The sequence below is a fragment of the Helianthus annuus genome, chromosome 10 (genome assembly GCF_002127325.2).
Source record: "Helianthus annuus cultivar XRQ/B chromosome 10, HanXRQr2.0-SUNRISE, whole genome shotgun sequence".
NCBI lineage: Eukaryota > Viridiplantae > Streptophyta > Magnoliopsida > Asterales > Asteraceae > Helianthus > Helianthus annuus.
In genome coordinates this window covers 19,613,740-19,685,828 of record NC_035442.2, presented here as the reverse complement: position 1 = coordinate 19,685,828, position 72,089 = coordinate 19,613,740, and the positions used below count along the sequence as shown (strand labels likewise).

At 36.8% G+C, this 72,089-nt stretch overlaps 2 protein-coding genes and 1 long non-coding RNA gene across 8 annotated transcripts; 1 reads left to right on the top strand and 2 right to left on the bottom strand.

Annotated features, from left to right (window-relative positions):
- Positions 1-14,167: 14,167 nt before the first annotated feature.
- On the bottom strand, positions 14,168-20,140 carry LOC110884137 (transcription factor LRL2). The gene is made up of 7 exons (XM_035978600.1): positions 19,952-20,140; positions 17,538-17,866; positions 17,326-17,439; positions 17,050-17,115; positions 16,117-16,182; positions 15,632-15,688; positions 14,168-14,518 (listed from the first exon to the last, which is right to left on the bottom strand). Exons 2-7 carry the CDS (start codon positions 17,847-17,849, stop codon positions 14,372-14,374), a joined length of 762 nt encoding a protein of 253 aa, XP_035834493.1. The 5' UTR covers positions 17,850-17,866; positions 19,952-20,140; the 3' UTR covers positions 14,168-14,371.
- A 5,066-nt stretch (positions 20,141-25,206) lies between these two features.
- On the bottom strand, positions 25,207-30,149 carry LOC110884136. 6 transcript variants are annotated; one of them, XR_004869483.1, is made up of 8 exons: positions 29,821-30,149; positions 27,287-27,375; positions 26,928-27,199; positions 26,624-26,677; positions 26,471-26,549; positions 25,774-25,884; positions 25,643-25,703; positions 25,207-25,501 (listed from the first exon to the last, which is right to left on the bottom strand). It is a non-coding gene; the product is annotated as an uncharacterized LOC110884136 (long non-coding RNA). The 6 variants fall into 6 exon arrangements; XR_002560958.2 differs by having other exon boundaries at positions 25,643-25,699; XR_002560959.2 differs by having other exon boundaries at positions 25,643-25,686.
- A 3,436-nt stretch (positions 30,150-33,585) lies between these two features.
- On the top strand, positions 33,586-35,028 carry LOC110884135 (probable aspartic proteinase GIP2). Its single transcript, XM_022131815.2, has one exon. It carries the CDS (start codon positions 33,624-33,626, stop codon positions 34,932-34,934), a length of 1,311 nt encoding a protein of 436 aa, XP_021987507.2. The 5' UTR covers positions 33,586-33,623; the 3' UTR covers positions 34,935-35,028.
- Positions 35,029-72,089: the final 37,061 nt, after the last annotated feature.

Here is a 72,089-nt window from a genome sequence, read left to right as displayed (position 1 = left end):
TGACTTTCGAAACACGGGGTGTTACATAGATGAAAACTTTTGAATTAAAAGTGAAAAATCAAATTAATCAAAGGGTTTAAAACACCAAAGATTGAAACTTTAGAATTAAATTGCCAAAGATTGAAACTTTAGAGTTAAAAAAGAAATCAATTTCAGATTATGAAAACAAAAGAGATAAATAGATTTAGTTAAAATTGATGTTTATTATTATTATTATTTAATAAAAGAGATAAATAAAAATTAAGGGTAAGAAATTATTAGAGAATGACACGTGTCCAAAAAAGATTTTTATTTATTAGTATAGAAAGAAAGATATTATTAATATCTAATATTGTTATTAATTTCCAATTTTATAAACTAAATCTTAGTTTGATTAATATAGAATTAGATTAATATAAATATGTTTATAATACTCAATTTTTTAAATTAAATTTTAGCGAAACTCCTATATGTATTCAATTTTTATACACGTATATGGTCTCTGCAATTTAATTGAGAGGCTAGTCAATCATAAACGAAAAACAATGGAAAAGTTTGTTGTTGCAATTTGTGGGTTTATTACAGATTCCCATTTATAATGTAAGGGAAGACAATTCTTTGTGAGAAAAAGAAAAATCGCAGTATATTAGAACTTCGAAGGTGTTATAAACCAGACATTTTAGGCACAACCCATTACTTATGGGCTTTAGGGTTTATAGTTATATTTATCTATATATTGTAATGTTGAATAGAATGAAGAATAATCATTCAGTTTATCTCTATTTCTCTTTGGTTTTTATCACGTTATCAGCACGATTTGCTCTTCACCAGGAACATCCATCGATCTTCAACAAGAATTTTCAACGTCAGGAATTCAGTAACACCACTTTTGGATTCAGATAACTTTCCGTTCATCACAATCCGGGTACGCCATCAAAATCTCCACACTATATTCAAAAATGCTTTCATGTTATCAGTATAGGTTTTGTGTATCCAATAATGAATCACAAATTTCGTATCTACATTATACACACCAATGTAAAACCCTAAATATAATCACAAATTTCATAGTTGTAACTGAATTATAATATCTATATTGTAATTATTTGTCATAAATTTCGTATTGTAACTGGGACATTCATTGCCTATATTGCCCATAAATATAGTTATTGTGATTATATTTTGGGTTACAGTATAATACGCCGTATATGGTGTGCATTATCTATATTCTATTCAATGAAACACTAAATATAATATCTACCCCTAAATATATGTTCGAATGAATTATACAATAGGGGTATCTCAATCAAGTACATATGATCATTGAATATTGTTGGTGATATAATTGGAGCAGATAAACACACATCGTTGTGTGTTTATCTATAGAAAAAAAAACTTCTACGATGGATGCAAACGACATTTTTTTTGTACAAAGTATTTTCAAATTGGATTTTTAATTTGATTCTTTGGATCACAAGACATAGGTTTTCCTGTTTGGACTTTAAAACAACATAGGTTTTCCCTTTGATTTGTACTTACAGAAACACATATTAGAATCGAACCCAAATTCAAAGTTTCAAATTGAAAATCGAAGAACATTTTTTTTCTTTTCTCCTAACTATTAGAATAGAACTAAATTAATGGCTAAATTTGTATAACAGTTGTATCTTCATGTTTATTGTAGATAGCATAATTATAGGAGCTAAATTAGAGTAGGCCATTGAATGTAATTACTATATAACCATTTGTAAAATATGGAATGGGGCAGAGAAAATATTCCATCATTCAACATGGTATCAAACCTTTTTTCCTAATTGTTTTCGATCCTCTCTCCTGTTCTTCTTTTTCATTGCAAGTCAGCCCTCTGTATCACCAACTAACCCTCTGTTTCTTCTTTTCTTGCATTACCGAAACCATGGACCCAAAAACCCACCCCCGCTATTACCATCTCAAACATCAAAACTTTCATTCCAATCACACTCGAGATGGAAACCAGTCAATATTCCTCATGGGCTGAACTCTTTAAGATACATGGCCGTGCATTCCAAGTTCTCGACCACCTCTCTCCCTGCATAACCGATCCTCCCGCTGCTGCTTCTACCGAACCTTCTAAAGAAAAAGATTCTGCCAAAACCGAGAAAACCGATGATGTTTGGGATCGTCTGGATGCCATAGTCCTATAATGGATCTATGGCACCATCTCTAGTGACCTACTAAGTACCATAATCCGTCCCGATTCCACCGCATGTTATGCGTGGACCGCCTAGAAACGGATTTTCCATGACAACCAAGCCACACGCTCCGTGTTGTTACAACAGAAATTTTCAAACCTTAAGCTTTCCTCTTTCCAAAACATGTCCGCGTACTGCCAAGAAGTGAAGATAATCTCCGATCAATTGGCAAACGTTGGCTCTCCCGTTTCCAAACGAAACCTGGTGATTCAATTAGTCACCGGTCTCACTGAAGCATATGCTACTGTTGGTGCCATACTACAAAATACCAAGTCGTTTCCTTCCTTTTACGAAGCGCGCTCTCAATTGATCCTTGAAGAAACGACCAAAGCAAACCGTGTCGCGAATGAAACCGCCCTGCACACCTCAACGAACCCATCTCAACCACAAACCAACCCGCCAGCAAACGCCACTTCACAGCCTCCTCCATATAACACCCGTAACACTCGAGGCCGGGGCCGCGGACGCGGTCGAGGCCGTGGCAGAACCAACCCTACCTCACCATGGACTCACTATCCTTGGTTTAATCAACCCACTGCCTCAACAAACCACAACAGTCCATGGCCACAACATACCGGTTATTTATGGCCCAGCCCACCTTGTCCTTATCCCACACTCCCTCAATCGCGCCCACTGACCCCAAACCCACAACAGGGAATTCTCGGCCCTCGCCCTCAACAAGCCTACACTGCCACAGACAACAACTACATCCCAACCGCTCTTGATCAAGCTTTCAACGCCTTCACACTTAATCCACCGGACCAAACTTGGTATATGGACACGGGCGCCACAGGTATAATGACAAACAACCTTACTAATCTCACTTCTAATATCAATAAAGTGTATACACAAAACATTACCGTCGGTGATGGCAAAAATATTCCAGTTTATGCGATTGGAAACCATACCCTAACGCCACCTTTTCCAAAGTTTAAATTAAACAACATTCTTTTTGCACCTAAACTCGTTAAAAATTTAATCTCGGTCCGACGTTTCACCACCGACAACAATGTTTCAATCAAATTTGTCCCGTTTGGTTTTGATGTGAAGGATCTCCGCACCCGGAAGCCCCTACTTCGATGTGATAGTGCCGGTGACCTCTACCCACTAATACTCCCTTCAAGATCCCAAGTTCAAGAATTTCATGCACCCGTTTCTTCATTTCTAGCCGTGACCCAAGACACTTGGCACCGACGTCTTGGACATCCCGGAAATAACATTTTGCATTATTTGAAACCTTGTTTGAATTTTAATTCCAATAATGTTAAACATTCTCATGTTTGTGAACCGTGTGTTTTTGGCAAACAAATTAAATTCCCCTTTCATGATTCTAACACTTTCACAACATTACCTTTTTGATATAGTGCATAGCGATTTGTGGACTTCCCCTATTCTTTCCTCAACCGGGTGTCGATATTATGTCCTATTTTTAGATGATAAAACTAATTTTTTATGGACATACGCTCTCACCTCCAAATCTCAAGTCTTTTCTAAATTTCTAGAATTTCACAAATTAATAACCACCCAATTTCAAACAACAATAAAATGTTTTCAATGCGATAATGGTCGTGAGTACAACAACACCTCATTTCATAATTTTTGTACTTCCAATGGCATGACATTTCGTTTTTCATGTCCCTACACTTCCGCTCAAAACGGAAAATCGGAGCGCAAAATACGGTCCATTAACAACATCATGCGCAAAACAAGTTGAGTGCTACTCATGGAACTCCCGTTGAAAATATTACCGAATACCGAAGTTTTGTCGGAGCCTTACAATATCTCACCTTTACTAGACCCGATATCTCCTACGCGGTTCAACAAGTATGTCTTCATATGCATGATCAAAAGACTACTCATTTCAATGCTCTAAAAAGGATTTTGAGATATATTAAAGGCTCTATCACATATGGCCTACACCTTCAACCGTCCTCAACATCATCCCTCACGGCTTTCACGGACGCCGATTGGGGAGGGTGTCCCGACACCCGACGATCAACCTCCAGTTATTGTGTTTATATGGGTGACAATCTTTTTTCATGGTCTTCGAAACGCCAACCCACTTTGTCCCGGTCAAGCGCCGAGGCGGAATACCGGGGCGTCACCAATGTAGTCTCCGAAGTATGTTGGCTCCGAAACCTATTACTAGAGCTACATCATCCCCTTGACCGAGCAACATTAGTTTACTGTGACAATGTCAGTGCGATCTACTTAACCGGTAATCCAGTCCAACATCAACGTACAAAGCACATCGAAATGGATATACATTTCGTTCGAGAAAAGGTCGCAAAGGGTCATGTTCGAGTTCTCCATGTTCCCTCAAGATATCAAATAGCCGACATTTTCACCAAAGGCTTGCCAAAGGTTCTATTCGACGATTTTCGCACCAGTCTCAACATCCGAGAACCTCCCGTTTCGACTGTGGGGGAATATTAGAATAGAACTAAATTAATCGCTAAATTTGTATAACAGTTGTATCTTCACGTTTATTGTATATAGCATAATTATAGGAGCTAAATTAGAGTAGGCCATTGAATGTAATTACTATATAACCATTTGTAAAATATGGAATGGGGCAGAGAAAATATTCCATCATTCAACACTAACAATCTGGCGGTCACTGTCGCCACAAACAACCGAACAAAACACATCATAAATAAAAATTTCTGACCTGAAAATTTTTCTCTGGTGATCGGCGATGCAAGGCCGACCAACCTTTTAGTCCGGCACGACGGGGACGCACGGCGGACCTGAAAATCCTTGTTCGGTAACTATTAACACCCAAACCGTTGAGGATTAAATCGGCACGACCATCCCACCGGAATGAAACCTGCAACTACCACCCACGCTCATGGTTTTAACTTAAATAGTTAAACGGTTTTAGACCTTTTTCTCTTTGATGGTTCACCTAACACTCTTAGTTAATTCATATGAACATTTTTTTTAAAATAAATTTTTATATGATTATTGTAAGAAATTACCAAATATTAGGCTGAAAATTTCAGAGACGAACCTGTTAATACGACTCGTCACGAACCACATTACAGGATACAAAATTAATAAATGAGTTAGTTTTCCTTATCTATTTTATAAACATACTTAAAGTTTAAAACCTGCAGTTCTAGCAAAAGAGAACCCGAAGTTCTCATACAATATACATTTCTTGGAAGGCTTGTTTTTAAAATGCCTTATTCTTTCCTTTGTAGATAATATGTCGAACTTAACAAAACTTGAATTTACCGCACTTGACATCTCGGATAACAACTACCTCCCGTGGACTCTTGATGCTAGAATCCATTTGACGGCAAATAATTTAGGGGAGACAATTATTGATGGTAATCAAACTTCACCTTAAGATAAAGCGAAAGCTATGATATTCCTCCGCCATCATCTTCACGAAGATCTAAAGCGGGAATATCTAACTGTTGATGACCCTCTTGAATTATGGACAAACATCAAAGAACGTTTTGACCACCAGAAGTTGGTCTTACTCCCCAAAGCCCGCTATGAATGGCTTTATTTACGACTACAGGATTTTAAGACTGTCAGTGAATATAATTCTGCCTTGTTCTGCATTACCTCTGAGTTAAAATTGTGTGGTGAAAAAATAACCGATGAAGATATGCTTGAAAAAACCTTCTCAACGTTCCATGCCTCAAATATGCTCCTGTTGCAGCAATACCGGGAACGTAAATTTACTAAATATTCTGAATTGATATCATGTATTCTGGTCGTGGAGCAAAACAACAAGCTCCTACTATAAAACCACCAATCGCGACCCACCGATGCAAGCCCATTCCCTGAAGCGAATGTGGCCAATTATCAAAGCGGACGAGGTAGAGGTAGAGGCCGCGGCCCCAGTAGAGGTCGTAGTCGTGGTCAAGGATGAAGATATACGTGGCATCGAGAGTCCCAGAACACTAAAAATAGCGGTGGTGAATCGAGTCGACACAATACGGGGCGACCTTCGAAAGGGAAAAGTAGCGGGAACCAAAGCAACATTTGTTATAAATGTGGGATGTAAATCATTGGTCCAGCACATATTGCACCCCTAAACACCTCGTTGAGGCATATCAACGCATTATGAAAGAAAAAGAAAAGAATGCTGAAACTAATCTGATTGAGGATGCACCTTCAGCCACGATATCAGACGTTCATTTGGATGCATGTGATTTCATTGAAAATAAATATGCATGCTAGCTCCAGTAGAGCTATTATTAGTGATGAATGTCTGGTAGATAGCGGTAGTACTAACACTATTCTCAAAGATATGAAATTTTTCTCTGAGTTGTCTCCGGCAGAGACACCGATTAGTACTATATCTGGTGTCAGTAACCTTATCGAAGGCGCCGGCAGAGCACACATAACATTATCTTCGGGTACCAAATTAACTATTGATAATGCATTATATTCTAGTAAATCCAGAAGAAATTTACTTAGCTTTAAAAATATTCGAAAAAACGGTTACCACCTAAAAACAATATCTGAAAATAAAATTGAATATCTTCAAATTACTTCAAACAAAAATGGCTAAGAAACAATTGTTGAACAATTAGAAGCCTTATCCTCTAGATTATATTGTACTAGTATCAATCCTATCGAATCATACATGGTGAGTAACCAAAAGCTGTTAGATAAAGACACATTCAATATATGGCATGACCGTCTAGGTTACCCTGCTAGCATAATGATGAGACGAATAATCAAAAGTGCAACCGGGCACCCTCTCAAAAACTTAAAAGTTTTGCTACCACAAGACTTATCATGTGCAGCATGGTCTCTGGGCAAACTTATAACTCGGCCCTCACAAACTAAATTGATACATAAAACCCCATCATTTTTAGAAAGAATCCAATGGGATATTTGTGGGCCTATTCATCCTCCGTGTGGACCATTGACCATTCCGCTATTTCTTGGTCTTAATAGACGCATCCTCAAGGTGGTCACATGTGAGCCTTTTAGCTACTCGAAATGTAGCATTTGCCCGACTTTTAGCTCAAATCATACAATTGAGAGCCAATTTACCCGATAATCAAATTAAAAACATCCGGATGGATAATGCGGGAGAGTTTACATCTCAAGCTTTTAATGACTATTGTATGTCAATTGGGATCAATGTTGAACATTCAGTACCTCATGTTCACACACAAAACGGTTTAGTTGAATCTATGAGTAAATGATTACAAATAATCGCTAAACCACTCTTAATGAGATGTAAATTACCATCTTCTGCATGGGGTCATGCTATTTTGCATGTCGCTACACTGATTAGATTGAGACCAACTGCTGATCACGAATACTCTCCATTGCAACTGGTCTCTGGACGAGAACCAAGTTTGTCCCACCTTAGAATTTTTGGTTGTGTGGTATATGTACCAATACCGCCACCACAACGCACTACAATGGGACCCCAAAGAAGACTGGGTATCTATATTGGTTTTAACTCCTCGTCCATAATTAAATATTTAGAACCATTGACGGGAGACATGTTTACAGCATGGTATGATGACTGTGATTTTGATGAAACAATGTTCCCAGTCTTAGGGGGAGATAAGGACAAAGACAGACTGGTAACACAAGAAATAACGTGGAATGCATCATCACTATCAAATCTCGACCCCCGAAGTGGTCAATGTGAATATGAAGTCCAAAAGATCATACATTTGCAAAGAATAGCGAATGAATTACCAGATGCATTCACATACACAAATAGAGTGACAAAGTCACATGTACCATCATCAAATGCACCTGCTCAAATTGAAGTAATCCCAGAAGCGAGTACTATAGAATGAAAGTGTGGGAGACCAATTGGTTCCAAAGACAAAAACCCACGGAAACGAAAAGAGCAAAGTAACGCAGTTGGTGAAAACTCACAAAAGATTATAAGTGAAACCCCGGTAGAGGTAAATGTCCCAGAAGAGACAATTATGAATCCAGGGGAAAATGAAGTTTCAGAAGAAACACCGGTACCGAACGAAAATAAGATCTCTATTAATTATGTACAAGATAGTACAATGTGGAACCGGAATAAAACACGTGTTGATGATATATTCGCATATGCTATAGCAACGGATGTAATCAATGAAAATGATTACGTACCTAAAACTTTTGAAGAGTGCATGCACAGAAATGATTGGCCAAGATGGCAAGAAGCCATAAACGCCGAATTGAATTTGCTCGAAAAACGACATGTTTTCGGACCTGTAGTCCGAACGCCTATAGACGTCAAACCAGTAGGTTATAAATGGGTGTTTGCAATAAAGAGAAATGAAAAGAATGAGATTGTACGATATAAGGCTTGTAGCACAAGGGTTTTCCCAAATCCCAGGAGTTGATTATGAGGAAATGTATTCCCCTGTAGTGGATGCGATAACCCTTAGGTTCCTAATCGGCCTCACAATCTCTGAAGGACTTCATATGAGACTAATGGATGTCGTCACCACATACTTATACGGGACACTTGAAAATAACACCTACATGAAAATCCCTAAAGGATTAAAATTGCCTGAAGCATTAAAATCAACACCTCGAGATATGTGTTCTATAAAGCTCCTGAGATCTTTATATGGTCTCAAACAATCTGGTCGTATGTGGTACAATCGACTTAGTGAATATCTCGAAAACGCAAGGATAAAACTCTGATGTAATCAGTCCATGTGTTTTTATAAAAAGAACACTCTCAAATTTCACTATAATAGCAGTCTATGTTGATGATATCAACATCATCGGATCTCCTGAAGAGATAGAGAAAGCTGCTCAGTTGTTAAAGAAGGAATTTGAAATGAAAGATCTTGGTATGACGAAATTATGCATCGAACTACAATTTGAGTATATGTGCAATGGCACATTTGTCCATCAATCAAACTACATCCAGAAGATGTTAATACGTTTCAATATGGATAAAGCACATCCGTTTAGCGTACCTATGGTTGTCCGACCGCTAGATCCACACAAGGATCCTTATCGCCCTTATGAAGAAGGTGAAGAAGTACTTGGTTCGGAAGTATCGTACTTAAGCGCGATCGGTGCCCTTATGTATCTCGCAAATAACACAAGACTTGACATTGCATTTGCAGTACATGTACTAGCGAGATACAGTTTGAATCCAACACGTAGACACTGGAATGGCGTAAAACATATATTTCGGTATATTTTCGGGACACAAGACTTAGGTCTTTTCTATCAGAAAGATCAAAAGTCCCAGCTTGTTGGGTATGCGGATGCCGGATATCTATCAGATCCTCACAAATCAAAATCTCAGACAGGTTATGTATTCACATACGGCGACACAACAATTTCTTGGAAGTCAACTAAGCAAACACTTACAACAACATCATCAAATCATGCCGAATTGATAGCACTATATGATGCTGGTCGAGAATGCGTGTGATTGAGATCAATGATTAATCACATATAAGACGCATGCGGATTAGAACAGATCAATAAGGAGCCAACAATTATTTATGAAGACAATGTTGCTTGCATAGCTCAGATCAGAGAAGGTTATATCAAAGGTGATCAAACAAAGCACATCTCACCAAAATTTTTCTCAACATATGACTTGCAAAAAGAAGGGGAAATTGATGTTCGACAGATTAAGTCAAGTGAAAATCTAGCTGACCTGTTCACGAAATATTTACCTAGAAGCAGTTTCGAGCAGCTATCACACAAGATCGGTCTTCGTAGATTGAAAGATGTTTGTTGAATTGAGGGGGAGAATTATACACGTTGTACTCTTTTTCCCTTAACAAAGTTTTGTCCCACTGAGTTTTCTTAGTAAGGTTTTTAATGAGGCAGCATAGCTGATCCAGTAGTATCAGTTTATTTATTCAAGTCCTGAAGTACCTATTTAACATCATCCTGAAGTATGTTGTTAAACTGTGTATATATTTCTAAATGTTTAAGGGGGAGTGTTATAATCCAGACATTTTAGGCCCAACCCATTACTTATGGGCTTTAGGGTTTATAATTATGTTTATCTATATATTGTAATGTTGAATAGAATGAAGAGTAATAATTCAGTTTATCTCTATTTCTCTTTGGTTTTTATCAGAAGGATCTTAAATGAAAAAAATTGATTCAAGTAGCGAAATCGATGGAGATAAAATATGGAATTTAGTAGATTTAATTGTTTACTTTGTTTTAATCAAAGTTATATACTTTTGATAGAAATTGACATTTGCTTAATTATAGGTGGTTTTAAGCAATTTTTATGTGGTATCTATCATCTTTAGGTATGTGAGATATTTCTTTTATTCAACCTTGTAATATACGGGTTTATAATCTAGTTGGTAATAAACATGAGGGCTATCAAATGTCATATGCATAATCCGTATACAGAGGCATCTATGAGAATTCATGTACCTTGTTCGAGCTCGAAAAAATGTGCCTTTCTGTATTGTTTTATTATTGTTATTTTTGTAAAAATATCAAATTAGTATTGGACTCAAATCAATAAACATAATGTCAATAGGCTAATTCTAAACTATAAAAATGATTTTGTAAATGAGCCTATATTGGAATTGCTATGTGTTTACTATTGAAAAAAATAACATATATATATATATATATATAGGATTTTTTTTTTAAATCGCATGCCCCTCGAAATCACGGGCCTTGTGCGAAGGTTCTCCCCGCACACCATCATAGCCGCCACTATCCGTATATGATAAATAATCATATTCAAATGGAATTCAATTGGGATGATTATAATTTCATTACCTGATGATTTAGCAAAGATTTGAGTTAAGTGTGAACAATGAAGATCATTTTGAATCAACATTTTAATGCATGTATGCTCACACGTTGATAAATGCATACTTGTTCGCTATTAAAATAAAAATATGTAATCATGTATTACAAATGCTTAATACAATTACTTAGATGACCGTACTCTATATTCTTAAACATCAACAACATATAAGCACAAGATCTAACCAGGAAGGAAATCAATAATGGGCATCGAAATGACGGCTGATGCCTGTTTCGACCCCGCTATACATCCTTTTGAAAATATGAACAAATCAATATTGATATCATAAGATTCCATACAAATCAAGACAAAGTTTTATCGAATTAGAACTATAAAAGATTCTGACGTAGAGCGGAAGGTAATAAACAATAAAGAATAATTCTTAAAAGAAAACTTGTAATTTCTGAATGAATAAAGCTTTACATGAGGTGCCCTTTATAGGGAAGTTCTAATTTCAAAATTACAGAATTAAAAGGAAATACTAGATTTAAGGATGTAATTAGACGTCTGAATTGATTCAATCAAAGATTCACGTGTTTTATGCTAAAAAAAGACACGTGCTAAAATTTGGCGAGATCAGGGTAAAATCTTGATTGGCGAAATCGGAACCCTAAATCAAAGAAATTATGTCTGACAATTGGGCCAAATCAACTAAGTGTTTGCCACAAGATCCGGCATGTCAAGGCCTTTCCGTCCATTACTCGTAGGCCCCGTAACTCCAATCATAGCCCAAGTTATACCCATTTAAAGTTTGAAAATCTCTTGGTTTTTTTTTTTTTTTTTTTTTTTTGTTCTTCACTTAGCAACCTTGTCATATGGATTCGAAATTCAATAAGTTATAATTTTAAGATATTTTATCTCATGGAGAAATGTTGATGTGCGTCCTTATATCAAATATATATATTACTCAACTTGCTTCACTCGATAGTTAAGCAAGCTGCTTTTCACCCGTGCTCAACACCTTTTTGCACACTAGCCATATCATATCATGTATTCTTAAGTGATCTCTAAATCTTTAAGATTTATTGTAATATCAAAGAATATGTTGTGTCTGTAAGTGGTGTACGACTAAAGAAAAGTCATTAGTGTGGTTTCTACCTTCATAAGAGATGTGAGTGGTGTTCTCTACCAAGCTTATGAAGAAGTTTAATTATCTGTATGATATTATAGCGATGATTATAAATGACTCTCTCTATCAAGTACGTACTTAGTAGATACTAAGAGTCAGGGGCGGACCTAGCTTAGGGGAAGGGGTAGCCTTCGCTACCGCTTGGCGCTCCGGCGGTAGTGTAAATTTTGAAAAAAATTTGACCTTTTTTTGACTTTTTTTTATATCGTTACCGCTTTTTTTATAAAACATTACCGCTACGAAGATTTTCTAGATCCGCCACTGCTAAGAGCAACTCTCAGTGGACACAAGTCATGTGTTGGACGCTGAAAGTAGATTTAGTGGTTGTGTAAGTTTGTCTTATCACTATGCATCTTATGTTGTGATATCTCACTTACCTAATCTACATTAATTTCACAATAAAGATGTTTTCTTAAAAAACAAAGTTATCGTAAAAAAAAAAATAATAAATAATGTATTCACCTATAGAGGCTAACAAAACGCAATTCCCCGAAAAGATATCAAAACTCGTTCAATGCTTCGTATAAGATGATTACCAAATGTAGAAAAAAATGTTATTTGTTGCTTTAAATATAATAAGACTAAACAAAAAACAGTTAAAACAAGAATAGAACCACCTTATGTCCTTATATATAAACATTTTACGTCGTTAACCAGTTCAATCTAAGTCATCAAGTTTCTTTAGTTTGTAATACAAAAATACCCGATATAAATATTTTTTTTCATTTTTATATAAATAATTATTACATCATCTAGTTTTTAAACCGGTATGATTTAATAACATACTTTCTTTCTTACACAAATACGAAAGAAGTAAAGCCGATTTCACAAGCAAACATATTCTTGTCCTGTTAGATTAACATAAGATTATGGTGTAAATTTGCTAGTTCAAAAAATACAAATTACCACATCTAAAATCAAAACAGAATGCCAACAGGAATCAGGGTATTGATGAAAGGTTGAAGAGGGGCAGGGGCAATGAATAAATGCCTCAAAAGATTTTCGACCCTTTGTTGGTAGAGGCCAAGTGGTGTTGATATGGATACAAACAAAATGGTCTTTCTTAATACCTTTTTTTTGTCCTCTTATTGGACTTTGTGGTCCTTTATTCTACTACCCTTGCTACTACACTATCTTGATACCATTTGACTTAAAATTTAAGAAATATTAGATTTTAATAATTCCAACTATTCGTCGTTGGCCATCAACAGTCCCAACTTCAAAAATAACCACTGGCAGGTCCAACTATTAACATATTGACCTCCAATGGACCCTAACTAGCAGAACCTAACGCCATTAGACTCCGGTCGCCGGAAAAAAACACTTTTGGCCAGAAAAAGGTTCATAAAGGTCCGATCTAAGGTTACAAAGAGGGTTGAAACGAAAATGTTGAGTTTTCCGACCAAAAAGTTGAGTTTTTTGGGCAAAGAGAAGCCTTCTGGCGAAAAAGTAGTTTTCCGGCGACCCCAATAATTGTGGTTTTGACTAGAAGAAGGTTCCTTTAGGTCCGTAATAAGATTACAAAGAGGTTTGAGATGAAAATGTCGAGTTTTCCGGCCAAAAACGTTTTTCCGGTGACCGGAGACTAACGGCGTTAGAGTTCTGTTATTCAGGGTCCATTGGAGGCCAATATGTCAATAGTTAGGACTGCTAGTGGTAATTTTTTAAGTTGAGACTATTAGCGGTTAACAACGAATAATTTAGATTATTATAATCCAATATTCCAAAATTTAAAACGCATCCGAATATCATCAGGCTTATTGGGCATCTGGTTTGACCAATTCAGTCAAGTCAAACCAAGTCCCCAAACACATATTCCTAGCTTATTTATCAAACCTTCGGGTTACAGAAAAACGGGTCAAACCACCATCCATTTGCAATTTGAACAAAAATAATAATACGATATAGGATCAACACGAGTCTTGTCTTGGGTTAGAAGGTTATACATACGTGTCCGGGTTAGGATTGAGTTTTTGGCACAATTAACTAAATGGGTCTTGCTTGGGTTCGGTACCAACCATCACCTAATCCGAACCCAACATAAATTGTAGCAGGTCAGGTTGACCTAGAACATTCTTTTTTGTCCAAAAGATATATTTAGAAAATAGTGACCAATGTTGCCCATTGACACATTTGACCCGTTTTCTATTAAGCACCTTTTCCGTTTTGTCTTAGAGATTACACATTAGTACATACCCTGAATCAACCCGTTTAGAAGTTAACGTCGAACCAACCCATTCACCAAAATACTGTATTAAACATGATTTGGTTGCTAGCGTCTCAATTAGGAGCAGTAGGCATCATGAAAAGATCTCGACTTTCTAATAACTTGGTAACTTCGGACGGATTCTCATCCAACAACTTTCCCAACATGTCTTGTAACGGTCCAGTAGCCGTGTTTTCATGAACAAGGTAAGCGCCACATCCCTGTACATAATCAATGTTTAACTGATAAGTTTACACAATGTGGGTCGGGTAGCATGTTTAAACTGGTACGGGTCAAAATGGGTGTTTCACTAGGTCAAATCAGGCGGGGCCGGGACAGGCCAACCCAACCTGCAAGCGTATGGTCATTTTCTTTAAGCTTTTTATAAATAAATAATGTGTTAAATATGATTACAAAATAATGTGTCAAGATGGGTAATTTTATTACGGGTTGAATCAGGTTGGTCTGAGACTGAGTTGGTCAAACCAAAGAACATTTTTTTTATAAAAATTATATATATAAGGAATATTGGATTTTAATAATCCCAACTATTCGCCGTTGGTCGCCAACAGTCCCAACTTTAAAAATAACCACTGGCAGTCCTAACTTTTAACATATTGGCCTCCAGTGGACCCTGACTAACAGAACCCTAACGCCGTTAGTCTCCGATCTCCGGAAAAAACGTTTTTTGGCCGGAAAAGTCAACATTTTTGTCCCGAACCTCTTTGTAACCTTATTATGGACCTTTGAGAACCTTTTTCTAGTAATAGCCCCAATAATTAAAGTCGTCGGAAAACTCCTTTTTCGCCGAAAAACTCAACTTTTTGGCCGGAAAACTCAACATTTTCATCCCAAACTTCTTTGTAACCTTAGATCGGACCTTTAAAACCTTTTTCTGGACAAAAACGGTTTTCCGGCGACCGGGGACTAACGGCGTTAAGGTTCTGTTAGTCAGGGTCCATTGGTGGCCAATATGTCAGTAGTTGGTACTACCAGTGGTTATTTTGAAGTTGGGACTATTGGCGGCCAACGGCGAATAGTTTGGATTATTAAAATCCAATATTCCTATATGTAATAGTGTTATATATGCATACAAAAACTGGTAAAGCAAAATAAGAGGTACTATGCATTGAATACAATTCGAATGACTTTTGAGCACCCGTCGGGCCCATTTGGCCCATTCCATTGTTAGTTAAATCTTCTATGGGTATCTGTTTGACCCATTAGTACTAAAACATAACATAACACAAATCAACCCATTTGTAAATTGTAAGTAAATGGGTTGAGATTGCCAACCCATTATTTGACATCATAAAAAAATTGTTAAGACATACCTCAAGATACAACAAGTAATTAGAAGTCGGTTCCCTCAATCTGTTCTGACTCAATTCCTGCAACAATGGGTATTTGAATTAAAAGTTTAAAAGCAAATTAAGTTACAGGAAAGCAGACTGCTTTTAAAGTTGGCGAACTGCTTAAAAAAGAAACGCAGTTTTCACCGATTTAAGCAACCACATTTAAATTTGCCGCCAAAATAAAAAGTCAACTTACAACTACTTGCCGGTTTTAGCAATCGGCTTCATTTTTACCTGTAAAAGTGTAAATTACTGATGTTGCACTGGTTGAATTCATGCCCTCATATTAGTGCCACATATAAAAAAATTGTTTGTGTGAAAAAAGATTAAGACAAAATTTATTTAAAAGTTTGAAAAATGATTCTGTCCTTTTTAATTTGTATTCACAAATAATTATTAGTATTGCAATTATCAGCGTTTAGGTTGGATGTCGTGTGAAGAAACTAGTAGGGTGCAAGGCTCACCCTCATGTGAAGCTGCAAATACTTTATATAGTCTATGCAATCATCAATCACATTTGCTTTACTTCCCTGCAGAAACCAACCAAATAGATTAAGTGTCTATCGTTATATAGAAAATCAACGTCTGTTATAAAAAATTGTTTACAGAAGTAAAATGGCTCTACGCTAGCTGAGATAGAATTATCAAGAACCGTTGTTCCACAAACGGCATGACTAGAGGGCGATATTTCAACCCATTTGCTTATAAATGGGTCAATTCCCGTTACGCTTTATTTCTATTAGGTAAAACAGAAAAATAGCTTAAAAGGAAATAGTTAAATGGGGTGACGATCACCAAAGTGGAATTCTTATGCATAAAACCCCTTAATCATTTTATGTGAAAGATCTAAAGTTATCATCCAAACTTAATATTAAAAAAAAGAGTAAAATGCCATTTTCGTCCATGAGGTTTTGGCTAATTTTGCGACTTTCGTCCAAAGGTTTGTTTTTCCGCATCTAGATCCAAAAGGTTTGAAATCTTGCCAATTTCATCCGGCTTGTTATCTCCATTCATTTTTCTCCGTTAAGTCAGGGGTATTTCCGTCTTTTGTTAACTTAGAGGGTAATTCGGTCTTTTTCACTTTATGTACAAGCATTTAGCATAATGTACAAGTATTCAAAAAACCTTACTAAATAAAAAACGAAAATAATCCAGGTAAAAAGACGAAAATACCCCTGACTTAACGGTGAAAAATGGATGAAGTTAATGAGCCGGATGAAAATGACAAGGTTTCAAACCTTTTAGATCCAGATGCGGAAAAACAAACCTTTGGCCGAAAGTCACAAAACCTCATGGACGAAAATGACATTTTACTCTTAAAAAATTGAAAAAATTTAGACAGCCCCTTTGACAAGTTTCTTCTTCTGATCTGTGCAGCATGGTGTGTGTATACACACCTCCTTAGACTGCGGAAGCAAATGGCCCAGTGCATCTAGTGCTGCTGAAATCCTTGTTCTTCGACGCTGAAACAAACAAACTAACTAAATAAACATAATGCAATTGTGTATGATTGCTTGCTTGTTTATAAGGAAAAAAGAAGTTTGCAGTTGTCTTTAAAACGGTGAAAATGATCAGGGAAAAAACAAACCGGTATTACAGTTTTGATTGTAAGTGATCTTAATATGGCTTATAAGCTGTATTATATTAGTCTGTTGTTGGGCAATTAAACTTACACGATCTGATTCATAGGCCTTCTTTCTCGAACATGTCTTGCGTGATTTGGTTGGGATTTTTGAGGTTGATGCTGACATATTTGGTTGGTGTTGAACAACTTCATTCGGTACTTGCTGTTAAAAAAATGAAATAACTAAATAGATGATATCATGTCGACTAAAACGAACAAAAAGAAACCATATAAAAAAGATTCATGAGATGGAAATCAAACATATGGATGTAGCTCTGCCTGATGGGCATCCATGCTGAGAAAATATTCTTTAGGCGGAAAACTGCATCCAATCTCGGTGCTTCCGTATGGAATTCCTTTATCGTTTCCTAACAGATAATCAACATAATTGGGAGCCAAATGCTGGTATCCGGTCCACTGAGGAAGAGAATAGCTAGCATGATCTTCTAGTTTTACCAAATGCTGTTGAGAAAAGGTATTCTCCGCTAAATACGGAACATAACCGTGAGTTCCTTGTATATCAGATGGTGGCAACTGTGAATCAGAACTATATTGATATATATGTCCATCCATGTCATCCAGAGTCAAAACTGCATGGTAAGTAATTATAAAAAAATTAAATGCATTATTAAAGAAGCCGTAAATTAGCATTCATGGATCAAAAATGGAACACATCAGATTTAAAATTATGTTCAAATGATCTATTATGCCACACCAGAAAACACAAAAAAAAAAAATGCCACAAGTCTGAGGGAAACATGTAGCTTCCTAGAATCAGTGTCATCTCATCTGGTGCAAAATGACCCGCATCACTCGAAAGCCAATGCTCACGGTAGCACATATATTAAGGGGGTGTTTGGTGTTGCGTTTTCAAAATAGATTATGCGTTTTCAAAATAGATTTTGCGTTTTGAAAAAGCATGTAGGTACATGCTTCTCCAAAACTGCGTTTTGGAGGCAGAAAATCACTTTTTCATCCAAACACTTTTTTTAGATTATTTATGTTTTCCAAACGCAATAATCAAATAATCACTTCCAAACCAAACGTAATCCCAAACACCCTCTAACACTGGAGAAATCATAAACTAGAAGTAATAGTAATAGTGCAGTTTCAATCACCAACTCCAGCAACCAAAAAGGTGATATTTCAGTAAATAAATGGCAATTCTTTACTCACAAAAACAAATCTATAAACAAGCTCTCAGGATCGGAACGGAGTCCGCTCTCCCGGGGGACCAGATTTCGTCACTAAAAAAATTAAATATTTTTTTTAGAAAAACTATATTTTAAGGGTCCATTTTTTCTACTCGCCCCGGGCCCGAATTTTCGGGGATCTCAGGGATGGCCCTGCATGATCTACGTTCTTCCTAATACAACAATTTATTCCACACACATATGTTCTCCCTGTTTAGGGTTGTAAACGAACCGAACGAACACGAACAAGGCCTTTCGTTCGTTAAGAAAATAAATGTGTTCATGAACACTTACCAAACGAGATTTTATGTTCGTGTTCGTTCATTAAGGAAATGAGCTTGTTCACGAACAGTTCAAGAACACAAATGAACATAAATAAATTTGGCAAACGCGACGAAGGATAAAGGTGGATGGCCCAGAGAGTAGCACACTGGAACTTGAATCCATTATAACGGTACGTAGGTCGATCGTATTCGTCGATGTAAATAATGAGAAATGAAAGAGAAATGGTGCATAGGCAAGGTGAAATAAAGTTTCCTAGTTTAACTGTTAGGGTAATAATAAATATAAGTTTAATAATATAAAAAGTAAAGATAAAATATATGAAATTACAAAAATCTTTAATTAAAACACAAACATACGAACATAAACGAACGCAAATGAACGAATGTTCACGAACACGTTCACGAACACCTTACCGTACGTTCACGAACACAATTGAACGAATGAGACCTCTGTTCATGTTCGTTTATTTAACTAATCGAACAAAATTTATTGTTCATGTTCATTCGTTTATTAAACGAACGAACATAAACGAACTTCCCACCGAACGGTTAACGAACTGTTCGCTGAACGTTTGGTTCATTTACAGCCCTATCCCTGTTTAAGACACGATAAAACCTATTTAAGAAAAAGTACACTATGGAATTATACACTTTTTTAAAAATAATTAAAGTTAGGAAGCTAGGCTCCATCTTTCTACTTCCTGCTACATAAAACATACAACTGTGTTGTAGACATGAGGTATGAAGTAGTTAAACGAGTCGTATTCATGTTTGATACTTGTGTTAATCGCGTCATTGCTGACCTATTAAACACGATAAGACCTGTTTTGCCAGCCCTAGTTTTCGAGAAAGCACTAAGCACAAACAAAAACAAATCTATAAACACCTTCTCCCTGAACATTGCTGAAACATTTTTCCATGAAAATGCAGAAATTTATCATTCAAAACACAAGTTTTCCAGTAGTCTCTTCAAGAATAAACTACCTAAACAACCATTGAAAGCATACAATCTATAATATTAATTAGCATGTCACAATACAAAATGCAGCTTCTTATTGAACATATGCAGTATTTATGTAAGTAATCGTAACTAAAACACACAAAAAAACAACGAACAGATGAAGTATTTATCTGATTACGATACAGAATAAACACGATTTTGCATAAAAATGGTAAAATTAATGAAGAATTATATTACGTATGCATAAACAGTGAGGTAGAAAGTGAGATTTTGATGAGAGAAACAACTCACGTAGCAGCGACAGAATTAGGGTTTTGATGGAGTGAGATTTTGGGGATTTGAGTGTATTTTTCTTCTTCTGTGTTTTTGTCACTTTTCCGTACGTACATGTAACATTAATGCCATGCGGATGAGACACTACTATTTTTTTTTTTTAACGGCCAACAAAAATTTTATTCAATTCACTAGCAAGGAGTTAGACACCAAATATACAATCTGGGTACACCAAAACACCAAAAAAACCGCAATACAAGGAAACTACATAATAAAGCAAAAACTGCACCAATCATTCCAAGTCCAGCCAACCGATCTCGACCTGTTCTTTATCCATTGGAAGCTCATCGACTTTGCCTCTTCAATAACCTTAGATACGTTCGGATATGCATTTTCAAAAATTACCTCATTTCGCATTCGCCAAAGACTCCAAACGACAACCTGGATAATAGCGTTTATAACCTTTTTCCTCTTTTTGGATCCGCCCACCGAAACATGCATATCCAAGATATCTTTGAAGCTGAAAGCTAACATAGGCGGAATCTTGCACCATTGAGAAATCACAAGCCAAATCACTTGAGCGAAATGACAAGAGAGAATATATGATCACTCGTTTCTTCGTACTCACCGCAAAAAGGACAATTTGTAATGCCTGAAACAATATTCCTTGCTGCAAGGGCAGCTCGGGTAGGAAGTCTTTCCGATTTTGCCCGCCATGAAACAATTCCGACCTTTTTCGGGACGAAACTGTTCCAAAAAAATACATCGATCGGAACGGGTCTACCGAACGCCGCTGCCACATCCTTAATACTAGCCACTGAAAAAGAACCCGAAGGATGAAGTTTCCAGATCCACTTATCCGGACCTGCCGAACGATTGAAACTGGACAGGAGTGCTGAGATGTTCTGTAGTTCGGCCAGCTCATCTGTGTTCAGGGTGGGCCTACTCCAAGCCCAATTAAAAATAAGCCCATCTTCTCCCCACGTTACCCGGTCCAAAATGCCGCAATTTTTATCACTTTCAAGAGCGAATAGCAGAGGAAAGGCAGTATACAGCGGCTGAACTCCAACCCAAAAATCAATCCAAAAGGCTGCCGATGATGAGACACTACTGCTTAAAAGATAATGACACAAAAATATTTGGATATAAAAAATAAAAGTTAAATACCTGGTTGGTTGCAAAGTTGGTTCAATAATTACAGAATTTGGTACCAGTTGTCACACCCCCAAAATACTACCTAGGAAATGTCCCTGTTAGGCGTGTGACATACCAATAACGAGCCACTAATTACATTGAACCCAATCAAGTTTATAATTAAAATCTCCAATTATTAGTAAAATATCATCAACAAGTTTAAATGAAAACCAACATGTTCAGCGGAAGCAATTAATAAACCCAAGTTAAACCGTTTCGAAACCAATGTATAGTATCAATAATTCAAACACATGAATCCTTCCCGTCGACCCATGACCACTCCAGCTACTCCAGACAGCAAGCTCTCTAACCCAAGATACCTAACGACCTGCGAGCATGCAACAAGTGTATCAGACAAGGCTGGTGAGTTCATAGTTTTACAAAAACGTTTGTTACCAGATGTTTAGTTAAGTTCAATGATTGCATTTCTGAAAACAATGTTGATAATACCCCGATACAAGACGGCTTCTGATTATTTTGCCCTTTCTCCAATGCTCCTATCAAAGCATTGGTCGTGACTAGGTCATTAGTTCAACACCCGTCCTCCCAGGTATGGGGTGAGGTTGCCAAACCTAAGTAGCGCTACTAACTAATACCATGTTACCTCCCAGGTAACCAAACAACACGGAGGGACTTTAAAGATGATAGGAAGAGTATATTATCCAACATTCCCGTTTTTACCCAAGAGACTTATCCCTTCCCGGGATACCCACTGACTGTCCCAACCACCGGGACGCATGCTCAAGAGATAAACTCACCTTAGAGTGCACAGCGACAAGTAAACAAATATAGAAGCTTCCACATTTGGTAAGCCCTGATATACATATTATCTCATTATTAGACATCTAACAAGAAGGTCGTTGTACGGTTTCAGTTTATCGCCTCAACTTCGGATTTGGGACACCTAGGTACATCGACAACTAAGTTACCCCATCCATGCCACTAACACCTTTTTCTATACTGGTTCACATCAACGTAAGTATCACACCCTATATTCATATTCGTAGATCACACCTAATCACATATGCTTATTCAAGTTCACCTACGTATACCATCCAACTAGTACCACCCCCACAACCCATTCTGTCCACGTCCCCATATATACACGCACAACAAATCAAACCCAAACATATTAACTAACTAATTTATCTATTTAAATATATATATTTATTTATTTGTTTACATGCATGCACCATAACTTAAACCATTACCACATACATTAAATAATCCATTTATGTATATACATACACCTCACGTTTACATACATACATACACCAAACCAATTCATATACATTAAATATCTCATATATGTGTAGCATATAAATATCTCACCATGAATCACAATTTATTCAGTTATTATCACAAATATTGAGGAATTTGTATAACGTAAAAGTAAACTTAATCGCATTTAGATAACACTTTACAACAGACCTGTGAATGCCCATAACCTTTTCTTGATTAAGAGATACTTTTGATTTCAAATGGAAAGGTAGAACAAAGTCAAAATGGTGGAAATTTTATGAAGAATGAAACCATCATAACCCTTTAATAAACCATGGTGTCTGAAGTTATTATGTATAGATAATGCACATAATACGAAACAGGGGCGGACTTACAATGTTAGTAGAGGTAGCACGGGCTACCCCTCAACCCCGTATCCGTAGTGTAACAATATCCCTTAACTTCGTTTTCGTAGTGTAAAAATACCCCTCAACTTCGTCTCCGTTATACGAAGGATACCCCTGGTCTAAAAAATAAAAAATTGGGATACACCTAAATTTTTGGGCTAGTTCCGCCACTGATACGAAACACATATCCTCACAACTATACTCAAAATGAAACTACAAGAAAGATCAGTTTATATTCATACCACACATTATAGATTCGCAAGGTTCGTACGTAGTCAGTCCGCATCATTCATGTGTTCCTCACTTATAAACAACCCGTCTAGGAACATGTTTAATCATATTATCTTGCAACCGAAGTCGAGATTAACATCACATATAAACACATCATAATCGTTACTTCACAGTTTTCGTAACAAGTCTAACACACACTTCGTTCACAACTAAACTTTGAAAACAGTTTTCGTGCGCATATAAATCTAAACATATAATCATCTTTATCATATCACGATGCACATAAATCTAAAGTCGAAATCGACCCGAAACCGAAACAACGAAACCTTAATTGGAACTACAGAGTGAGTCGTACTAACCAATTGTGTATCGACCTCGGGACCTGACCTCCGTCAACCGCAGCGAAGAAGAAAAGAGATTGCGGGATGTCGCAGGTTTGCTACGGGTATGGTAGGGTTTGGAGTTGTGAGAACTATGCCGATTACGCTAAATAAATGGTTTCGTATGGAGGTCGGTTTGAATTATGAAGTTTGAGCCGCAAGTTTGGGAGTTTAGTTGAGTAATTATAACAAATAACATGCATAACTTACATATTATAACCAACAGATTTGCATAGGTTGGGCTGGATATTGGGCTGCACTCAAGGGGTGTAAAGGTATAAATGATGGGGGTTTGGGCCGCACCCAGAGGAAACGAAGTGTGGATACACGATTTGTCTAATTTAAATGCTATATATACCATAGTTATAAATATTACTGTATGGATCCAAGAGGAATGATGGCTGGCATATATTTTTAGTATATTAGACATGGTTTTGTGGTTGCATGTGCCATGGACGAACATGAACTAAGGAGCACCCACAGTAACCGTGTATAAAAAAAATAATCAAACTTATTGTTGGGTATAGTACTAGTTATGGGTTAATTTATAAAGCAAGATTAATATATGGTTTGATTTATGAATGCGAAAAGCGAACAGTTTTTTTTTACCTCGAGATTTCGGGTTGTCACACCAGTGGTTGTAATCTCCGCACTCGTGTGTATGTTAGACCGTTCTCATTCATAACCTAACTTAACCCAATCTTTAATATAAAATTAATTTCTCTCTCTTCTACCTACACAACCCAACTCAACTCAATTTTTGATACACATTCACAACCTAATCCAATCTAAGTTTTTATTAAATAAATGTAATACATGGTCATTTTTTATTGTATATTAAAATAATTAATTGTATATCAAAATAAACAACCGTTATTTATTTTAAATATAACAAATTAAAAAGTTAAACCATCAATATATATAGCATACTATAAAAATATAAATTTTTGAACGAACTCTGTTTTTAATAAAATTTATATCGCAACGTTCACAATTTTTTTCTAAGAAATACGGTGTATTAAGTTGTTTTATTTAGTTTAAGTATTACAAGTTATTTGATTAGTGAACTTAACGGGGGAAATGAATAAAATGAAAAAGGAAAATTAAAAGATGACACCAATTAAGTTTTGACAAGTGGCAAAATGACATAACACTACAAGAAAATGAACCTAATGCAACCCTGTTAAAAAGTTGCATTAGGCCTTGAAAAAGTTGCATCAGACCTAATTCAACCTTTTATCAAAAGCTGCATTAGGTGAAGTTGCATTAGATCTAATGCAACCTTTTTCTTAGCTAATGCAACCATTTTAAAAAGGGTTGCATATACTATTCAAATGCAACCTTTTTGTTATGCAACCTTTTTACATGCTATTGCAACTTTTTTACCTTTAAATGCAACTTTTCCAACACTCAAATGCAACCCTTGTTTTCTCAAATGCAACCTCCATTACACTAAAATGCAACTTTTTTTTACGTCAAATGCAACATTTTTTTAAGATTTAGTAACAACAAATGCAACCTTTTTATTGTCAAATGCAACTCTATAGAATTGTCGTTTGAAGTATAAAAATTTCTTTTAATATACAATAGTATCTCAATTACACAAACACAATAATAACATAAATATAATAAATAATCTTTTATCGTAATACGTCTAGACTCATAATAACAATTAATCAAAATAACACTGATAAAATGTAACGGAAACCTCTGCTCATCTCTAAGAACTTCAAGTACTCTAATAGAAAGTTTTTCAATGATCGTAGTTTCAAAGTTTGCTCATTGGTTGTCAAAATCTTTCTATATAGCTTCTGGCTTTGCTTTTTTTTTTTTATGGTTTTCTTGAATTCCAAGCAACTGTGTCTTTTTAACTTCAAGGCTGGCTTTGAATTATTGCTTAAGCCCGAAATCATGTATCATGTATGGTTCCTCACCATCTCCCATTTTGTTCATCATTTTTAAAGTAACACCTCTTCCATAAAGTCAAATCTAGCCATCATGCTCCTTGTTCATTACAAGGATAAAAGGATCAACCAAATCACTTCATCTTCTTCTAAAGATTTGTAGTTCTTCATATGTTCCTTCAAAAAGGGAATGAAATTAAAAAAAAGGGCAACTAATTAACCAAAAATACAAGTTGCTTGTTGAAAAACAATAGCCAATAAACTAACAGAAAGAACATAACAAAAACCATATATTATATGTGCAGTTTGTTATCATACCGCAATTGCAAAATGAATGTCTTCATAGCCAAATGATTTGAGCCCTAGAGCAAGCAACTAACTTTTAAACGTCAACAAATACATGATTTTTCAAACAAACTTTTCAAAAAGAAAAACTAGAAAGAACTTACAATTTACGTTGCACTGTCATCATATTTATCAATGATAACCAATCAGTTTCAATTAAGTCGACTTTGGTTAATCAATGACAACCCTTGGTATCTCGCTCAACTAAAGAAAACCTACAACCACAAAGAAAAATCTACTAAATATTTATGTACAGCTCTTATTGTGTTCCTAATAAAGAATTCACAGTTGATCTTCCCATACCGACCTTAATTAAGTCTTTTATCTATCGATTGAAATTAATATGTAATCCATCTCACACGACACATACTACTTAATACATTTTCTTTATGTTAAGTTTTATGAAATCAAGATTAAGTAAGTTCATTGATGCAAACAAAGTAGCATGTGATGATGGTTCTACAACAGAGAAAGGAAAAAGAAACGCATATACATGCTTATTAACTCATAAACAATTTCCCAGCAAACTCAAACAAAAGAATTTATTGGTGCAACCCGAATGTAGTTAGAACAAGTTTGTTTTATTATCATCATAAATCACCATTATTATGTATTATTTATATTATTATTATAATATTATTATTACTTTACATCAGTAAACATATATTAAAGATCTTAAACTAACAACAATATAATATTCTTACTACTTTACATCAGTATCCCAATCTAGTGACCACAAATTTCCCATGTTATTTTAACCCATAAAAAAAACCTTGTTTAAACCAAAAAGGGATTGGTTACCTACATCATCTCTATTCAGCAAGCCAAGGAATTTGTTGCGAGAAGAAATCTCTTTATTTTTGTCAACGACCTCGGGGCCCTTTAAAAAAGAAATATCAGTAAAAGAATTTAAACCCATGCCAAGATCAAGTGAGAAATGAAAAAAATCCATACCCTAATCAAACTTGGAAATTCTTCTAAGTGGGTCTCTCCATGCTACCTTCCTACCTAGTTCACATATCATATAATCCATAGCACTTGTTACAGCTTATAATTTCCAAACAAAACAAGTTACCACATGATTATTAAATACTAAGAATTGAAAATTTGAAAAAAACAAAAAGTTGTTAATTTATGATCTTTAATATGGGCAGATATATGATGAATGGATGCACTAGCTTTTAGAACTTGGTGAATGGCAAGTCTTATAATGTCTATTAATTATAAACCCTAAATTCCATTTAGAGAATGAGCATACCGCTTTAGTTTTAAGCGTTCTATGATGCCAGAATTGCAGGCACCCAACCGCCTTCTTCAAGTAATCAACTACACACCGGTGGGGGCAGCGACTACCAAATAATGTGCTAGTGACGGTCTAGCAAAGAAAGGGCGGCAACGAGAAGCAGAGAGGACTGAAGAGAAGGGGCACTCAGGCACCAAAAGAAGTAATTCATTTTGCTAAATAAAATGTAACTTGTCATATCATCCATGTCTTCATTCTCCTCATCCTTATTAGCCTCATCTTGTCATCTAAAATAAAATACAATCAATAAATAGGAATAACAAAAGTACTGAAACAACAAGCAAAGGTACAGTTAAATCACTAAACTTACATACCTTGAGATCTTATGATCTTATAATACCCCCTTCGTTCTCATAAACTTACGCTGAGGCCTGGCCTTAGTGCACCTCGCGCCTCAAGCGTGCTTTTAAAACCCAGAGATCAACAAAGATAAAAAAAAAAATGGACACATTAATTTCTTGTATAAACATCAACTGTTAAGATAAAAAAAATAACTCATACTCTTGTATTTTCATGCTAAGGGGCATTTAGACATTAACTTGTGGCACAAATTAAAAATGTTGACAAATTGAGTATATCATTTGGTGATTACTGGAGAAAAGAAGACAATTAGTAAGAAGGAACCACATGGCAAATAAACTTTAGACATGAGAATGTACAATGAGCTGCTAGTTATAAGTTAAGAACAGTACTAGCTCGTGCAACTCTTGCAGACATACATGCATCAACCTTCAGAATTAGTATGAACGAAATGGAAATGTGTCAAATAAAACAAATTATCGTTAAGACGCAGATGCTAAAGTACTTAGGTTTTGATTTGGTGACAAAACAAAAAATTCAATATAACATAGCAATTGACTAACTAGGTAAACACTCAAGAATCAATATCTATCACCACCAATGCTTAAACATGAAAATTACCCAGATAACTGATAACTCATCAATATACATCACCACCAATGATTAAAACATGATTAAGTGATAAAGAATATCAATGTAACATAGTATTAGACTAAGTGGCTGGACATTCAAGAATCAAAATCCATCGCCATCATATTACACACAAATTAACTTAGAATTAAGCAACGTGATTGTATTGTGAGAAAAATTAAAACGCAGATTCAACATGATGTTATTTTTCAAGATTTAATTGAATCAACATTTAAATCAATTAAACAAAAGACAAATAATGAGATAAATAGTTACATTAATTCAAATAAACACAACATCACATATATCTAATAAACCGAACATATACATATTCTTTTTAACTGACAACGAATTGAAGGGGGGTTGAAGCATCGGTTGAACCACTCACAATTGGAGATTGAACAACTTTTGGTGGTTGAACCACTCGCTTATGGTTGAATTGGGTTGTGTCGTTTGAGAGTGGAGAGGGAAACTAACCCGAACCCAAACCCGAATAACCCAAAACTGACTAACCCGAACTTTAAATGGGTCAGTTACCGGGTCAATTTTTCCTTGACAAAAACCCGAACAACCCGACCCGAAAAACCCAAAACCCGAAGAAAAAACTAGATGAACACCCCTACTTGTATCCATACATAAGTACAAGTTAACTTACTGTTTTTGGCGAAGATGGTGGTTGTTCGATATAATGCATGTATTTGTTGAAATAAATGAAATACATAATGGGTATCTATTAAATATAACCTAATCGACTTCTACACAAATAAATAAGATGTTTTAATATACAGCCCGAATCGACCTGTTTACAAGTGTATAGGCTGAGTTAAAATACAACACAAATCGACTTGTTTATAAGTAAATAGGCTAAGTTAAAATAATACCCAAATCAACCGGTATGCAAGTAAAAGGCTGATTTAATAATTAATACATAACCCAAACTAACCCATTTACAAGTAGGTAGGTTGATCTATTATATGATCCAAATAACCTGTTTAAAAATATAATCCAAATCGACCCATTTCCTTTAAAGATTGTTAATGATTTACCTCTACGACTAATCTTTCACACATTTAGTTGTAGGCGGTATATCATATTGACTAAGAGTTAATAAAACTGCTACTAAAAAGCAAACACCAAACAACAACAAGGCACAAAACAAAATAGACTTAATCTAGTAATAAACATCACAGTTCTTATAATCAACACAGTATGATGCTGCACTGCCCATATAAAAAGTGATACAATTTACATGATCCTTCAAAAGATCCTAAAGTCTTGATATCACTGAAGTCAAGTAAAATTCCAGAAATTTACATGGAATTACATCTTAAAAAACATAGTTAGAACTAAAAATTAAAATGATGCTTAACAAAATCTGGTATACTAATGTATATATGTTGTGCTTATTAAGTAATTGAAAGGTAAAACAAGGATGCGTAGCAATACCTAGGATTGTAAGCCCTGCTATCAAAGCCAACTGTATCGAGAATCACACATATATCCATTATATGCGCATACCGCAAGCGGGGCGTAATTTACACTTTAGTAACACAAAGTGACAAGACGCCAATTTAGGCAAGCTGCTAAAGGTAGTTGTAAATAGCAAGTGTAGCGCCCGCTATAGCGAATAGCGTATTAGGGTCGGTTGCCACTAGGTCAAAGCCTCCACAAATCCCAACAACTGGAATGCATTTATTTGATTTGGCTATGTTTATGTTTAGGGCAAATTTCAATCAAGCAATTTTATGCTATTGCTATGGCCTATACATATTGTGATAATTTCTAGTTTCTAACATACATGATCAAACAGGATGAACTCATAACCATCAAGCAGTTATTTTCAATCCAAATACAAATTATGGTTCCATAACATTACATAATCAAACACTATTAATCACATAGAATGGGAGAAACATACTCGATCGCCGATATTGCACTGATTTATTTCGTCATGTGCCATGAATATGGATGTGCGTTTGAAGTATCGATTGTAGAGCTTGTTATGGAAGAGCCTATTGACGGCCACCACCACCGACTTCTACATTTTGTTCGATACTACCAATTCGACCACTGACATCATCTTGTTCAAAACCCTAACTGGCTGCTCAACAGTTTCTCAAACTCCGACCCTGGAGGAAATCGATGAATGCAGATCTTAAATGTGAGCGGTTAATTTTGGGGAGATGGAAATCAATTTGGGGAAAACTACACAGGGGGAAATTGAGGAAAATAAGAGGGAAAGTAAAAAAAAAAAAATAAAAGAAAAAGAGTAGAAAAGAGGATTAAATAAAGAATCATAATAAAATAATTTATTTATAAAACTTTTTGCATAAACTAATATATATGTACAACAATTCAACCTTTTTTAAAATAAGAGTTGCGTTAAAATTTTCGTAATGCAACCGTTTAAACAAAAGTTGTAATTTCAATAAAATTTGTAACCTTTTAATAAAAGGTTGTATTTTTTTAGTAAATTCGCAACTTTTTTAACTAAAAGGTTGCAAATGCAATATAATTTTGCAACTTTTTATGAAAAAGGTTGCATTAGATCTTCTAATGCAACTTTTATGTTCAATGACGTTGCATTAGAGTCAAATGCAACTCATCTGAGAAAGGTTGCTTGTAAAAAGTTGCATTAGCCCTATTTTCTAGTAGTGTAACCAACTCCTTTCAACCTTGGGTTGCTCCAACGAGGGTTGAGGAAAAAAGACATACTTTTTATTTATTTTAAGGATTTAATTATTTTTCACAACCCAACCTAAGATTTGGTCACCAATGGGACTAGTCTTAAGTTTATCAGTTAAGAGTGTGTGAAATATCTATTTTGCCCATAAATTTAAAAATAAATAAAGACAAATAGAAATAAGTGGCAGCCACACCCACATCCCACCCTTGTTCTTCTTCCCCACTCCACCCTTTTAAACCCAAACACCTTGTGCATCACCATCACCAACCACCTCAAGGATGGTAAATTTGCCTAGCCTCACGCCGCACCTCAAGAAAGATCATGTTACATTTTGACCGAGTTCTTTCCTCAGCTTTTCTTGTCAGATTCACATGTTAACTTGAGTTTTGGTTGGTAAATGAAACATGTATTTAGTTGCTACTGAAAGTTAACAGCTCGTTATTGTTTACTTAGTTGAATTTTATCATCATCCAGTATCAGGTGCTGGTTGAAGTGGTACGGATCGAAACAGTTCAGGTCGAAACGGAGCGGGTCGAAATGGTATTGGTCGGAACGGTTTCGGTTGAGACGGTGCGGGTCAAAACTTTACGGAAGGGTCAATTTTGTTGTAGAGCCGTATGCAATGCAGAATGCCCGTACAGTTGTTCGATTGTATCTTTTTTTCTTGTTATTCTTTTATCTTTCTGTGTATTTTCCCCTCATATCATGAAAAATAGAGAAACTTTTTACTATATTGTATTATATTATCAGGGTAATGATCCATCAACCTGGTTCTTTTTCTGAATTCATCCTAGAAGTGAGAGAACTCCTGAAACTACGTGAAATCCTAACAAGGGTTTATATACAAAAAACGGGCAAACCCTTCAGATGGATGGCTGGATACATGCTACGCTCTACCACACTTGCATGAGCGTGAGAAGCCTTAGGGTAAAATAATCATGATGTACCATGATGTTCATACGTCTTGCAAACTCTAATGTACTAGATGTGTGCGATGGGGGTATGATATCACATATAGAACCATCCACCAGAAACAAATAAGATATAAATAACTACACCATTCCATCCACCCTAATATACACCACTTAGATGTTAGATATAATCGATAACGTATGTGGTCAGGTGCTACTACAAATAAGGTTTTTTTTTAAACAGCCAATTGAACTTTTAGTAATATCAAAACACTTACAAAATTAAAGCCCAGCAAGGAGCTGGCTTCTAAAACACCCAAGAACAAAAAAGTGTAAGGTAATACAATTCTTAAACAACTTGTTAAGAAAGGATAACTATTGGATATGCATAATCATACAAAAAGAATACCCAAAAAAAAAAAAAAAAAAAAACAAAGTATAGTGTCACCAAGTAATGAATTTCATGAAACTAAACAAAGTGGTCAGGGATTATCAGGTGAATGGATATAGAATCACATACATAGCAAATATTCATAACAAACCAATCAGATAATACATGATATTACAAAATCTATATAAGTAAAGCATAGATCAAGTGAAATTTAATACTAGTATAATAGTAGTGACTAAAGCGTAGATCAAGTGAAATTTTTGTAAGTAATAGTAGTAACGTAAAATAACATAAAAAATTCTTAAGCTTGGTCTCAATCGCCCATGAACACCTATAACACCGTGTTCCAATCATCTTAGTATCGCCGGACCTTCTTTGTTTCCATCCTTCTGAGCAGGGGCGGACCCAAGTGTCTTTGTGGGTGGGTGAGCGTACCATTTGGAAAAAAAATTAGTGTATTTTTTAGGCAAAAAAACCTGACCGCACCTTTTGAAAATACAATTAAACCCCTCATTCGCACACTTAACAAATAATTTCTGAGTCCGTTACCAACTCCTACAATCACATAGGAAATACTTATCATGACGTGACGTGAATTGAATGAACACTCATGTGATTTTGATATAACGAGAATTCTAGAAAAATAATATATCCACATAATTTATTACTTGTATCATACTACCATATTAATATTTGTAAAATATATAATTTATATGTTATGTAATGTTCTGTTGTTTCTGACCAAGTATTTAAATATTTAATTAAGTCAAATGCGTACCAACAATTCCAGATCAAATCTTTTAATTTGAAACATTCAAACTACACTATCACACGATAAATCCACAATAATGTTATCAAACTAATCTTCAATTTATTTTATTTTTTATTATTATTATTTTAGATTAGATGTAACTATTTTTAAATCCACAATAATGTTATTTTAATATAAATATTTTCATTTACACGCAATTAAATTTGGTATGAGGTATTAATAACAGTTGAGTGATTCACACATTATTGATCAAACTTACCGACAACTAGAGACCATAAATGAGCCGAATTGAACTTAAGTTTGAGCTTAACTTGTTTCGAGTTTTATGTGTAAAGTTAAAGTTTGAAGCATGAGTAATATTTCAAGTTTAAGCTCGGATCAGGCCATACTTGTTTCTTCATTGTTAATTATATTTTTTATATATAGCATAATATATTTTTTATTGTTTATATCTAAATTATACATAGAGCAATAATATATTTTTTATTGTTTATATCTAAATTATATATATAAATATTTATTATTTAAAAAAAAATTATTATATTTACGAATTATTATGCTTGCAAATTTAGACACACTCCATATTCGTTTAAGCTTTGCTAGTGAACACTTAACAATACATGTAGATTCGTTTATAAAAAAAGTTAAAGATATTTGACATAATTTGGAAAAATATGACCAAATATTTAATAAGTTTTTATATTAATAAGTATGTAACTAATATATTAAAATAAAAAGATTAAAAATTGTGAGAATCTCTACTCATATAAAATAAGATCGAACCCAAGTCAAATTTTGTTGCTTTCTTAATTGATTTTATTTTTTTTAATTTAAGCAGCTAAGTTGAATTTCTTCATAGTTGTCTTGATCACGTAACCTCAATCATACCTGAACTTTGATGGTGGACAAATCCTATAAATTCACATGCAATATCCTCCCATTCACCACACAACCGGAAAAAATGGCTTCAACCACCGTTAAACTTCTCATCTTCTCCCTTTTTCTCATTATATCTCTCTCGTCTGCTCAACCGTCGTTCCGGCCAGCCGCACTGGTGGTTCCGGTCAGAAAAGACGCTGCCACCAGCCAATATGTCACTCGTATCAACCAAAGGACACCCTTAGTGCCGGAAAACCTGGTGGTGGATCTCGGTGGCCGGTTTTTATGGGTGGATTGTGATAATAACTATGTTTCTTCAACTTACCGGCCAGCTAGGTGCCGGTCGGCCCAATGCTCGTTGGCCGGAGCCAACGGGTGTGGGGATTGTTTCGGCCCGGCTAGACCGGGCTGCAATAATAACACATGTGGTGTGTCTCCCGATAACCCTATTACTAGGACGGCTACTAGTGGTGAGCTGGCCACGGACCTGGTTCAGGTCCGGTCCACTGATGGGTCGAATCCTGGTCGACCAGTCAATGTTTCTCAGTTTTTGTTTTCTTGTGCACCCACTTTCTTGTTGCAAGGACTTGCAAGTGGGGTGTCTGGAATGGCCGGGCTAGGTCGGACCAGAATTGGGCTTCCGACCCAGCTCGCTGCTGCTTTTAGCTTTGACCGAAAATTTGCAATATGTTTGTCGTCATCGACAAACTCGGATGGTGTTATATTCTTCGGGGATGGCCCATACCGCTTCCTTCCAAATATTGATGTTTCGCAATCTCTGAGCACCACCCGACTTTTTATCAATCCTGTGAGCACTGCTTCATCGTCTACACAAGGCGAGCCGTCGGCCGAGTATTTTATAGGGGTGAGCTCAATTAGGGTTGACAATAAGTCCATACCGTTAAACACTTCTTTGTTGTCAATCGACAACGAAGGTAATGGTGGGACCAAAATCAGCACTGTGAATCCTTACATGGTCCTCGAGACCTCAATCTATAGTTCACTGACTACAACCTACATTAGAGAGGCCGCAGCCAGGAACATTACTAGAGTTGCATCTGTGGCCCCTTTTGACGTGTGCTTCAGCACTGCAAATGTATTTAGCACACGTGTGGGGCCCTCAGTTCCATCTATTGAGTTGGTGCTTCAAAACGAGAATACCGTATGGATGATAATGGGTTCAAACTCTATGGTACAAGTAAATGATAACGTGTTATGTCTTGCGGTCATTAACGGGGGATCGAATCCGAGGACGTCGGTTGTGATCGGCGGGTATCAACTAGAGAACAATCTTCTTCAATTCGATATTGCTACTTCAACCCTAGGGTTCAGCTCGACTCTCTTGGGTAGGCAAACTACTTGTGCCAACTTCAACTTTACAATGAATGCCTAGACACCATTATTATGTTGTAAACGTACAATAAAATATTTGTTATACGAATAAAACGAGTGATATAAATAAAATTACTTTAAATATTACATTATTATATTATAATAATAGTCTCATTCTTTTAAAATTGGACTATTCTAGCCGGTCGAACCAGTTAAACTAAAAACCAGCTTGTAACTTGTTTACCGACTGAGTTACACCTTGCTAAACCGGGTGGTTTTAGTAATTAGTCTAACCGTGGTTAAACCAAAACCAGGTTGTTAAGGATGTGGTGGCAAGTGTATTAATCTTATCAATGATTTGGTGTCATCTCTGTCTTTGAATTATTTGCCATTTGAAAGGGATTGGAAAATGATGATTTGTATTATCTGACTTCCCAACCAATTGTCTTTTCAATAATGAGGAATTAAAATGATGTGTTTGTGTGTATAACTGTTAGAATGATAAAATTAAAAACTAAATTTATGCATTTGATAAATCTAACATAAGTGTAAATATAATATAATAACATAGTTGTTACGTGTAATTTGTGTTTTAAAACGTCGTCTAGAATCATAAACATGTAACATGAATCATTGTTAACCTCTTAACAAGTTATGTCATGCGACATGAAACCTGTTAGGAGTAACTATCAGGAGAGAGAATGATCAAGTATAAATGCGAGTGTTATCTATAGCATTATAGCCTAGTTAGTGACATCTTGGGGTGAGATAAGGCTTAGGGATCATTAGGTCCTGGGTTCGATTCCCACAAGAGGGTTTTTCCCAGATTTGTTGGATTTCTTTCCGAATTGGTGTATAGACATTATTGTCTGATTTGATCAGGTGGTTCCAATGATGGCACGATGATACTCCAGTGATCCGTCAGTAATTCAAATTTTCCGTTCAAAAAAAAAAAAAACAACCTTGTTGGTCAAGCTTCGACGTTATCGTCTGGCTTGAATTGTATATGCTGAACATGCATAACAATTTTTGAATATACACTATGGAAATCTCTGTTGAATGGGTTGATTTATATATGACATACACTCTAACAAGTATGAGGGTAATTCTAACTTAGTTGAACATGTATAAGATTAAAGAATATATATAGCAAAAAATGTCCTAATGTTGTAGTGTGCATGAATGATTAATATGTTAGTTTATATTTAATATGTTTTCTATGTGGTCCGGATTAAAGTTTTTTATGATAGAATAACAATAATCTATATGTTACTAACTTCTAAGTCTGTATATCTGAATAGGTTGTAAACAATATTTACAAAAGGGTAACCTAAACATTATTAATATGTTGTAAACACACAAATGATATTGTTAAATAAATTAAAAAATATATAAATAAGAATAAATTAATAAAAAAAAATGATCGAGCGACATCAGTAGACTTGTATTAACTGTTACATATTATAAATTTATAATTTATAATACTTAATTTTGTAAATTAAAGAGGTAAACTTGTATTAAATGTTACATATTATAAATTTGTAATACTTAATTTTGTAAATTAAAAAGGATTCTTGAGCTAAAGATGGTAAAAGACCGATACTATAAAAGAGTGAGCTTTTTTTTTTTTTTTTTCTAAATAGCTTTTTTTTTTTCTAAAATACGTCGTGTGATTTACAACTCTTTTAGCCTTGACTACAATTCAATATTCATATTAATGATTTGGCTACAAATTTTGTATTGTCTGCCACTAGAAAGATGAATTAAATAAAAAACGATTTGAAAATGATAATTTCGTGTCATTTGTCTTTTCAATATGTAGTTAGAAAATGACGTGTGTTCTGTTCGATGAATTAAATAGAAAACGATTTGAAAATGATAATTTCGTGTCATTTGTCTTTTCAATAGTTAGAAAATGACGCGTGTTCGATGAATTAAAAGAACTTGTTTATGTATAATACATATTAGACAAATAAGATGTATTTTTTGTTTACATTTAAGGGACATACATGTTAATAGTTATAAATGTTGTAGTATAGTGAATGCAAGTTTATCTGTTATAATTATATTAGTATTTGATTTATCATTTATTTATAAGTTTCTTCGTTTGGATTTTTTTTTTATAATAAATTTGGATCATTGACGGACCAATTTTTTATTGCTTTTTTATTGTAACTAAAATTAGCACTCGTCGCAATGCGACGGGGTTCAGTACAAACAATAATAATTTCTAAACACAACATATTCAAAGTATAATTGTCATTATAATAGCTACAAATACAACGGAAGACATTTGAAGTCAAACCGTTGTGACAAAAACTTTTAAAACAAATACGGCATATTCCCTAACCTCACGTGCCAAACATATGCTAATGTATCTTCGTGGCACAACTCGTTGATGTAACAAATCAGGCAACCAATCTTTATCATCAAAGAGAATAAGCAAAGGATGTATGTCCCTTAAATGTAAAAAAAAAATATTTTATATACTGCAAAGGCATGTATAATGGATGCAACTTGCCGATACACTTTGGAATACAGTTAGTTGTAAATTCCGAAAAGTGGAGTGTTAAGAAGTGAATTGAATTTTTTTTTCAAAGTAATCTTCCTATGCCCACTCCTCAATTTAACATCGTATAGGTTATAAAAATCTACTTTTGAAAGGCTTAGAGTAAACAAAATAACCATAACATCGTGGTTGCAAGCAATGAACTGCAATCCTTGAACCCTACCACGCCAATACGACATCTACGTCAAATTTTAAATCAAATACATTGACTTATCATAGCCTATTAGGAAAAACATTGTACGATACTTTTTGTACGACTTGATTATTGTTCTCAGCATCGCCTTTATTGTCTTATGGCAACACTAGCTAGCTTGCAACATACTTGTGATTCTGTGGTTCGGACCTGACACATGATCTACTTCTTACAGACTCTGGGTAAAAAAAACCCATTATGGCTTTATGGAAGGTTGCAAGTAATCAACTGCCCTCCTTCAACCTTCAAACATCAAACATGGGTCAACAATTTATACATCAACCAAAATCAAAAAAGTCATATAACAAAAGTTTGCAAACCTAAATGGTCATAATGAACATTAAAAAATTGTTTTCATTAGTGGTTATTTAAGGGTTATTCTTCATGGCTTTTGACTTCACTCGGAAGCTACAAAAGAGAAAATAAGAAAAACAATAATGTTAATACACACATTTCAATTCAAAGAACTAAACCAAGAAACAAACAAACGTAGAATCATAAAAGCATGATTTTTAGCACAAAAAATGAAAAACTGCGTAGCCTTGAAACCCTAGAATCAAAGCGTCCAACTAACAACATTATCAACCAAAGTAAGAAACAAAGTTAGCAACATAACTAAGTCCAATGAAACGCATTTACGCAATAAAGAAGATCCAATACCCGTTTAAAGTTGGAATTTGTTGAAACGCAACAAACAACCACATGTTGCGTACTAAGGCGTATCTACTCCACCGTTGTCACACCCGCTCGTAGCGGAAGCGCAAGGTGTGAACTTAGATAGGTTCTCATTGCATTCGAATAAGTAAACATACTAAATGATAAAAACAAACCAAGATGCCATGTCGTAGATAGATTCAAATGTCACAACACAAAAATTAAGTATATTGTTTACAACACAAATGTAATCCTTTCATGAAATATCTTTCAATAAAATATAGTTTTTGAAGATCGAGGTTTTGGCCGCTATATTTCCGCAAGGATGCGGCATACAAGAGATAAATCTTTCAAAAGTGGCATCAATCTTGGTTCTCGTAGTCTTGCTTTCCATGCTTGAACTTACTTTCCTGAAATACATATATGTTTGAAAAGTCAACAAAAGTTAGTGAATTCACGTGTTTTAGTTAGTATCAAATGAATCTTTAAAACGTTAGAAAATGCTTGTATTTAAAACCCGGTATGTAAAGCGTCTATGAAATTCGTTGATCATTAATGTTTTGCAAGGACATTAATATGTGTGACGACATTGGAAGCATACAAACCTAGACGATGTATCTCGATTCCCCTCGACTTGGGACACAAAAGCACTCCAACGGGGTCTCACGAACCAGGAGCGGAGCTCGCCAAAACTCAATAGATTTATCACTTTTGTTCCTCGTTCTATATTGGTGATTAATGGCTACTTGTGTATTCTACCTATGCGCACATGATCTATAGTTATTTCATTCCCTAGCTTATCATACCGTTTGTAACATGTATCTCCTGTAGTTTGGAAACATAAAATCTATTTTAAAGAGCGGACACGAACTCACAGTTTGAAATTTAAATATTCAAAAAATCAATATCTAAATCTTCAAATAGTTTGAATTAACTTTTTTTTTAATTTTTTTTCTTTTATCTTCATCATCATTAATAATATTTTTATCATTAATTAGGACTAGTTTTTTTTACGTCGCGCGTTGCGGCGAAACCGAGCAAATGATCATGTAAAACAAACGTGATTTGAAAAAGCATGTGGTTTAGAAAGACAAACCATTATAACGGTTTAGTTTATAATCGTACCGCTTTATGATACCAAATAAATACTTTATTTTGAGTACAACTTCGTTTTTAACAAAACTAATAACAGAATGTCAGGGAAAAATTCAAGCACAACTACGTACTTAAGTTTTTAGAAAAAAAAAATTATAAATGTAAATTATTAAAGAAGTATCAAATTAATCGATAAATCAATATATGTTCTAAAAAAGAACTATTAGAAAAATGGTATAGGAAATATATGATTTTAAAGGGTAAAAATAAAATATGTTATTAAAAGTAAATATAATAACAAACTATTATAAAATATTAAATAAAAGAAAAACAAAAAACTATATATTGTTATAAAAAATAAAGTTACTATTCATCGTCATTCGTCAAAAGATACCAAATAAATACTTTATTTAGAGTACAACCTCGTTTTTAACAAAACTTATAACAGAATGTTAGGGAAAAATCAAGCACAACTACGTACTTAAGTTTTTAGAAAACAAAGTTATAAATGTAAATTATTAAAGAAGTATCAAATTAATCGATAAATTCATATATTTTAAAAAAAGGAAAAAAAGAATTATTAAAAAGTGGTATAGGAAATATATGGTTTTAAAAAAGGGAAAAAAATTAAAATATGTTATCAAAAGTAAATATAATACTAAACGTCTATAATATATTAAATAAAAACAACAAAACACTATATATTATTTTAAAAATAAAGTTACTATTCATCGTTCTTCGTCAACAATATTTATATAATATATAATTTATATATTGAAAGACGAGAAAATAAAAAAAAAAATAGATAGCTCCATGAGTGACACATGTCAACATAGGTTTCTTCTATTATATAACTAGGTTATAGACCCGCGTATTACACGAGTTGTGTGTGTGTGTGTGTATATATATATATATATATAGAACAAAGATCCGTTAGGAACCACCCTTTATTGCGAGAACCGCGAGAACCAATGTGAACACAACCAAAAATGCCTAAAAATAACTAAAAAACACACAAAAATTTTTTTATTAATGTTTTTTATAAAAAAAATCGCTACTTTTAGTAGCAAAAAAAATTAATTTTTTTTGCTACTAAAAGCGATTTTAACATAAAAAATATTAAAAAAATTTAGATTTTTTTTAGATTTTTTTAGGTTTTTTTGGGGGTTTAGTTTTTAGCATTTTAGCTTGTGGGGGTGGGGGATGGGTTAGGTTTTTGGGGGGTGGGGGAGGGGGGTTTAGGTTTTTTTTTTTTTTTTTTTTTTGGGGGGGGGGGGGGGAGGGGTTAAGTTTTTTTTAGCTATTTTAGGTTGTGTTCACATTGGTTGTCGCGGTTCTCGCAATAAATGTGGTTGTCGCATGAACCTTACCTATATATATATATATATATATATATATATATATATATATATATATATATATATATATATATATATATATATATATATACTAGTCTAAGTACCCGTGTGTTACACGGGTGGCTAATAAGAAAAATAACTACTTTAACATTGTTGACGTAAATATTTTAATTATATATACGTTGAAATATTAACGGAAATGATAGAGAGTACACCAAATAATTGAAATACATGAATACAACAAAAAATCACAACTCATTGAACATTTCTTTATAAACAACATTAGTTGTTTTATTCATAGGTTTGTCGTCGTTGTCAAGTATTAGTAGCTTGACTCTATTTCGTGTTTGAATCCTTGATAAAGCTACATACAATTAACCAATTATAACGCGAGACTAAATGACCTGCTAGGAAGCTTAAATCGTTTTATGACCAATTATAGCACGAGACTAACATCAAAAAATTAAAATAATGGCAGACATTATATCAAGAAATATAAGTTTAGTTTTTATTTATGAAGATTTGATTCAACCTTAAGATACATAAATTAAAATGCAGTTGTGGTATAAGCTAAAAGGTGATAAAGGTACAACCTGTGTATTGCCATATATCTATTTCCACCAAACTTGGTTGCAGAGTTACTACACTACATGCCTAGCAAAATCCTCTTTTACTGAAATTGATAAGTACATCCTCAAAGAAAAAGATAAAATAAACGAAGATGGTGATTAATGATGCTTTCTTTCTAGATCATGTAATGAATCATCTGACTTGCATGTTTTTCTTCTAAACTCATAATCTTTTAATCCATAAGTCCAGTAAAATTAATAAATTACATAACATAAAACCCTAAAAAAACATGCGTCAGGAACCAAAGAAAACTCAACATGCCAAAAACCATCACTTTCGGTGTTAATCCAATTTATAGTCAAGTTGGGAATGATCATCAGGAATGAGGCACCTCTTTCACCAAATTCACCAAATAATCTTCATTAGTTTAAAGCAACATTAAAAAATCTAAAAAAATTATTAAAAGAGTTTATACGTATTAAGGATGACCTAACATGAAAAAGTGAAGTTATAGGATATAAAGCTCAATGCAATATGGCTATTAACTAATAAATGTTATCTTTATTTTACAAATTCCACTAATAAGCACACATATTTTGATATATATTATATAAGTTTAAGTACCAGTGTGTTACACGGGTGGATCAACAACAAAGTACTAATATAAGTGTAAAATTACAATTAAAATAAATGAATACGACACAAATCACAAAAAATATCCAACTTTGCGTATATCCATTCTTAGCCAACAAATTTTATCATTTCGGATGATCATTGTCATTAGTAGACACATCCACTTACTCACAAAATTCTCATCCAACTTGGTCACATATTTACATGGATAGCATTCTTGGCCATCCTCTACTACCCACTGATACATTTGAAGAATAGCCCAAAGATACCAAACCAATAAGACGAAGTGTACACGATATAGAATATAGTTTTAGCCCAATTTAAAGCACTCCTTATCTTTTTTCAACAGGGCTTTACAAAGAGTCCATCCTGTTGACTTATATGATTCTTTTGACCCTCTCTTTGACTTTTTCTCTTGCACTTATTTTTCCAGTTAAAAACATGCCAATATCCACAAAATTCAATAGCCTGAAAACCATAACACGTTTAACCCAAAAACATAATCTTGCAACATCCTAAACTTCCAGATCAACCCAAAAAGTACCACGATTCATTTGACTTTCAATCATTTTCATAAGAGCCATCAAAAGTGCATAAACAACATTGCCCAAAGCCCATATTCTAATCAAAACCCCCCGGTTTGAACACCAAAAACTGATCCCTAAGACCATACCAGTTACATTGCAGCTTCCTCCTCTCTTTATTCCTTCCAAAATTCCAAAAATACCCCTGGCTCTGTATAAACATTAGAACTATTTGATATGTCCATAAGAGCAGCAGAACACATCTATATTGACCCAAAAACTGGTCAACACAATTATTTTGACCCCAAACGTTACTGGCTAGAAAATCTCAATATTCCCAAAATGCTCCTGCCTATTATCACGTCACATATCTTCAAGCAACCCCTTAGACCAGTTTAGCAAAATATTATAGGCTTCACACAATTGATTAATACGGGTCTTCAAATAATCCCTTAAGAATCCCTTAATCTAGTCTCTTAAAACACTATAAACCTTAGACTGTTTGTCAAATTTGAATATAAAAAACTGCCCAAACTTCCCCTGCCAGAGAATGATCCCAAGATATATCAGACTAATGGACATTACCTTCTCCATCATAAAGGTTTCAAATATATGCAATAATCTGATGCATGTTTGATGTGCGTGAAGTGTGATATATTTTAGGTGTATATTTTAATCCCCTTTTTACACTTTTTAGCCAAGTTTTAAATTTATAAACACGATATTCACTAACACTAAACACACATATGGGCAAGTGCACCCATCGTGGACGTAGTATAGTGTTGGTAAGATACCGAGGTCGTCCAAGGACACAAGAGTTTTTTGTACCGGTTTATCCTCAACGTCTAATCAAATCAAAATGTTAGAAAAAGGTTTTTAAACTATAAAAATAAAACTAACTAAAATGCTGAAAATAAAATAAAAGTAAAAACAGATAGACAAGATGAACCACTTGGATCCGACTCGTGTGTAGTGTAACCTTTGATTATTTTCGCACTTTTGCACTTGTTTAAGAGATTATCTTAGTTATTGCAGTAGGCCCCTCTTTTGAAGGCGACGTTACCCTCAACCCAGTAGTTTGAGTCAGCAAGGATACAATCCTAAAGGGTCGGATTATTGAAAGATAATTAATTAAGTTATTAATGCATAATGTGGTAGGCCCCTCTTTTGAAGGCGACGTTACCCTCGGCTAAGTAGTCTGAGTCAGCAAGGATACAGTCCTAAGTAGCCGGGTTAAAGTTTTAATTGTAGTTTAACTTATGAGGGGGTCAAAGAGTTTGGACCCCCGCCATCCAATACTGTTGGGTATTGAAGGAGGTCCTACTAAATTTGACCCAAGTCCTTTGCAAGATCTATACACTGAACAATGGCAAGACTCTTACCAAACTGTTCCCTTAACCCCCGATCAGGTAGCCAACATACCTCCATATAGACCGTGGAGATATGAATGGTGAAAATCTTTTATTTTATATAGACAGTAAAATAATGCCAAGACACCACGGACAAACGATAAGGAAGAATCACCTTTAACATAAGAAACTAGTAATTAAAGTCATTAATACAAAACCAATTAAAAAGTGCAAAAGTTTAAAAATAAAAAGTATTACACTAAACACTTGTATTCACCAAGTGATGTAAGAGACTTAGGCAAACATGGCCTTTGATTGTCAAGAACTCTTACGATCAATCTTGGATCCCGAGACGACTCACACACTCTATGATGGACAATGGATGATGGTGGTGGATGATGGTGTTGTGATGGTGGTGGGTGGTGGGTGAAGTGTGAGAGAGGTGGTGTGCCAAGGGATGAGTTTCAAGAGCTCCAAGCACTCCTATTTATAGGCTGAACAGAAGCCCGGGCACGGCTCCGTATCCATCCTCCTCTCTTTCTTCATTAAATGCAGTTTGTCTGCATTAGTTGACCACGCACCCGTGTCCGCTGAGCACGACCCCGTGTGCAGAAGCATATCTGTACTATCAATATTTGCCTGGATTCCGCGAATCTTATAGTTGACCACGACCCCGTGTCCGTTGAGCACGGCCCCGTGGTGGGGGATGGAAGCTTCTACAACTTTGTCTTTTCATCTGACACTTGGGCATGCCCCCGTGCTCACTGAGCACGGGGCTTGTTCAGTCTTCTGTCTTCTTGTTTTGCTTGGGAAGATGTTGTCGGGAGGTCGGGCATGCCACGTTTGCTCCTTTTCTTGTATTTATGTTAGATTTAGCTGCCTATTTGCTTCTTTTGTCTATTTGAGCTCATTTAATCCTGAAAATACAAAAGGAAGACAAAAGCACACTTTTTCTAACATTAGTACTAAAAAAGGGTTAGTTTTATGCCCCAAATTGATGTAATTTATATGTTGCATTTTGTGCACATCAAATACCCCCACACTTGAATCTTTGCTTGTCCTCAAGCAAAACTCTTTATAATGTGGCTTTTTTCACTCCCAAATGGAATGGGTAGAAGAGAAGGTTTTTGGGTTTGTCATAGAGTGTTGGGATTTCCAAGATTCTTTGTTAAGTTTTACTTTTATTTATTTACAAACCTACTCGTCATGATTTATTAAAAACGTTTCATAAGATAAATTACTTATTAGGGCATAACATGCCTTTTTAAAATTCCATTTATATACAAGTACACATACCTCACGGGGGATCACTCAACACTCGGCCGAAGGTGTATTTTTAGTGAATCACTCGAGAGCGGCATGGAACTTACTTCTACCATAAGCTTGCCAAGCAATCAACCCTCCTCCTTTTTAACAATATACCTTTGTAAATATCAAGAGGACTTTTTGGGTGAAGGGTTAGGCTTGGGCTAAAGGTGGGTGGTTGGGTTAGTGGTTAGTGAAAGGGCGAAAAGCGTAAAAAGCGTCGGTTTTTGAAAGACTTTTTATTTTTCATAATTTATTTTATTTTGATGAACCATTTCTTTCAAACGAAGTTATTTTTGATGAACTCGTTTGTTTATTTGGTTTCGTCATCATTTTTTTTCAAGTCATAAGAAAAACCGAGCTTTGTTACTGAAAGAAAGGGTTAAAATAAAAAAAAAGGGTTTTTGTGGGTAAAAAGGGTGTTTGTTTTTGGGTTTGAGAAATGAAAAGGTTTAGGCTCAAAGGGGTTAACTAGGAGGATTTTGGGTAGGTGGTAAAAAAATGAAAAATAATGGTGTAGAAAGAAAAAAAGGGTTAGTCCTAATGCTTCCATCATTTACTTACTCGGGTTTAAGTTGGTAAGGACCGGGGATGCATTGTCGTCGCAAGTTCTAGAGTTGTAAGAACCAAGCGGCTATTCACACAAGAAACGAAAAATGAGCATTTAGTGTAAAGATATGTATTTGTATGTCAATAAAGGCTTAAAACTCACTTTTGTGGGAATGAGTTTTTATGTGATCAAGTATATATAATCAAATTTTAACTAAACTTGTCATGTCGTTTCATAATTTTCTTATGTTGGTTCTTTTTATCACGACGCTATCGGTTGTAAATTTGTAAAAATATAACCTTGTTAGAACTTGAAATTCCCAACTTAAACCTAGACAAGTAAAAAGAAAATGAAAATTTTTTGAAATTTTTTTTTTGGGGGTGATTAGCGTTTCCAATAGAGTTTTGTGTAAGGCTTGTTAATTAGGACTTGCAAGATTCAAAGTTTTAGCATCCCCCCTGCACTTAAATTACACATTGTCCTCAATGTGTCCCAAAAATAAGTTTTTAGGTTGATTGAATGTGTAAAAAGGTGTTTAAAAGCAAAAATTTATGTTACTGGCACTCTGGACACGACCCCGTGTCGACTGGACACGACCCCGTGTTCAGGTACCAGTAACGAAAACTTACAGAAGGTGGACACGGGGGCGTGTTGGCTGGATACGATGTAACACCTCGAAAATTCATGTCCAATAATGTATAAACACGTGTCATAAACTCTGAACGTGAGAAAGAATACTTTAGAGGGACTAAAGTTGACAAACGGGGAAACTATGCGAATATAAGGGTCCAAAGTGACAACAATGGATAAATATATTCAAAAATAGCCCTACATAATGTTTTTACCTTCAAACGAATAAATCATGGATCATACGAAGCTAAATATGAAAGAAAGTGAGAAATTACAAACCACAAGGGCTAAATGTGTCAACATGTGCAAAGTATACCTCTGATTGACCTTTTGGCGGATCCGAAGCTTTGTAACGATGAAATATACTCACTAGAATACGTAGTTAAAATTTCATAAAGTTTCGTTATCGTATGAGAAAGTTATGATCAAATCCGTGTACGAGGGGTTAAAAGCGTCAACATGGAATTCTAGGGCCTTATGGATGATCTCAAAGTTGGTCAAGGACTTAACTAAATTAGTAAAGGTCCAAGAGCCCCTAAAAATCAAGTTAGAAGGCTGAAATAGCAAAAAGGGGACTTGAAACCACGTTACAAAGGACCAGGGGCTGAAATGCAAATGTTGAAACTTGTTTGGCTGGTTCTGACAGGCCAAGCGGCCCGCGTAAGAGCCCTTATGGGCTTATGCGGCCCGCGTCAGAGTGCCAGCGACAGAATCCACCTGCAGCTGCCTGTTAAGTCTGTTAACCGACTTAAAACGTTTGTTTCTTATACCAGGGGCTGCCCCAATGGTTTTTCATGCAGTAGGGGCACTTGTCTTCATCTAGTAACAATCATAGACCATGGTGGCATCATCTTATGAGATTAAAATCAATATATAAGGGGCTCTAAGTTGTGAACATTTGGGGCATTCATTTTCAAAGTTCACAACTCAACTTCTGAAGCTCTCTGGTTAGCAAGACAACTTTCTAGTGATCCCTAATCCTAATTAGGACCTTTGTAAGTGTCCTTAACCTTTCTAAATTCGTTTTAGCTTAGTTAATTAGCTAAAAGTCAAACCGTCGTAATTATGGTTTGACTTCGAGATTAGTCAATAATGACTCACTAATATCTCGAATTAAAAATACCTATAAGTAGGTAATTATGTGGATAACAAACCCTTAAAAGGGTATTTCCAGAATCCCACTCTAACTATGTTAATTGTTGAGTCAAAGATGATTATAAAAAGTCAACAGAATGGTTATTTGCAAATTAATGCATAATTAGCAATGTAGGATACATGCAACCTGTTTGATCATTAAAATAACGTGGTAATTAATGTAAGAACATGTTCCAACATGTTCAACTCAACAATTTTCAGTTTAGGCTCGGTTTGGAACCGAAAGTCGCAAAGTTTGACTATTGCTTTGACTATCAGTTCTGACCCGTTTAAGCCAAGTTTAGGATTGCCTTAGAGCTTGTTTTGGACCTATTTACATGTTAGTATAACTCTCTGAGATTATACAACTTGGTTCATTAGACATCCTATTCACATGCATGTTTCCGTTAATCGCTTATATGTTGACCATTATGCCCAAATGACCTTAAAGTGAGATTTTTGGAAAATCAAAAGGGTAGACACTTTAGCTACTGATTTATAAACTTGCACCCAAAATTTGAGATCAGTTTGAGATGTAGATTAAGAGTTATGCTCATTAGCGTAAATCAAAGCTTCTTTAGTAATTAAATGGCATAAATTGCATATAGCCTATTTAAACCCAAATTTTTATACAAAACCTTATACCTACTGTTATAAAATAATATTTTGGGATTTTTAGAGATTTTTATTTATTTTTAGGCTGAGCATAACTTAGTGTTCTAAGGTTAATTCGGTTGATGCCGGTTTTGCCCTTTTAAGCCATAAAATGAGTTTTACAAATCCTTTTGACCCCAAACCTTTTTCTACTGATTCAATATGTTAAATAAATTATTTTGAGCCTTCTGGAATATTAAAAATATCAGCTTTTTATATAAAACCCGGAAATGGCTCCAAATCGCCTTTTTAAGCATTTTTAGCACCAAGTATGCACTAGAACCTTGTTAAGCATAAGGGGTTGAAACTTACTGATATATGTAACACCTCGAAATTTTGTGTCCAATAATGTGTTGACACGTGTCATGAGTTTACACGTGGCATTAAATATTAAATAAAGGACTAAAGTTGACAAACCTTGAAAGTATGTAAATTCGAGGGTTATAAATGTCAACAAAGGGTAAATATACTGTATAGTAACCCTAAACGATGCTCGTACCTTCAAACGAATAAATCATGGATAGTACGGAAGCGAAATACGGAAGAAAGTGAGAGATTACAAGCTGCAGGAGTTAACTGTGTCAACATGTTTAATTATACCTCTGAGTGACCCTTTGACAAACCCGAGGCTTTGTAACAGTAAAATACGCTCCCTAGAATATACTATATAAATTTCGCGAAGTTCCGTTTTAAAACGAGAAAGTTATGATCAAATTCGTATGAGAGGGGTTAAAAGCGTCAACAATAAAAGTTAAGGCTTTCCGGATAGTAATTGAACTAACCGGGGACTTAACAGTGCGGGTAAATGGCACGAGGCCCTTAATTGTAATTAACCGAGGGCCAAATCGCAAAGTTACCCCTTCAAACCCGAAAGGTCAGGTTAATGATTACGAAAGATTTCGTTAATCATTACAAAAGATTCAAAAATCTTGGAAATCAGACCTAACGCGGGCCGCGTAAAGGTTAGGGGCTAGTTGATGCGGGCCGTGAGCCACCTGTTAATCCGGTTTCTGACTTATGGATTCAGGCGGCCCGCGTACAAGATGCATGAACTCTCATGCGGGCCGCGTGGGACGGCCAGTAACAGAAAACATGGGCAGATTCAATGATTTGGCTTGTAAACGATCTTGTGAGCAATCAATGAAGCATGGGCGCCCTCTACTTGACCCCTAACACCTTAGGACACCTGCTGATCATCCATGAGCAATGTAGGATGTGTTGTAATGATCTTGTGCACCAAACTTTGCTATAAAAGGGCTTTCATAGTGCATAAGTGAAACACACCTCAAACACTGCTCTCAAGTTCATTTCTGGAGCTCTCAAGTGTTCTTTTATCATCCTAAGTCGTGCACAAGCTCCTGTAAGTTGTCTAACCCTTTTGTGGTTTAGTTCTTGCTTAGTTTAGCTTAAAAGTCAATCCGTCGTAGTTAACGATTGACTTTGTGATAAATCACGAATGGTCTAGTGATTTGTCGAATCAAAGATAGTTATGTGTTGGTATTTATGTGGGTAATAAACCCTTAAAAGGGTTCCCCCTGATCACCACTCTAACTAGGTTAAATGTCGAGTCAAACGTGTACTTAAAAAGTCAACAGAAAGTCATTTTGCGATTTCTTGCATAATCTGTAATGTAGACGATATGTAACCTGTTTGAACACTCATAAAATCCTTCGCCCCTGGTTAAGTGTTCATGCTTGTTAATAACTTGAATCGAGCAAAGCTTAAACGAGGTTCAGATTGATTAAATACGGAGTGTGTCTAAATTTGCAAGCATAATAATTCGTAAATAGAATAACTTTTTTTAAATAATAAATATTTCTATATATGATTTAGATACAAACAATAAAAAAATATATTATTGCTCTATGTATAATTTAGATATAAACAATAAAAATTATATTATGCTATATATAAAGTATAATTAACGATGAAGAAACAAGTATGGCCTGATTCGAACTTAAACTTGAAATATTACTCATGCTTCAAACTTTAACTTTACACATAAAACTCAAAACAAGTTAAGCTTAAACTTAAGTTCAATTCGGCTCATTTATGATCTCTAGTTGTCGGTAAGTTTGATTAATAATGTGTGAATCACTCAACTGTTATTAATACCTCATACCAAATTTAATTCCGTGTAAATTAAAATATTTATATTAAAATAACATTATTGTGGATTTAAAAATAGTTACATCTAATCTAAAATAATAATAAAAAAATAAAATAAATTGAAGATTAGTTTGATGACAGGCTTTCTTTCCCTTTATGAAACTATCGTGTGATAGTGTAGTTTGAATGTTTCAAATTAAAAGATGAGAAAAATGCCCGGATAGTCCCTGTGGTTTCGCCTTTTTTCACCTATAGTCCCCAACTTTCTAAAACTACCTGAATAGTCCCAAAGTTTTCATTTTTTGTTCCTGGATAGTCCCTGGGTCTAACTTCAGTTACTTTTCTCTGTTAAAATGATATGAAATGACAAAAATACCCTTTTCTTAAAAGGCCAAACCACAGGGACTATCCGGACATTTTTCTCTTTTTATTTATAAAACCCCACCACCACACTTCATCTTCAACCTCCACCCACCATCACCCTCCTCCACCCTCCACCATCAACCCGAGCCGGAACCGAAACGAGTTGCACCAAGACCTAAACTGAACCGAATCACCACTCGAGCCGAAGTCACCACCACTGCAACGAATCGAACAAAAATGACTAAAATGAAACTGACCGGAGACTGAAGCGAGTAAACTCAAAACTAAAACCTGAACCAAGACTAACCTGCACCGGAATCACTTGTCAGAAACTGAACCGAGACTCGAACTGGAACCGAACATTGAATCTGCTCCGAGTAGAAATTGAACCTAGTATCAAACCGAGACACGAGCCGAGACTCCAAACCTGGACCGACGAGACCCTGAGTTGAACTAGATGAAACCAAAACTTGAAGCCCGTATGAACCAAAGCCGCCGCGAGCGGCGCTGCTGTTTCCGGAACGCCACCACCGTCTACCATCGTCGTCTTCATTGACCACCACTATCGACACCACCTGTAAATCACGTAAGGAACCCGAAAAGGGGTGGTTCCAAAAGGATCTAATGAAAAACGAGATGAAGAAGATGACGAGTTCAGATGTTACCGGAGTGAACCTGTTGAAACGCGGCTGCCGGAGCTGAAAGTGTCATCCCCGCAGCTCGAATCGGAAAACCGACCCTGGAAAAGGTCTCGGGAGGTGCGGTTTAAGGGGGGTACACCCTGGTTCCACCATGAAAAACGGCCGGAAAACCCTGGTTCCACTGTGAGTCGCCGGATTTTCGCCGGAATTGGAGAGGGAGAGAAAGGGTGATGGTGGAGGGTGGGGGAGGGTGATGGTGGGTGGAGGTTGAAGATGAGTGTGGTGGTGGGGTTTTATAAATAAAAAGAGAAAAATGCCCGGATAGTCCCTGTGGTTTGGCCTTTTAAGAAAAGGGTATTTTTGTCATTTCACATCATTTTAACAGAGAAAAGTAACTGAAGTTAGACCCAGGGACTATCCGGGAACAAAAAATGAAAACTTGGGGACTATTCAGGTAGTTTTAGAAAGTTGAGGACTATAGGTGAAAAAAGGCGAAACCACAGGGACTATCCGGGCATTTTACTCTTAAAAGATTTGATCTCGAATTGTTGGTACGCATTTGACTTAATTAAATATTTAAATACTTGGTCAGAAACAACAGAACATTACATAACAATAACATATACAATTATATATTTTACTTTTACAAATATTAATATGGTACTATGATACAAGTAATAAATACTGTGGATATATTGTTTTTCTAGAATTCTCGTTATATCAACATCACATGAGTGTTCATCTAATTCACGTCATGATAAGTATTTCCTATGTGATTGTATTGCATTTTATGACAGGAGGTAGTGTCGGACTTAGAAATTATTTGTTAAGCGTGCGGATGAAGGGTTCAATCATCTTTTTAAAGAGTGTGATCAGGTTTTTTTTGCCTAAAAAATACACTAATTTTCTTTTTCAAATGGTGCGCTCACCCACCCACAAAAACACTTGGATCCGCCCCTGCTCAGAAGGATGGAATCAAGAAGGTCCGGCGATACTAACATGATTGGAACACGGTGTTATAGGTGTTCATGGTGTTTGAGACAAAGGTTAAGAATTTTTTATGTTGTTATTTTTCGTTACTAGTATTACAGATAGTCGTATGGGGTGGGGTTCTAGAGTGTACACCAGTGTATATGCGAACTGAGTGAACAAATCCTGGCCATTGATCTACACACGTGTATGGCCAGGATCTCATCATCAAATCGTAAAATACACTAGTGTATTTCAATATCAAATCCTGGCCATTGATCTACACACGTGTATGATCAGGATTAGTTCACTCAGTTCGCAAGCTACACTAGTGTTCACTCTTGAACCTAATCCTAGTCGTATGACTCTTATCCATTATACTAGTTGTATTAAATTTCACTTGATCTACGCTTTACTTATAAAGATTTTGTAATATCATGTATTATCTGATTGGTTTGTTATGAATATTTGCTATGTATGTGATTCTATATCCATTCACATGATAATCCCTGACCACTTTGTTTAGTTTCATGAAATTCATTACTTGGTGACACTATACTTAGTTTTTTTTTTTTTTTTTTGGGTATTCTTTTTGTATGATTATGCATGTCCAATAGTTATCCTTTCTTAACAAGTTATTTAAGAATTCTATTACCTTACACTTATTTGTTCTTGGTGTTTTAGAAGCCAGCTCCTTGCTGGGCTTTAATTTTGCAAGTGTTTTGATATTACTAAAAGTTCAATTGGCTGTTTAAAAAAAAAAACCTTATTTGTAGTAGCACCTGACCACATACGTTATCGGTTATATCTAACATCTAAGTGGTGTATATTAGGGTGGATGGAATGGTGTAGTTATTTATATCTTATTTGTTTCTGCTGGACGGTTCTATATATGATCATACTCCCATCGCACACATCTAGTACATTAGAGTTTGCAAGATGTATGAACATCATGGTACATCATGATTATTTTACCCTAAGGCTTCTCATGCTCATGCAAGCGTGGTAGAGCGTAGCATGTATCCAGCCATCTCACGGGTTTGCCCGTTTTTTGTATATAAACCCTTGTTAGGATTTCACGTAGTTTCAGAAGTTCTCTCACTTCCAGGATGAATTCAGAAAAAGAACTAGCAAGTTGATGGATCATTACCTTGATAATATAATAAAAAAGTTTCTCTATTTTTCATGATACGAGGGAAAGCTACACAAAAAAATAAAAGAATAACAAGAAAAAAAGATATAATCGAACAACCGTACGGGCATTCTGCATTGCATACGACTCTACAATAAAATTGACCATTCCGTACCGTTTTGACCCGCACCGTCTCGTCTCAACCGAAACCTTTCCGACCAATACCATTTCGACCCGCTCCGTTTTGACCTGAACTGTTCGACCCGTATCTCTTCAACCCGCACAGCTTGGACCCGCATCGTTTTGGCTCGCATCTTGCCCCCGTACCGTTTCAATCCGAAACATTTCAGCACGTACCTTTTCGACCTGTACAATTTTATAAACATATACTTACATATACATAAAAAAATACCTTTTAGTTTGAGTAGTTTTAAACGTCCGTTATAATATATATACTTATAAAAATATTCTGCATATTACAATAAATTTATTTTAAAAGAATTTGTGTTTTAGTTATACTTTATATAAAAAGTAATTTGTCTTTTCATTATTATTCACTTTATAAAAATATAAAAATCAGAATTTTTATAAAATAAATTTAAAACTATTTTTTATATATGTTTATATATATATATATAAATATATAATTATTAACAAATAATAATATTTTTGCAATAAAAAATAGTTTACTATATATATAATAACAATTTGCATAAATCAACCTTTATGTTATAAATAATCTTTTTGCACAAATCAACCTTTATGTTATAAAAGACTATAGTACCCTCACATGCAAAACATGTGAGGTAACTTAACTGAGTTTTTGGACGACGTTAGTTGTAAAGGTTATAGAATGTTACAAAACATAAACATAAAGGTTGGGTTTTGACGATTTCATATAAAAGGTATGAAGTGCAATTTAGGTATGACATTGTTATGTACCAATCGGTTGATAGATAATCCGTTGAGTGGATCAAACTCAAAAGAAAATAGAAAGAAACTTGATAGAAATTTAGAGAGAATTTTAGACTAATTTTCATTCCTCATAAAACAATAAACATACATGTCATTTTATAGGTTTAACCACAAAGATAACTACCTAAACCCACTACTCTAATAAAATGGAAATAAACAAGGATAATGGGCATTCCCACCTCCGTTATTCTTGGAACCAACAATGACTAAGTAACAGTTTATTAATCTCACGTGCATGCATGTGTAATCCTCAAACCTTGTCATCTTGATCATCCAATGGGTTATCAACCGGATCTTAAGATACATAACAATCCACCCCACTCGAACTATCCTTGTCCTCAAGGATAAACACAGAAGGAACTTGATGTTGCGCCATGGCGGCCGCCATTCGGTGTGTCCAACGACATTCGGATAAGTCGTAGTGAAGTGCCACGGTGGTCGCCATTCACGTTTCTCTATCACACCTTTGACCAGTATCATGTTCTTCTCTGTCGGCAATGAATTCCCAGCCTTCCTCAACCGAGTATGAAGAATTGTGATTGTGGGTTTTGGCATGACTAAAGGTATGGTTGAGGCCGCCTGTTTTGGGACAGATTTTGAGGCGGATGTCGGTGTTGGTAGTACGGGTTTTGAGGCTGTTTTTGATGCAGTTGGTGGGGTGGCGGAAACGGGTGGTGGAAGTGTAGGCACGGGAGCGAAAGTTGGTGGTGGTGATGCGGCAGCGGGTGACGGTAGCGGTGTAGAAAAAATGGGTGAAGTTGCCCATCTCCGGGACTCGTTTTTGAGAAGATCGATCATCTCAGCAATCGTTGATATGATTCGATCCAACGACTCGTTCCATTCGTGAGCGTCCATGAGGGGATCAAGACCGCTCTGATACCAATTGTTATGTACCAATCGGTTGATAGATAATCCGTTGAGTGGATCAAACTCAAAAGAAAATAGAAAGAAACTTGATAGAAATTTAGAGAGAATTTTAGACTAATTTTCATTCCTCATAAAACAATAAACATACATGTCATTTTATAGGTTTAACCACAATGATAACTACCTAAACCCACTACTCTAATAAAATGGAAATAAACAAGGATAATGGGCATTCCCACCTCCGTTATTCTTGGAACCAACAATGACTAAGTAACAGTTTATTAATCTCACGTGCATGCATGTGTAATCCTCAAACCTTGTCATCTTGATCATCCAATGGGTTATCAACCGGATCTTAAGATACATAACATAAGTCCAGTAAAATTAATAAATCACATAACATAAAACCCTAAAAAAACATGCGTCAGGAACCAAAGAAAACTCAACATGCCAAAAACCATCACTTTCGGTGTTAATCCAATTTATAGTCAAGTTGGGAATGATCATCAGGAATGAGGCACCTCTTTCATCAAATTCACCAAATAATCTTCATTAGTTTAAAGCAACATTAAAAAATCTAAAAAAAATTATTAAAAGAGTTTATACATATTAACGATGACCTAACATGAAAAAATGAAGTTATAGGATATAAAGCTCAATGCAACATGGCTATTATCAAATAAATGTTATCTTTATTTTACAAATTCCACTAATAAGCACACATATTTTGATATATATTATATAAGTTTAAGTACCAAGGTGTTACACGGGTGGATCAACAACAAAGTACTAACATAAGTGTAAAATTACAATTAAAATAAATGAATACGACACAAATCACAAAAAATATCCAACTTTGCGTATATCCATTCTTAGCCAACAAATTTTATCATTTCGGATGATCATTGTCATTAGTAGACACATCCACTTACTCACAAAATTCTCATCCAACTTGGTCACATATTTACATGGATAACATTCTTGGCCATCCTCTACTAACCACTGATACATTTGAAGAATAGCCCAAAGACCAAACCAATAAGACGAAGTGTACACGATATAGAATATAGTTTTAGCCCAATTTAAAGCACTCCTTATCTTTTTTCAACAGGGTTTTACAAAGAGTCCATCCTGTTGACTTATATGATTCTTTCGACCCTCTCTTTGACTTCTTCTCTTGCACTTATTTTTCCAGTTAAAAACATGCAAATATCCACAAAATTCAATAGCCTGAAAACCATAACACTTTTAACCCAAAAACATAATCTTGCAACATCCTAAACTTCCAGATCAACCCAAAAAAGTACCACGATTCATTTGACTTTCAATAATTTTCATAAGAGCCATCAAAAGTGCATAAACAACATTGCCCAAAGCCCATATACTAATCAAAACCCCCGGTTTGAACACCAAAAACTGATCCCTAAGACCATACCAGTTACATTGCAGCTTCCTCATCTCTATATTCCTTCCAAAATTCCAAAAATACCCCTGACTCTGTATAAACATTAGAACTATTTGATATGTCCATAAGAGCAGCAGAACACATCTATATTGACCCAAAAACTGGTCAACACAATTATTTTGACCCCAAACGTTACTGGTTAGAAAATCTAAGTATTCCCAAAATGCTTGTAGCATTTGTGCTTGAAATCATTGTGAACAGTTCAGTTATCAATAAAACAAAGTTATTTGATCCCAATGTTTGTTTGTTTATGTTTTACATTTTCCATGTTTTGACTTTTGTTCGATTTTAAACTCTACATCGCTTTCTGGAGAATTATACGCAAACTGGTGCGTAAACGTACTCAGTTTAATGCGACAAATACTCTGGAACATCAACATATACTTAACATACCTTAAATAACCTTTATATAACTTAGAAATAAGTTTTGAAGGCTTTGGTTTGGCAAAAACAAGTTAATTCGCTTACAAGGACTAAATTTGACAAACTGCGAAAGTATGCCAATTTGAACTGTAACAGACATTCCGGAACATGACCATAAGTTAAACATACCATAAATATCCTCTCCATAGCTTAGAAATAGGCTTTGAGGTGTTCGGTGTGCTAAAATAAACTTTTGGGTCATTCAGGGACTAAAAGTGTCAAAAAGTGCATAAGTTTGCACTTTCGCGCATAACTTACGTTCTGAATACATCCGGACATCCAAAAATTTATGTAAGCATCATAATATTATGCCTTAGTGTTTGGCATGAGAAAAATCCATTCGTCGCGTCATTTGGATCGTTTTTCGCGCTTATGCGCATTCCGTCGTAATTAAGCGAACATCGCGATCGTACGACCAAACGAACCGACATCCGGCATATTTTTGAGCATGTTTCATGTCCACAATGTTTAAGCATCATTTTAGGGCCTTAAAGATGGCTTAACAGGCCTTAAACATGTCGGAAATGGCCTTAAACCACAACAGGGACCTAAACTGTCATTTTTGAAAGTTGTTTTCTGATCAGGACATCCAGGCGGCCCGCGTAAGCCCAGGGTGATCCTTTACGCGGCCCTCGACAGCCCTTCAGATCAGCAAAGGTCGTTTTTACTACTGCAAACAGCCTTTCAGCCCTCCAAAGGGCAATGCCTCTTGCAAATCTCTGGGGTTGGGGTCACATTATGATACCACAACATTGCGACACTTGTACGGACGAGATTCGAGCACGTAAATCGATAAACGATCCTAACAGTCTTGCATATCCTATATATACCCCCCCATTCTTGTTTAAAACCCACAAATCTGATCAAAAAGCTCTAAGTTGATGCCATTGCTTCATACCTGAGCTCCTGGATCAAGATTAGCTTTCGGGGACCCTTCGTAAGTGTTCTTTCGTTCTTTTATCGCTTGTCGAGTCCTAAAGTCAAACTTTGTTTGACTTTCTGCATTGACCAGTTTATGGTCAATGCGAAGTTCGTTTGAACTTCATAACGTGAGCGTGATCACGATGGTTATAGTCCATAGTGACTATACCTACTGATTACCACGTTATTTAGGCTCAGTGACGAGTCGTAGTTTCGGCCAAAATGCACATTCTTGCGTATTTTGTAACCAAACTACTCATAGGTATCAAAATCGTTTGTTTTGATACCAAACCTGTTTTCTAAACTTAGTTAAGCATGTTTTAACATGCTTAGCTCGTCACTTTTAGTTTAGTGCTTATATAGGGTCGTAAGGTAAGCGATCAATCGCTTATACTTTCGAACCCGTCCCATTTGGTCGATCGTTAGGATCCGACCAAACGCATTAGGTGGCCATAGTTGTATAGGGAATAACCTTCCGAGGTTATACCTTATGGTCACGGCGTTTAGTTAGTTGTATGATAGGTAGTTTATATTGTCACACCCCCAAAATCCACACGCGGAGTACCACCGCTTGGAGGCGTGACATGACCAGGATCAAGCCACCAATCATATTGAACATGTAATTAAATAGTAAAAGTTATCTATCAATACGAAAGGTGTTTATCAAAACCAACATAAGTAAATGTAGCGGAAGCATTTATGTAAAACCCAACATAAGTATTAATGTTTTGAAACGCCATAAGTGTTTAATAAGTAATCACGATCCATCTGCCCACAACGACCTGCTCCTCCTTGTGCAAGCTCCTTTAGTACCTAAGGTCCTGCAAGGCATGCAGCAGAGAGTCAACAACTAGTTGAGCGAGTTCACAGAAAGTAAATGCGTAACAGTAAGTTTATGAGTATCAAGTGGCTCTACTGGGCCAGTATAGGTTTCTATTGGTGGGGGCTTCCCATGTTATTAATCCACTAGACTATGCGTAACCATATGTGTTCTTCACAACCGAGAACAGTAATACGTACAAATTTACGCAGGATTTACGTAAGTATCCTTCACAACCGAGGATAGGGTACGTGGGGGTTTACGTAGGTTTTACGTAAGTGCCTGACACAACCGAGGCAGTAGTGAGCATTCGTTCACGCAGGTTTTACGTGAGTATCCTTCACAACCGAGGATTGCGAGTAACTTAGTTATACGTAGGTTTTACGTATGTGTCCTGCACAACCGAGGACGATGGTGTGGTAGTCTAGTAACAGTGTCCGTATGAATCTATTCAACCTTATCCTTATCAATCCCAGTCCCAACACCCCGGGAATCCCATGCCTTGGTAAGAGTGTGAACTCACCTTGGGTTGCTCGGCAGATACACAATAAAAAGGTTCTTGAACTAAAGTGGTCAACCACGTCCTATCAGGGTTACCATTCAAGTCAGGTTTTGACTTCAAGTAATGCACGTATGTATCACATAGGTTAACACGTTACAAACACATATAGCTCATGGCAACAGTTTATAATCAAAGCAAATCCACTCAACTTGTGCAAATAATTATTAGCCCAAAAGTACCCCGGCCCAGCATATAAACAGTCCAATTAGCAGATACGTAAACAAGTCCAGCTACCCGGCCCAGACAATTGGGCCCGTGACAGTACAAGGCCCAAATCCGTGTGCATGTGTAACTGGTCTCGAGTCGCAACAAGAAGGTCCCGAGTCGCAACGGGACTCGCAACCCTGGTCTCGGCTTGTCATGGTCCGGTTTCGAGTCGCAATGGGACTCGCAACCGTGGTTCCGGCTCGTGCTGCTGTGTGTCGGTGTGAGGTCTCGAGTCGCAACGGGACTCGCAACCATGGTTTCGGGTTATGCTGCTTGTGGTCTCGACTCGCAATCTATGTCGCAACTAGATGTGAAACTGGTTTCCATAATTCATGCAACAATTATTCCGTGATTCTAGCAATCATCTTTGGCAGTTTCGGAAACAGATCAATCAACACAATATCCAACATACGGTTAACCTAATATCGATCAAACAGGAGTTTTTCACCAAAATTTCATATGAACCCTAGTAAACATCAAAGCATGAACAAGCATCTCAACAATTCATATGAACATGTATCATAACATTCAATCCGAACCATCTAGCACATCGACTGATTTTCAAGCATTACCAATTACCCCTTTGATTTATATCATACAACCGATTTCTTGTGAACATTAACCATACATGTGAGCCGATTAACATTTATACAAATCCAATAACATAATCAATCATAATAACCATACAAATCAATTAAAATCATTCGGTATACAACATCAAGAACAAGCCGATGGACATGAGCAATTTCACATAGGAATCATATCGTTAATCATGAATACAAACATAAACACACTAACCGATTAATGGCGGAAAAGGGTGATCCGACAAGGAAGGTCTTGTGCCGTCGGGTTCCAAGCAAACGAGAGAGAGAGGAGTCTAGGGTTTCTTGTGTGTGTTGTGTTTTGTGACAAATGAGAGAACTACCCCTAGATGGGTGTTTGTTTGCGTACAAAACAAGTGGGCCGAACCCACCTCGGGTGCCTATGGGTCCGCGTACAAGATGTGGCCCAAAATGGGCTTGTGCGACAGTGTTGTGCGGTTCGGGTTGTGTAGTGTTGTGCGTTCGGGCCAATAACATACATACACACAATACTTAACACAAAGCGTGCAATCATTCATTCAATTAATCATACAAGTTCATAAGTCACATATCGTGCACATACATCACATCAAAGTAGGTTCGAAATACGAGTTGTCACATTATCCCCAACTAAATAGAAATTTCGTCCCGAAATTTGGTATGCACTCACTGAGGAAGCTAGATAAGTTCAATCGTTCACTGGTTTTCTTGGGGTGTCACATCCTCCCCCCGTTGATCTGGAATTTCGTCCCGAAATTCCGAAGTAGTAGCTTCAGCCTCAGTAGTGGTTGCATTGGTTCCGAATAACTGGGGGTACTTTTCTGTCATCCTGTCTTCGCGTTCCCAGGTGTACTCTGGGCCACGTTTGGAGTTCCAACGTACTCGAACAAGAGGGATTCTCTTGTTTTTGAGGACCTTCACATCCCGGTCCGTGATTTCAACTGGTTCCTCGACGAACTGCAACCGCTCGTCGATAGTGAGTTCTTTGAAAGGAATGATAAGGGTCTCATCTGATAGGCACTTCTTCAGATTCGATGTCACACCCCCAAAGTACCACCTAGGGAGTGTCCCTGTTAGGCGGGTGACAAACCAATAACGAGCCACTAATCATATTGAACTCATAAATGTATTTAAATAAACTTTCACTCATTAGCATAAGATGTTACAAATATTACATGTCATTCATTGTATACAGCGGAAGCATAATTCATTTGTTAAATATTTCGTAAACCATGTGTACGTAAACCATTAAGCTTGTATGGAGATTCTTTGATTCTTGACCCATGACCACTCCAGCCTTCCAGACAGCAAGTTCCACAAAATATAACCCTATAAACCTGCAAGCGTGCAGACAAGTGTGTCAGACGACGCTGGTGAGTTCAAGGTTTGTGTTTGTTTACCAAGTTGTGTTACCGATCATGTGAGTAAAACAGTTTACAAGACGATACGTTGTTTGTTGTTATGATGTTTGACGTTTCGATGTTGCTCATGTTAGATACCCTAGGGAGTGTGCCCATAAGTATCCGGGGAGTGGGTACCCCTTAATGACCGTTTGCTATGTTGCCTTCGTTAGATACCCTAGGGAGAGTGCCCATATGTATCCGAGGAGTGTGCCTCTAACAACCATAGCCATACCCAGATAATTAGTTCACGCCCGTCCTTACGGCCCGGTGTGAGGTTTCCCACCTAATAGCGCTATCAATTAATCACCCCCATTGCCCTCCAGGCAATAACCAAAACCGATTAAGTTGTTTACCCAATGTTTCCCTTCCAAATGTTTACCAGTTGTCCCAAACCACCGGGACGCATGCTTGAGAAAAGTGCAGTGAACTCACCTTAGTTTGCTCGGTAAGATTAAGTTACTTTACCCGTTCCAAGTTTGTCAACCAAATCCTAGTGTGGTTACCAATAACGATTAGTCATATGCACAAAGAACACGTACTCTTTACACATACTACACTTGTATCGTACACAGATTGCACATATCATTATATAAGTCATTAAAGTAGTTCCTACAACATACCGGTATATTATCATCACATATTCACATAATGGATAGTTGATTCATTCACACGTACACATTACAAGTCCACACCTCACAAAACATGTAACAGTTAACCTCCCCAAATCTCATTTTATCTCGGTCATACCCAATGGTGCAGCCCAACCCCATATAATTCTAACTTACAAAAATAGAGTGGTAATAGTCCACTAGTGCTTCAGCCCAATTGGAATATATAATGAAAAATTGATAGCCAACATCCAATAAAGTGTGTGTCAGAAAATCACATGTATATGCCAGTTCAATAGACAATTCATAATTCATGGTCACATAAATTTTCATGCACATTTAATGAAAAGCTATGGGTCAACAATACTCACCTGAAGAGGTTTTGGATAAAGACAAATCATCATACAAGACCCATTCGGTCAGATATGCATCCGAATACATAATCTCATCATTATTATCAAACACTAATAATCTATTCATTAACATCATGACTAATTTATGTTTTGCTTCATATCTAAGAATACCCGATTCTAATTAACACAACCCTTCTCAATAATCATTTAATACAAAACAATTGCCACAACCGTCCCACATGTAAAACGATTCCAATCTTCACAAACCAAGCACCATCTCTTTAATTAATTCACACACCATTACTACCATCACAACCTATCCAAGTTTCACGTGTGGGTGCCGCCCTAAACTATTGGTATTAAGATCGATTCACAATATCAGATCCATCACACACGTTTTATCACCCCTACTCAGTCCTTGTATATTCACAGGAATATTTATACTCAGTTTCATGTCACCAATTTATCATAATTATCATCATTGAAACCCTTATTAATTTACAACATTAGTTAAAATACATTTATCATCACCTCGGCTCAATTGATTACACCATGCACATAATATCATAACACCAAATATCAATCAAATCGGACAACACACACCTGTAAGCAATCAAAGAGATTTGACCATCAAAATAAAAGTGTACTAACCGGGTTATGGGATGTTAGAGAGGGTGCTAGAACCGACGAGGGCTTGAAAAGAGATGGGGGCTGCCATCGAAGGGAGTAGATGACGTAGAAGAAATATAGAACTAGGGTTTGAGTCTTGAAGGTGTATATTAGCGTAAACAGGAGCGGAAGTATTTAATTCATTTGGGCTTGCATTGTGTTTCGGAGGTTTGGGCAGCCTAATATCATTACGAGATATAAGGACCCAACTCAACTACAAGACATAGGGGCCCAACTCAATTACAAGACATAGGGGGGGGGGTGTGCGACCCAATGAAATTAAGGCACTAGTATTATGTGTAGCGGCCCAACCTAGGTAACCGTTTTGGAACAACTCATACACCCCAACATGTAACTTAACCAAGTACCACACGTAAACGTACACGCATATAAAACTACAATGCAATCCAAGCGTAACAGAAAGCGTTTCGGAATTAAATACACACCTAAGGACTGCGTGGAATTACTGGTTGTCACATCATCCCCAACTTGAAAGAAATTTCGTCCCGAAATTTGACAAGTAATACCAAAACGGCAAAGTGTTAAATCAGGGTGACTGTGGATTTTCCTCGGGTGCCACATCATCCCCAACTTGAAAGGGAATTTCGTCCCGAAATTCTCCGATGATACCAGAAGTTGATGCAACCGTTTGAACAACTGAGGATGCTAGAGTTTACTCTGATCATTGCGTTCCTGCGTGAACTCCGGTCCACGTCTTGAGTTCCAACGAACACTAACAATCGGAATACGACTATGTTTACTCACCTTGACCTCCCGATCCATAACCTCGATAGGTTCTTCAACAAACTGTAACTTGTCGTCAATCTTGAGTTCTTGAAACGGCACAACCAGTGTTTCATCAGACAAACACTTCTTCAACTGCGAAATGTGAAAGACATCATGAACATTACCCAACTCAGCAGGTAACTCAAACTTGTAAGCCACCTTATTGATCCGCTCCAAGATTTTGAATGGCCCCATGTAATGTGGATTAAGCTTGCCGTGTTTCCCAAAACGCACCACACCCTTCCAGGGTGAGACCTTCAACATGACACGATCATTAACTTCGAATTCCAATGGTTTTCTACGCTTGCCGGCGTAGCTTTTCTGACGATCACGCGCTGTCGCCATACGATTCCTGATCTGAACAATCTTTTCTGAAGTTTCTAGAACAAGCTCAGGACCTGTGATCTGGCTGTCACCCACCTCAGCCGGACAAAGAGGAGAATGGCATTTCCGTCCGGAAAACGCTTCAAACGGAGCTGCCTGAGTGCTAGTGTGGTAACTGTTATTGTACGAGGACTCGATCAACGGCAGATGTTTTCTCCCAGCCTTTCCCGAAATCAATCACACATGGACGCAACATGTCTTCAAGTGCCAGGAGAGTTCGTTTTCTCTGATCGTTTGCCCAACGACGATAAGCAATGCTCTGGTCCTGACGTGAGCCAAGGGTGTTGTATACTGTCTGGCATAGATTATGCATAGATCAAATCCAGAGGCATCAGGAGTTGGCACCTTGTGCCTAAAAGCCGTCTCTCTCAGAGGAACATTCACAACTGTGAAGACTCGTCAGTTTTCTTGATTTCCAGAAAGTGTGCTGGTAATCTTGAGTCCATCAATGATCACCCAGGTGATAATGTTTCCGTTTCGAGTTGTAAAAACCCATGGTGGTCTGTTCTCATTTCCATACGTGTGTTTCTGGTTGCTGATACTTCCCCTTGACTTTTCCACAAGTCAAACATCATTCATATGCATAGCTAGGTGGGCCTTCATGCCCGATTACCAGTGCAAGATTTATAGATTCTAATATCTCTCATCGGAACCTAGACGACTAGAATATCGAGGCCGGTGTGCTTCACTCAACACAAGTTCCCTCGGATTGCTGTACAGTAGAATCCATATTTGTTCCATGAAGTAGCGAGTACCGTCCGCCTTGCCAAAAGTTGCTCCTCCATGCCCCACATGGACCCAACTTGAAGATCCTCTTCCTTCAGCGCTTCAGTTTGAACAGGGCGAGTCTGATCAGGTAAGTTATAGTCGATAGCAAGCTGCAAAGCTCGTGCACATTCAAGTTCACCGTCGTAATCATCCAAAAGTTCCATCCAGCGATGACATCACAAGTTTAGCTCTCTAGAAACAAGGGTACGCAGGAGGCCCTTGTGATCGGTCTAAATAGTGCATTTGGTAACGTCCAAGTAATGCCTCCAGCTCAAATCCAAGATCATGGCTTCCACCCCAGGTTGTGAGTCGTGCGATTCTTCTTCGTAATCCACTACATGCGTCACCGTCTCCTCGTGTTGCATCGGCGTGTAACTGGGTCTCCAAGTCGAACCATCATGGTGTACCACTAGTTCACCTGCATCCTCTGGTAAAGGCGATGCTCAGTGCATTGCAGAGTTGGGATTCGAAAACTGAAAAGATATCCTCCTGTTTTGTCTTCCACGAGCATTGCACCCTGCTGTGCTAAAGAGATTACTGTATCCTCGAAGGGATCTTTGGTGTTGATCAGTTTCTAACAAAATGGATCTTGACGAGGTCCACGCGTATTCCCACTTCGTTGTTTATATGCCCAAAATGTACCTTTCGAATCCAGAAGTTACCTTTAACAAGACTTCTCGTGGAGTGGCTCCTCCCTCAAGAGCTCTAAACTAAGATACAAATGCCGCCCATGATGTTCCTTCCTCTTGGAAATGATCCAGAATGTCACCTATAATTACGGTCGATTCATGTGGTCCATAAAGCTGCTGGTGTGTCGATTAACCCAAAGGTCATGGTGTACAGAGTCGCAATGGCCATATTGCGTTCAATATGCCGTTTCAGGAACATTCTCCTCTTGGTCTTCCGTCAATACATGGTCGAGGCAAACAGTTCTTGATTGTCACCTTGCTGAGTTCTGGATAATCCGTACACATACGAAAAGGCTTTATCTTCCCGAATATAGCTGGGGCTCCCCAAAGCGAACAAAAACTATGTCCAATAAAACTTCTGTCCAACAGTTCCTGTAGATAGTCCTTGCAACCCTCCTGTAACGGTGTCTTGCGTCCTTTCACCAACAAGGTCCATCTTTTCACACTCTGTGCCACGTCCTAAGGCACTAATCATGGTGCGGGCGGTTACACAGTCCGCTCTACAGTCAATCGTCAACGATTTTGTCCCGATTGATTCGTAAGAGTCGACTCCCATGAGTCGTTGGCTGGGGTTAAGGATTCGATTGGAGTCAAATCGCTGTTGTTCGTTGCCGGTAACTAGGGTCGTCCAAATGTTGAAATCGGTAAGGTACTACGTTTACCCTCTTGTCCATCGTTCTTGCAAGTTGACTGAGTAGTACACGGTATGTCGTGAGACTGTTGCAGAGTGATCGCACTTAGGGATCTAAGGCATCAACACGCTAAGTTCCAGCAAACAAAGATAAGTGAGGAAAGTATAGTCCAATCATTTGACGCTGAGCTATCCAACTCAGGGACGTTCGTATTAGCACCTAACATTCTACACAGTTCGCTAGGCGTTCAGATGTGTGATCAGGTGATACTCGATAGCATTGAGATTCGTAAGGATTCAGAAAGGGGTGAAAATATCATGTTCGAGTAGGAGACAATCAGTGCTATGACTCCTATAGACTGTTGAGTTCTAACATAACATCAATTAACAGAGCGGAACCCCTCTCACACTCGTTAAGCCTCACTGGGACTCACATGCACCCCACATTATTATTATGTGTGCACCCATAATAATAAGGCAATTTGCATGCTTATCTCAGTGCCTCTTAACTCGCGCTGAAAGGTTCCCCGAATTCGAGCAATAAAACAGATGACGCCACAACATAGATCATGAAAGTTCAAGAAGAGTCGCACTCTTAAAACACATAACATAGGTTGGTAACATAGAGGTTCATACTGCAGTGCTAAGTGTGCATTCACGTGTGATGTTATTCATATGCAAACACTAGATATACTATGCAATAGTAAACGAGAAACGAACCTTGCAGTCTGGAGCTGAGTGTCATGATCGATTTCGGATATGTTCGGTTATAGTCTGGTTTTATAAAAACGTTTTAAAACCAAGTTCACTATAACCAGTGGCTCTGATACCAAACTGTCACACCCCCAAAGTACCACCTAGGGAGTGTCCCTGTTAGGCGGGTGACAAACCAATAACGAGCCACTAATCATATTGAACTCATAAATGTATTTAAATAAACTTTCACTCATTAGCATAAGATGTTACAAATATTACATGTCATTCATTGTATACAGCGGAAGCATAATTCATTTGTTAAATATTTCGTAAACCATGTGTACGTAAACCATTAAGCTTGTATGGAGATTCTTTGATTCTTGACCCATGACCACTCCAGCCTTCCAGACAGCAAGTTCCACAAAATATAACCCTATAAACCTGCAAGCTTGCAGACAAGTGTGTCAGACGACGCTGGTGAGTTCAAGGTTTGTGTTTGTTTACCAAGTTGTGTTACCGATCATGTGAGTAAAACAGTTTACAAGACGATACGTTGTTTGTTGTTATGATGTTTGACGTTTCGATGTTGCTCATGTTAGATACCCTAGGGAGTGTGCCCATAAGTATCCGGGGAGTGGGTACCCCTTAATGACCGTTTGCTATGTTGCCTTCGTTAGATACCCTAGGGAGAGTGCCCATATGTATCCGAGGAGTGTGCCTCTAACAACCATAGCCATACCCAGATAATTAGTTCACGCCCGTCCTTACGGCCCGGTGTGAGGTTTCCCACCTAATAGCGCTATCAACTAATCACCCCCATTGCCCTCCAGGCAATAACCAAAACCGATTAAGTTGTTTACCCAATGTTTCCCTTCCAAATGTTTACCAGTTGTCCCAAACCACCGGGACGCATGCTTGAGAAAAGTGCAGTGAACTCACCTTAGTTTGCTCGGTAAGATTAAGTTACTTTACCCGTTCCAAGTTTGTCAACCAAATCCTAGTGTGGTTACCAATAACGATTAGTCATATGCACAAAGAACACGTACTCTTTACACATACTACACTTGTATCGTACACAGATTGCACATATCATTATATAAGTCATTAAAGTAGTTCCTACAACATACCGGTATATTATCATCACATATTCACATAATGGATAGTTGATTCATTCACACGTACACATTACAAGTCCACACCTCACAAAACATGTAACAGTTAACCTCCCCAAATCTCATTTTATCTCGGTCATACCCAATGGTGCAGCCCAACCCCATATAATTCTAACTTACAAAAATAGAGTGGTAATAGTCTACTAGTGCTTCAGCCCAATTGGAATATATAATGAAAAATTGATAGCCAACATTCAATAAAGTGTGTGTCAGAAAATCACATGTATATGCCAGTTCAATAGACAATTCATAATTCATGGTCACATAAATTTTCATGCACATTTAATGAAAAGCTATGGGTCAACAATACTCACCTGAAGAGGTTTTGGATAAAGACAAATCATCATACAAGACCCATTCGGTCAGATATGCATCCGAATACATAATCTCATCATTATTATCAAACACTAATAATCTATTCATTAACATCATGACTAATTTATGTTTTGCTTCATATCTAAGAATACCCGATTCTAATTAACACAACCCTTCTCAATAATCATTTAATACAAAACAATTGCCACAACCGTCCCACATGTAAAACGATTCCAATCTTCACAAACCAAGCACCATCTCTTTAATTAATTCACACACCATTACTACCATCACAACCTATCCAAGTTTCACGTGTGGGTGCCGCCCTAAACTATTGGTATTAAGATCGATTCACAATATCAGATCCATCACACACGTTTTATCACCCCTACTCAGTCCTTGTATATTCACAGGAATATTTATACTCAGTTTCATGTCACCAATTTATCATAATTATCATCATTGAAACCCTTATTAATTTACAACATTAGTTAAAATACATTTATCATCACCTCGGCTCAATTGATTACACCATGCACATAATATCATAACACCAAATATCAATCAAATCGGACAACACACACCTGTAAGCAATCAAAGAGATTTGACCATCAAAATAAAAGTGTACTAACCGGGTTATGGGATGTTAGAGAGGGTGCTAGAACCGACGAGGGCTTGAAAAGAGATGGGGGCTGCCATCGAAGGGAGTAGATGACGTAGAAGAAATATAGAACTAGGGTTTGAGTCTTGAAGGTGTATATTAGCGTAAACAGGAGCGGAAGTATTTAATTCATTTGGGCTTGCATTGTGTTTCGGAGGTTTGGGCAGCCTAATATCATTACGAGATATAAGGACCCAACTCAACTACAAGACATAGGGGCCCAACTCAATTACAAGACATAGGGGGGGGGGTGTGCGACCCAATGAAATTAAGGCACTAGTATTATGTGTAGCGGCCCAACCTAGGTAACCGTTTTGGAACAACTCATACACCCCAACATGTAACTTAACCAAGTACCACACGTAAACGTACACGCATATAAAACTACAATGCAATCCAAGCGTAACAGAAAGCGTTTCGGAATTAAATACACACCTAAGGACTGCGTGGAATTACTGGTTGTCACATTCGACACGTGAAATACATTGTGAACTGCACCGAGTTCAGCTGGTAGGTTTAGCTTGTAGGCTACTTTGCCGATTTTCTCAATGATTTCGAACGGTCCGACGTACCGCGGATTTAGTTTGCCCCGTTTGCCAAAGCGAACCACACCCTTCCAGGGTGAGACTTTGAGTAAAACCCGATCCCCGACCTGAAATTCCAAAGGCTTTCTACGCTTATCCGCGTAAGCTTTCTGACGGTCGCGTGCTGCCGCCATGCGTTGACGTATCTGTGCAATCTTTTCTGTGGCGTCCACTACAATCTCTGGACCCGTAATCTGACTATCCCCCACCTCTGCCCAACAGAGAGGTGACCGGCATTTACGTCCGTACAATGCCTCGAATGGAGCGGCTTGAATGCTGGTGTGATAACTATTATTATATGAGAGCTCCACCAAAGGGAGGTGCTTTTCCCAGCCGTTGCCGAAATCAATAACGCATGCCCTAAGCATGTCTTCAAGTGTTTGAATCGTTCGCTCAGACTGCCCATCCGTCTGAGGGTGATATGCTGTGCTCATGTCTAACCGTGAGCCGAAAGATTTATGCATCGCTTGCCATAGCTCTGACGTGAATCGTGCATCACAATCCGAAATGATGGAGGTGGGCACTCCGTGCCTCGAAACAACTTCTTTAAGATAGACGTCTGCGAGGGTGGAGAACTTATCCGTTTCCTTTATAGCTAGGAAGTGTGCAGACTTGGTGAGTCGATCCACGATCACCCATATGGTATCATTCCCACGCTGGGATAGGTAGGCCTGTAACGAAATCCATGGAAATTTCTTCCCATTTCCATTGAGGTATCTTAGGCTGCTGAAGTAGGCCAGCTGGTTTCTGATATTCAACCTTGACTCTCGCACAGGTCAAGCATTTTCCAACGTACGTAGCGATGTGGGCCTTCATGCTAGGCCACCAATAAGTAGTTTTGATGTCGTGGTACATTTTGTCCGACCCTGGATGTACCGAGTAGCGAGACTTGTGAGCTTCGTCCATTACAAGTTCGCGTAGACCACCATAAAGTGGGACCCAAATACGCCCCGTTACATAGTAGGCACCGTCTGCCTTCTGTTCTAATCGTTGTCGTGAGCCGCGTAGGGCTTCAGCCTTGACGTTTTCTAGTTTCAATGCTTCTGCCTGAGCATCCCGTATCTGTGCAGGAAGGCTAGACTGAATTGTAAGCTGTAGCGCTCGCACGCGCCGAGGTAAAGTGTCTTTCCGACTGAGGGCGTTAGCCACAACATTGGCCTTGCCTGGATGGTACTTGATAGCGCATTCGTAATCGTTCAGTAACTCGACCCATCGCCGTTGACGCATGTTCAAATCCTTCTGCTTAAGGATATGCTCGAGACTCCTGTGATCGGTGTAAATCGTGCACCTGGTACCGTACAGGTAGTGTCGCCATATCTTAAGCGCGAAAACTACAGCTCCCAGCTCTAAATCGTGCGTCGTGTAGTTCCGTTCATGAATCTTAAGTTGGCGCGAAGCGTAAGCAATGACCTTGTCGCGCTGCATTAACACACATCCAAGACCTTGGATGGATGCATCACAATAAACCACGAAGTCATCTGTGCCCTCTGGCAAAGAGAGGATAGGTGCACTGCAAAGCCTATCCTTTAGGTGCTGAAAAGCAGTTTCCTGGGGATCTCCCCAACGGTAGGTGACACCCTTCTGTGTCAGTAGAGTAAGCGGCTGAGCAATCTTTGAAAAATCCTTGATAAACCGTCTGTAATAACCCGCCAAACCCAAGAATTGGCGTATTTCCGTTGGCGTACGTGGTGCAGGCCAGTTTCTGATTGAGTCTACCTTGGATGGATCGACATGGATCCCATCCTTGTTCACTACGTGGCCTAGAAAGTGGACTTCACGAAGCCAGAAGTCGCATTTCGAAAACTTAGCGTACAACTGTTCCTTTCGAAGAAGTTCCAAAATAAGGCGTAGGTGCTGCTCGTGCTCCTCCTGACTCTTGGAGTAGATCATAATGTCGTCGATGAAGACAATGACGAACTTGTCAAGATAGGGTTTGCACACCCTGTTCATAAGATCCATAAATACGGCAGGCGCGTTCGTTAACCCGAACGGCATGACAAGAAACTCGTAGTGGCTGTAGCGAGTTCTGAATGCTGTCTTGGAGACGTCCTCATCCCGGACTCTCAGCTGATGATACCCTGACCTTAAGTCTATCTTGGAGTAGTAACACGACCCTTGCAACTGGTCGAATAAGTCGTCTATGCGTGGAAGAGGGTAGCGGTTCTTCACCGTCACTTTGTTCAGTTCCCTGTAGTCTATACACATCCTGAAGGTACCGTCCTTCTTTTTCACAAATAGTACTGG

What these genes read in the sequence shown, in the direction of transcription:
- LOC110884137 (XM_035978600.1), bottom strand. Translation starts at nt 17,849, where the DNA reads ATGGATGGACATATATATCAATATAGTTCTGATTCACAGTTGCCACCA. An exon ending in AGGCAGAGCTACATCCATAT is followed by an intron (nt 17,440 to 17,537) that starts GTTTGATTTCCA and finishes TTTTTTTAACAG; the next exon opens with CAAGTACCGAATGAAGTTGT. An exon ending in ATTTGCAGCTTCACATGAGG is followed by an intron (nt 15,689 to 16,116) that starts GTGAGCCTTGCA and finishes CCATTGTTGCAG; the next exon opens with GAATTGAGTCAGAACAGATT.
- LOC110884135 (XM_022131815.2), top strand. Translation starts at nt 33,624, where the DNA reads ATGGCTTCAACCACCGTTAAACTTCTCATCTTCTCCCTTTTTCTCATT.